The sequence below is a fragment of the Mya arenaria genome, chromosome 12, assembly GCF_026914265.1.
Source record: "Mya arenaria isolate MELC-2E11 chromosome 12, ASM2691426v1".
Classification (NCBI taxonomy): Eukaryota; Metazoa; Mollusca; class Bivalvia; order Myida; family Myidae; genus Mya; species Mya arenaria.
The window spans coordinates 26,009,969-26,082,057 of record NC_069133.1 but is presented as its reverse complement, the minus strand read 5'-3'; the positions used below and the strand labels follow the sequence as shown (position 1 = coordinate 26,082,057).

The 72,089-nt window shown below is 37.4% G+C and overlaps 2 protein-coding genes across 4 annotated transcripts; one reads left to right on the top strand and one right to left on the bottom strand.

Annotated features, from left to right (window-relative positions):
* Positions 1-26,631: 26,631 nt before the first annotated feature.
* LOC128212553 (glycosyl hydrolase YngK-like) lies at positions 26,632-43,820 on the top strand. Its single transcript, XM_052918048.1, has 5 exons — positions 26,632-26,733; positions 31,204-31,270; positions 32,256-32,359; positions 41,522-41,645; positions 42,623-43,820. The coding sequence occupies exons 2-5, from the start codon at positions 31,204-31,206 to the stop codon at positions 43,798-43,800; spliced, it is 1,473 nt and encodes a 490-aa protein (XP_052774008.1). The 5' UTR covers positions 26,632-26,733; the 3' UTR covers positions 43,801-43,820.
* Positions 43,821-45,530: 1,710 nt separating this feature from the next.
* On the bottom strand, positions 45,531-56,740 carry LOC128212479 (uncharacterized). 3 transcript variants are annotated; one of them, XM_052917962.1, is made up of 7 exons: positions 56,726-56,740; positions 49,923-50,045; positions 48,733-48,899; positions 48,357-48,468; positions 47,256-47,354; positions 46,799-46,926; positions 45,531-46,155 (listed from the first exon to the last, which is right to left on the bottom strand). In XM_052917962.1, exons 2-7 carry the CDS (start codon positions 49,983-49,985, stop codon positions 46,050-46,052), a joined length of 675 nt encoding a protein of 224 aa, XP_052773922.1. In that variant the 5' UTR covers positions 49,986-50,045; positions 56,726-56,740; the 3' UTR covers positions 45,531-46,049. The 3 variants fall into 3 exon arrangements, with proteins under 3 accessions (XP_052773922.1, XP_052773921.1, XP_052773923.1); XM_052917961.1 differs by having other exon boundaries at positions 56,720-56,737; XM_052917963.1 differs by having other exon boundaries at positions 47,262-47,354; positions 56,720-56,737.
* Positions 56,741-72,089: the final 15,349 nt, after the last annotated feature.

The following is a 72,089-nucleotide window of genomic DNA, read 5'->3' as shown; positions in this document are numbered from 1 at the left end:
GTACGTATATTGCGTGATAAGTGAGAACCGATGTTTATTCAGTGTAAGTATATTGTGTGATAAGTAAGAACCGATGTTCATCCAGTGTTAGTATATTGGGTGATAAGTGAGAACCGATGTTCATTCAGCGTAAGCATATTGTGTAAAAGGGAAGATGTTCATTCATTGTAAGTATATTGTGTAATAAGTAAGAACCGATGTTCAGTTTGTGTAAGTATATTGTGTAATAAGTAAGAACCGATGTGCATTAAGAGTAAGTATATTGTGTGATAAGTAAGAAACGATGTTAATTCAGTGTTATTATATTGTGTAATAAGTAAGATGTTCATTAATTGTAAGTATATTGTGTAATAAGTAAGAACTGATGTTCATTCAGTGTAAGTATTGTGTGTGATAAGTAAGAACCGATTTTCATTAAGTGTAAGTATATTGTGTGAAAGGTAAGAACCGATGTTCATTCAGTGAAAGTATATTGTGTAATAAGTAAAAACCGATGTTCATTCAGTATAAGTATATTGTGTGATAAGTAAGAACCGATGTTCATTCAGTGTAAGTATATTGTGTGATAAGTAAGAACCGATGTTCATTTAGTGTAAGTATATTGTGTGATAAGGAAGAACCGATGTTCATTCAGTGTAAGTATTGTGTGTGATAAGTAAGAACCGATTTTCATTCAGTGTAAGTATATTGTGTGATAAGTAAGAACCGATGTTCATTCAGTGTAAGTATATTGTGTGAAAGGTAAGAACCGATGTTCATTCAGTGTAAGTATACTGTGTGATAAGTAGGAACCGATGTCCATTCAGTGTAAGTATACTGTGTGATAAGTAAGAACCAATGTTCATTCAGTGTAAGTATATTGTGTGATAAGTAAGAACCGATTTTCATTCAGTGTAAGTATTGTGTGTGATAAGTAAGAACCGATTTTCATTCAGTGTAATAATATTGTGTAAAAAGTAAGAACCGATGTACATTTAGTGTAAGTATATTGTGTGATAAGTAAGAATCGATGTTCATTCAGTGTAAGTATATTGTGTGATAAGTATGAACCGATGTTCATTCAGTGTAAGTATATTGTGTGATAAGTAAAAACCGATGTTCATTCAGTGTAAGTATATTGTATGATAAGTAAGAACCGATGTTCATTCGGTGTAAGTATATTTTGTGATAAGTAAGAACCGATGTTCATTAAGTGTAAGTATATTGTGTGATAAGTGAGAACCGACGTTCATTCAGTGTAAGTATATTGTGTGATAAGAAAGAACCGATGTACATTCAGTGTAAGTATTTTGTGTGATAAGTAAGCACCGATGTTCATTCAGTGTAAGTATACTGTTTGAAAGTAAGAACTGATGTTTATTTGGTATTAGTATATTGTGTGATAAGTAAGAACCGATGTCCATTTAGTGTAAGTATTTTGTGTGATAAGTAAGAACCGATGTTCATTTAGTGTAAGTATATTGTGTGATAAGTAAGTACCGATGCTCATTCAGTGTAAGCATATTGTGTGATAAGTAAGGACCGATGTTCATTCAGTGTAAGCATATTGTGTGATATGTAAGAACCGATGTTCATTCAGTGTAAGTATTTTGTGTGATAAGTAAGAACCGATGTTCATTTAGTGTAAGTATAATGTGTGATAAGTAAGAACCGATGTTCATTCAGTGTAAGTATATTGTATGATAAGTAAGAACCGATGTTCATTCGGTGTAAGTATATATTGTGATAAGTAAGAACCGATGTTCATTAAGTGTAAGTATATTGTGTGATAAGTAAGAACCGATGTTCATTCAGTGTAAGTATATTATGTGATAAGTAAGAACCGACGTTCATTCAGTGTAAGTATATTGTGTGATAAGAAAGAACCGATGTACATTCAGTGTAAGTATTTTGTGTGATAAGTAAGCACCGATGTTCATTCAGTGTAAGTATGATGTTTGAAAGTAAGAACTGATGTTTATTTGGTATTAGTATATTGTGTGATAAGTAAGAACCGATGTCCATTTAGTGTAAGTATTTTGTGTGTTAAGTAAGAACAGATGTTCATTTAGTGTAAGTATATTGTGTGATAAGTAAGTACCGACGCTCATTCAGTGTAAGCATATTGTGTGTTAAGTAAGGACCGATGTTCATTCAGTGTAAGTATATTGTGTGATATGTAAGAACCGATGTCCATTCAGTGTAAGTATTTTGTGTGATAAGTAAGAACCGATGTTCATTTAGTGTAAGTATAATGTGTGATAAGTAAGAACCGATGTTCATTCATTGTAAGTACACTGTTTGATAAGTAAGAACCGATGTTCATTCGGTGTTAGTATATTGTGTGATAAGTAAGAACCGATGTCCATTCAGTGTAAGTATATTGTGTGATAAGTAAGTACCGATGCTCATTCAGTGTAAGCAACTTGTGTGATAAGTAAAGACAGATGTTCATTCAATGTAAGTATATTGTGTGATAAGTAAGAATCGATGTTCATTCAGTGTAAGTATATTGTGTGATAAGCAAGAACCGATGTTCATTCAGTGTAAGTATACTGTGTGATAAGTAAGAAGCGATGTCCATTCAGTGTAAGTATATGGTGTAATAAGTAAGAACCGATGTTCATTAAGTGTACGTATATTGTGTGATAAGTAAGAACCGATGTTCATCCAGTGTTAGTATATTGTGTGATAAGTGAGAACCGATGTTCATTCAGTGTAAGTATATTGTGTGATAAGTAAGAACCGATGTTCATTCAGTGTAGGTATATTGTGTGATAAGTAAGAACCGATGTTCATTCAGTGAAGGTATATTGTGTGATAAGTATGAACCGATGTTCATCCAGTGTTAGTATATTGTGTGATAAGTAAGAACCGATTTTCATTAAGTGTACGTATATTGCGTGATAAGTGAGAACCGATGTTCATTCGGTGTAGGTATACTGTGTGATAAGTAAGAACCGATGTTCATCCAGTGTTAGTATATTGTGTGATAGGTGAGAACCGATTTTCATTCAGTGTAGGTATATTGTGTGATAAGTAAGAACCGATGTTCATCCAGTGTTAGTATATTGTGTGATAAGTGAGAACAGATGTTCATTCAGTGAAGGTATATTGTGTGATAAGTAAGAACCGATTTTCATTAAGTGTACGTATATTGCGTGATAAATGAGAACCGATGTTCATTAAGTGTAAGTATATTGTGTGAATAGTAAGAACCGACGTTCATTCAGTGTAAGTATTGTGTGTGATAAGTAAGAACCGATTTTCATTAAGTGTAAGTATATTGTGTGATAAGTAAGGTATGGACTGTGTATGATGTGTGGGTGGGTGTGTGTTTTGGGTGGGTTGTTTGGGTGGGTGGATGGGTTGGGTGGGTTGGTGGATGGATTGATGGATGAATGGATGGATGGATGGATGGATGGATGGATGGATGGATGGATGGATGAATGAATTAATAAATAAATAAATACATAAATGAATGAATAAATAAATATATTAATAAATCATGAATAAATAAATAAATAAATAAATAAATAAATAAATAAATAAATAAATAAATAAATAAATAAATAAATAAATAAATAAATAAATTAACGGCGTGAAGTTAGCGGCTGGGCGGCCTAGTTGCATAGCCGCCTAAAATTGGTTTCTATTTCAAAGCATTTATACATGCGTTTTCTTCTTTAACAATGCTAAATTTATGGTTTTTATTCCCAAATCAACTTGACTTTAGTGAATATCAGCATTTCCCCAAAACTCGACCAAGCTGCCTTTAAAATCATTTTCAAAGCAAGTGTGTATGCGTTATTTGGAAAACAACGATATATACCAGTACATGTTTTTTATTCAGAACGTTACATCCTGAAACAATTGTCAACATTTTTTTAAAAAGTCGAACAACGAGCTCAGCGACCTAGTGCCCTTGCGGCGTTAAGTTAGCGGCCTGGCTGCCAAGAGGCCCAGCGGCCTAAACATGTTTGAAGTTTGTAGTTATGTGTAAATGGTAAAAACTGATAATTATATACATATCCGTCAGTATACTCTAAATAGATAATTTAGGTAAAAAGGTAAAAAAATATTATGTCGTAACAAGTTCTAGAAGTAGTGCTGTTGGATATTACAAAAATATGGAATGATAAATTTTGGATGCTCCTGTAATTGGGTCAATTTCAACATACAAGCGCTCATTTACATCTATGCCACCCTGATAACATCATCAGCTTAGTTCAAACTGTTTCAATAGATAAGATACAAGGGAAGGAACCCACAAATTAAAGATGCACTCTTACTCCAAAACAAAATTTACCACAATAAATAATATTGTTTTAATATTCCAAAAAAATGATGAATAAATGTCGAAAACATTGGTTCTTGTGAAGGATACCGAGTTTAATTTAAAGGAAATGAGCATACATTAGTAATTCTACCTTATGAGACTACTGTTCACCACAGTAAATCTTTTAGCATTCACCAATCATTTAATATTTTAGCTAGGCCGCTGAACTGCTTGTTTGACGTTTTTGAAACACATTTTTATAAAAGGAAATTACAGTTTCTATTAAGAATTATTTTGGAATAGGAAATTAAATATGGGCCGAAAATTTCGCAGTATAATTTTACATACCCTAAAAGGGGCCTCCGTAACCTTCTAGTTCTTTTTTTTACGAAACTTTCATAGTATATTGTATATAGAGGAATGAATGGTCGATGTATCAAATTAAATATTTTTAATAAAGGCTGGCAACGAGTTGTTAAATCGGTACTCGAGTACTCGGATAATCTTCCGATCGGTTACTCGAGTACTCGGAAAAACTTGAATTGGTTTTAATGTACCTTAACCTCGATACATTTTCTGATTTATAACAAAAGTTGCTTTATATAAGTATGTGAGCACCAACACTCGTATGTACTAGTGGTGACTATCCAATACAAAGAGCAGGAAATTGCTTTAGTTAGCAGGAAAATATCTAATAATAACGAAGGCTATGATCGTGAGCATTCAGTTCAAACAATAATTCACCATGGACAGGGAGACTCAGCAATTGATGTCACTGCGACTCTCTCGCGCGCTGGAGGACATTGGCGTCAGTGAGTGGATGATTACCAGGAGAAGAAGAATGGCGTTGACGACAGACTCATCATTCTCTTTAGCTTTTGGAGAATTCGATCCAGGTTCGAGTGTTTATAACTTTGGTAGTCAGAGTGAGGGATCAACCACACTAGGGATGCACTCGGATCTTGACATCTTGCTCAGTTCAAGCTTTTCAGTTCATCTGGACTCCAGTGAATGGCAGCCAAATGTGTTATTTATTGCTTTAAAGAATGAGCGAATCACACCCCAGCACTGCTACGTCCAGTCATATGGAGCAGCCTTCTTACCTTTTTATGATAAATCTTCTGTGAGGCACAGTGGTGGGAGAATTTTGATGAAAAACACATGGCTGGATGGAGGTTTAGCATTACTTTACAAACATATTGGTAAACTTATATGCCAAGGGCCTTCAAGGAGCCTTACTGAACGTGTTGATGTTGTTTTTGCATTTTCCTGTGCAGGACAACCTGAAGAGTGCCAGTCCATGTTCAACAGACCGCGCCCTGGACACTGGCCTAGACCTGAGACATTGGCCAAAGCAAGGCAGTGCCCTACTTTTATTGTACCACAGGGATACCCTGACAGTGAAAATAAAGAAATATAATGGAGGTTTTCCACCTCACCGATGGAAAGACTGCTTGTGTTTGACTTTACCACGGCCCAAATGAAAGTTTACACTTTGTTAAAAATGTTCAGGAAATCATTTATCAAACCCATAGTTGGTGATAGGCTGAGTACGTTTCATCTGAAAACGGCCATGATGTTTACAATAGAGAGCTACCCACCAGATATATGGAGAGAAGACCAAATTATACAATGTGTCATCTACTGTCTGACAACTCTTTGCAGATGGCTCAAGCTAGGGTACTGTCCACACTTTACCATCTCTGGGGTAAATTTGTTTGTCGGGAAACTAAACAAAGAGGAAAGACATAGGGTGTTTGAAGAGTTTCAAGACTATATAAATGAGAGCCTTCAAATTGTTTTTAGTGTAGAAATGGATGATTTAGGGTCAAGACTGATCAATATGTTGGATTCTACACAATATCACACCATGACGACTAGAAACCAAATGTTAAAATCAGCATTAAAAAACCCGGTTAAGACGTGTTTGATATATCCATACATCTTATTTAAATCATTTACGCTACTCACAATTGAAACTGCATGCACTCCTAGATTTTTAATGAATTTAATGACCAACTTAATGACCCTGGCAGACCTGACAGAAACTGGCAATTGCCACAAGAAAGAGGCAGCATCATATCTGATTACTCTTCGTTTGGGCATATTTGCCTCCACACTAGCTTCAGAGTGCATTAGACTTGGTCAGCCCATTTCTATGGAAAATGTCTATCTATACAAGATGTCCTTTGAATCTGACCTTCTTTCCAGCAGGCTGAAATTTGCATCCATGTTGTACTGTAGAGGGCAGTTTGTGTCGGCAACACACATACTGAGTTATTGTAAAAGTCTGATGGGAAGTCATATGATACACTTATGCACTTGCAAAGGAATATTCACACACGAAAGTGAAAGTGATGAGTTTGATGATAGAATTATGAATGTGGAAACATCAGACATATGCAGAACTAGCATTGCATACTGCATCACATTTACTATCCATGAATGGTATTGTGTACCTGAGCACCTGGCTTATGAGATGTCTAGGGAAATGGACGAACAGAGATTTGGTATAGATACGTGGATAAAAACAGCAGCAATAAACAGTGTGCCATTTCTCTACTACCTCCAGTACCTCACATACAGACAGCTGAACCAAGATGAGAGGAAAATGGCTGCCTTTCAAAAACTTTTAAGTATATTAATATCACCATTTAATTATGGCCACTCAGAGACGTGTTTAAATGTTCTTGCTCATTGCTTTGAAATGGAAAACATGCCAACTTGGGCCAAGCAAATTTATAGACTGTCTTTGATACGTAAGCCAGAAAGCAATGCAGCCAACTTGCATTTAAGGAGACTTTCATAAAATCCTATTTACTAGAATGAGTGAAAAAGACACGAATTTGGAATTTTGCTATCTAGTTTATCTGAGAGCTTTGATCAAAACGTATATACTGATGTAGCAGTTTTAAACACATAAAGTGTACCGTTGTTGTTGTTTTACTATATTTACAAATGTTTGGCGTCATTAAACTGTCATAAAAAAAGTGTCTTTCTTTATAATTAATTTGAATTCGAATATAAAAAATGTATCACACATTTCCTTTTCAAAACTAAAAAAAATAACACAAATCTTTGTCATTGTTTAATGTTGGCTAATATACTGATTAATCAAAGTTTGGGGAAAAGGGTGCCTATAGATTTGCTGATGTCGGTCAAATAGTCGTTTGGTCAATCGGCAGACCAAGTCCTGTCCGCAAAGTAACTGAAGAATAGTTTAATCCCAGGAACATGAAATCCCAGTGGTAGTTTGCCCTTGACTAGAAGATCACCTATATTGTTTTAGGTCATTAGGTCAAAGGTCAAAGTAAAATGCCTTATAAAAACTATCTCCGCACAAATGGTTTCATCTAGGACTATCAAACTCTTAACGAAAAGAGAACCCCTATTGTTTTTGAAGTCTGTAGTTCAAAGGTCAAGACCAACAGTCTTATGATTGTCCTTTGAGCAAACAATTACCTAAGTTTAACAAAGAGCATCAACTAACATTGGTGGGTTGCTTTCGACCAGTAAGATGACCCCTTTTGCCGTTTGTTAAGTAGGTCAAATGTCACAATCAACAATCTTATGAAAACTGAATAACTCGAGACCGGTCCGACTTAGGACCATCAACATTTCTTGGCATCTGTTATTTATGCGGTCAGTTGGTCAAATGTCAACAGTCTTATGAAAACCTTGTCCACACGATAGCTGAAAGTGGCTTGATCTAGGACCATCAAACTTATGTAGTGGGTTGCCTTCGAGCAGTTGATGACCCCTATTGCATTAGGGTCAGAATGTCAAAGGCCAAGGTCTCAATCAACATGAAATCTTTATCATGACGATTACTGGAGAACAGTTTGACATAAAATCATCAAACTTCATCAACAGTGAATTATTGTCCTTGACCTTAAATAGACCCCTATTTTTCATAATCATGGTGAACAGTATTAAGTTTGTCCGCATATAACTCAAGACTGTTTGACCTGGTACCATCAAACCTCAACTGGTAGATTTTGAAATTAGAATGTGTCTTCTAAACCCATTAAGCGACGTTATGAGGGCATAATGTTTGACAAACATCGTACAGTAAATAAGTCAGATAAAAAATATCAAAAATGACAGAAGATGATGTGTTGTATAAATAAGCTTTATGCTCGACCATTTGTGTCATGAATAGAGTGTCATTCTGTGAATTATTTAATGGCTAATAAATTAATAATTAAATGCGTTTGCATAGCAACCAGTCATTCAAAGGCACTTACATGCTTTAATGTTAAAACCAACATATAAAATATGTTTGTATTTGAAACTAGAATTCCACGTTATTTGATGGAGAACACGCTATAGTCAAACCAATTATAATATAAGTTTATTGTAAAAGGAGCAAAACTTTGAGGTTAAATGATATTTTTGCTTTAAAAATATCATATTCACTTTATCAAAAAGTAATCTAGCTGTTAATGTAAAATATACATACGTTACTATTGACTTACCCAGATGATTAATCTTACAATCAAACTTGACCGAGACATGTCCATGAACACGTTCACCAAGTTTCATCATGATTGGATAAAAATAATTTTGTTAGTGTCTGCAAAAGAGACATATATTAACCTATTTCTTAACGTATAAGTGGCATAAATCTTGAGTAAATACGGCGATTAACACCAAACTTACACTTGTCCGAGAAATTATGCCTATAGAAACTGTCACCAAGTTTAATTATGATTGGATGATAAATACTTAAGTAATTGTCTGAACAAGACATTTACCTACTGCGTTTTTATATTAGAAGGGCATTACTCTGGAGTTATTGAGGCAATTTACGCTATGGTCAAACTTGGCCGAAGCAATATGCACATTAAGGTTGTAATCAAGTTTCATCATGAATAGAAAACATCTATATAAGTTATTGCCTGCTCAAGGATTTGCTGACGCCTCCGCAAATGACGTCAAAAGTAATACATATACATGTATGTTGCCGTTTTAGGTGACATAAGAACATTAAAGCATATCAACACATTTCTTAATGGTACTTTATAATATAAAGACATGTTTTTTATATAAATTCTATTTGGGGGAAACAGCGTCAAATACATTACAGTCGAACCCTGTTGGCTCGCACTCCCAGGGAACGGCGAAAATACCTTGAACCTCGGAAAATTCGAGCCAAACGGGAATGTTTACCTTCAGTATAAAAAAATCGGTCCTTAACATATAGTTCGAGCCAACGAGGAATTCGAGCCAAGCAAGTTCGAGCCAACGGGGGCTCGACTGTATTGTACATCTGTGATTTGTTGATGCCTAGTGAACCCATACTATTTTGGTATCAAATGAAAGGGCATAATGTATAGAGGACGAATATGTAACTTCACTTCCGATTTTAGTTGAATAAGCAAATAACCTGCCATAATTATATCTATTATGTATTTTTCTGTCATGTATCTTATATATAAATACCTTAAAGGGACTGGCTCTTGTTTTTTGGACAAAAACTTAGTTTACCCGGTATTGCATATGAACAAACTTATTTTATCATTATTTTACTCTATGATATTAAAATTGCAGAAACAAAATACAATTAAAGGATAAGAAAAACATTTTGGTTTTAATGGGGTCTGAACCCACGCCGGTATAGTCATGATTTTTGCTATAAATACGACGCTTTGACGACTAGACCATCAGTACGTTTACAACTGTGTTGGATATCTCGACCTTTTGACAAAGCATTGATAACATCACGTGATTATGTCAATCACCAATTACGCAACAATGAATCGCTCAAAGCCGCTAGAAATGATATTGAAAATTGTGGTCTTCAAAGACGATAGTTATTCAAATATCAACATTTGCTGGAGAGTTACAGCTGTCTGTATCTTAGTTTTAACACTCCTAATGATCTTCACCTCTTTTTCGTAAGAAAAAAAGTGCATTTTACAAATGAGTGAGTCCCTTTAAGCATTATTTCATTTCCTAGACTCATCATTTTTTTAAATGATATTGTGCGATATCTGGCCATAAAATTATGATAATTATTGCAATTGGAATTATCGTATATAAGAAAATGCAAGAATTAATTCTTCAATGTGTTTAAATTTCACCCAAACATCTTTCTTAAAGGGAATTGTCGTTGGAGCATCATTTTCTTGACCATTTATAAGATAATTCATGTTTCCATTGCAACCACGGCGTTCGTCTCGACTTATTACAACTGCGCGGCTGTTGACACTAGTGGATCCAGGAGGGTGAACCTGGCGACACCCCACCCCTCTTAAACCATCCAAGTTTACAAAATATTTCGATGAAAGAGAAAAAGAACCTACTACGTCCAAAATGCAAATTAAACCAAATAAATTTTGTAAGTGACGTAGTGGCATAATAAGATAAACACAAGAAATGTTAGCACTTCAATAAAATATTTTGCGAGACATTTTCGACTTTCATCATGCAAGATCCTTCAGATTTAATTCATTTTTCACATGTATATCAATATGAGTATGCCTATATCAAGATCTCCCTTTTTCTATGAACAATCTGATATGGCAACCAGTCATCGAAGATTCCGAGGAAAAGTTTTTTCTATAAATACGCAATAACATGGAACAACTTCAGAATAAACTTCCTTTTTGAATTTTAAGTATTGTCCTACTCATTTACGTCATCCCATTATTTCATTTCATTGTGCTTTAAAGTATGTCTAATTAGTTCTTAATAATTCTGAGAAGTTCATAGTAGTACTAAGTGGCTTTAGATAAACAATGGTAGCAGGATATTAATGTTTATGATGAAACAGAAAGTGTGGAACGTTCCTTAATATGTTTCGTACTTAAAAGTACTCGTTCATGTTCTTGTAAGGATCGCCAAACCATTAGAAGTATTTAATTAAACTAAGATATCACCAAAAGCTGGACCCTTCGACAAATATATATTGGGACATCGTAGCCAAAATATCCTGAACATTCAGTTTTTTCCTCAAAGTTTGAAACACATTGGAAGAATTTGAAAGAATTCATATTATATATATTATTACCCTTTTTTATACATTTGAACACGACCATCCAATACATGTATTTTGAACTATCGAAAGAAAAAAATGAATAATTTTATGAAAAGAATTACTATCCATTAGCGATTTATCAGCATTTGTCTAAAAATTCGTATTAAGTAACAAAATATATTTATAGGTTTAAATCGAAAACAAAGGCCGCACTCAATTAATATTCTGCTATACCGATTTTTAAGAAAAACAAATTGGGACGAAAGAGCGAAAAGAAAGAACTTTATTCCATGTCAAAGATACGAAAAGTGTCATTGAAATCATACAACGAGAAGAACCATAAAAGTCGAGAAGGGTATCAAGACAAAGAAGCGACACAATACGGGATAAACCCAAACACACTTTCAACCTTGCTCAAACCTTGACAGAAATATATAACAAGGACGTTTCAATTGCAGATGTAAACATAAGACATAATTCGAACTCAAATGTGTTGAGTTTGATGCTATATTTTTGTTTTTCGGATGTGTCGAATGTTCGTTATCTCGAAAAAAAATCCTAGGTCCCGACGACGTCGACATAACGAATTTGGACTGTATAATGCTGCGGGGAAAGACGATAATCAGGTTGTTCATAGAAAAGAAAGATCTCGATTTATTTAAGGTAATCAAAAATTGAAACCACATTCTAAAGGCGATCAAACAGTTATATATATTATTTACCTTCACATATTTGATGCAGAACACATTTAAATCTGATCTTTGCAGGCTTTGTTAGCATATTATCATTATATATAAAGGAATAGTATGAAATCATGTCACCATAGTCACACCACCCTGTAGTATAGTTTTACACATTGTAACACACCAGCAGCCAGGACACGAGGAACTGTAATGTGAACATAGTTAAAAGAGACCAAATAATCTAATTCTCTAACATGCCCTTTGTAAATTGAGTCGTCGAAAGCTGATGTTGATTACACATTTTACCTCAGGAGTCAGTAGTATAGTATCATTGGTCAGCTGTCAATCACTGTACAGATTCTCTAGACACCCAATCCAGTGTGTGTTATACCACGTGATAAATTACGTCAAAGATGCTACGTCGGACGGCAATATTTTGCTTCGAATGAAGACTTACGGAGTCCCGCCTTCGGTATTTTACCATAGTTTGATTGAGAGTTCAGTGTCTTAAAACACTTCGACAAACCTTTTCACAAAACGGCCGTCTGACGGAGCACTGTCAAACATTATTTCGGAAACAGGTTTGCCGAAGTGTCTGATGAAACTAATCACCTTATCAAACTCCGCTAACAAAACGAAGGCGGGGCTTTTTAAGCGGCATTAACCTATATACATGTAGGTCACCACACTCAGAAAAGTCGTTCACTCGTTTAAACCAAAGTTGGCGAAAATTCCACAAGAATCGACAACAAAAAACGTTTTCCGGCTTGGTCTGTTGATCACTTGAGTGAAGAAGGCGGACTACCACCTAGTCGGTTTAACTCGGTGTTTGTGTCGAATCTTGCGGAGTTTTAGCGAACTTATGAAGTGATGTAAACGAGTTAACGAGTTTTCCCAGTATAAATAAATGGGTGATAGATGAATGTGTCCCTTACAGCACCTAGTAAATGATACTCCGACTACTTCACTCTATTGAGTACCATACCCAACCGGAAACGGTTTTTGTGCAATTTTTGTGGAGTGTTATCGAACGTTGGAAGTGGTTTAAACGAGTTAACGAGTTTAATCTAGTATGGTGACCCATACGGGATAGTAGGAATATGTGTCCCCTACAACACTAAATTGGTATTTCGATTACTTCACTTGTGAGTACCAGACCCAGCCGGAAAACGGGTTTTGTGTCGATGTTTGTAAATTTTTAGACAATTTTTGAAAAGTTTTCCCAGTATGGAGACATATATTGTGCTGTAGGAGTGTGTGTCCTCTACAGCACCAATTAAGTGGAACTCCGCCTTCTTCACTCCTATATGAAAAACGGTGTTGTTCCATACCAAAGCTAAAAATAAAGTTCTAATATTTCAACAAAAACGATGGTGATGACGTTGATGATGATGATGATGATGATGATGTCCGTCCGTTCGTCCGTCCATCCGTCCCGAAATCTTGTGACATGAGAGTCTTCAGAGTCACTTACATTTATTCATTGGTGTATGACGCTGTGTAACTGCTTTAATTATTTTTATTCATATTGTTCCAGTAACGACATAATTATGGCCCTTGATTCAGTCAAAATTGAGATATTATTTTTAGAATAATTTTAGTGCTCGCATAACTTATTGTTATTTTGTGGGACACCATTGACGTTTTTCACAACTTTGCTTATTCTACGTAATTGTAACCACTGCCCCCACCCCACCCCGGCGTGAGTAAGGAGGATAACGGGGCCTTTACCAGGGATTGGTTCAAAAACCCTGATATTCCCCAGGGTGGGTGCAGTGGTTACAAATCTCATAACTAGCCACTTATTGCAATGGACATTGGATCAAGTAAAGTTTGAAAAAAAAAAATATCACTGAACTTGTAGGTGATCATAGCTATTATATCTACCTTCTTGTTTATTTTTAAGCGATACAGGGAATACTTCTTAGCTCATCTGAGCACAAAGAGCACATGTGAAGCTGTGAGGATTGTATGATTTATGTTCTTTGTCCGTCGTTAACAATTGACTTTTCTAGAAATGTTTGAAATGACGTTGAACGTGCGCATTGTCAAGGGTACATGCCCGTCAGTCTGACAAGAATATGTGTTACGTTCAATTTTCTGATTGTCCCAAATGACGGTGTTGTGTGTTGTCGTTACATATAATCCCGCCGTCGGGCCAAACGTCATTTCAAAAGTTTTCGCAGAAAGATCAATTGGTTTGGTTCAAAATTAAACCGATCTTACTAAATCTTTGTCAGAATTTACGTCTCTAAAAGTCTAGTTCAAAGCTTGGTTAAGTGGACACAAAAAACTAAGTCCGATCTTGATGAAACTTTATCAACCACTATTGTACTAGTATATGTTTTATTTGTTTTTTTATGCGGCGAAAGTGTGCCTTTTTGCCACATAAGACAGTCCTGTTTATGCGTTGAAAATCACCGCATAAACGTGGTCGATTTCGTTTATGCGGCGATGCTGTTATGCAGCGTTACACTGCACTATATGGTGTGATAGGTGAACGTGTTGTTTTAGGCGGTATTCTGAATCAGTTAAACTCGATAAGCGATTAATAATTCCCACGTCGTGATTATTATACTGAATAAGGAAAATATATTTATACAAATCAACATTTCTATTAATTGGTGGCTCTCACAATTTGCCCCTAAAAGGAAGTACAATTAATTATTTTTCCTGTTTGAGGGTTAAACACAAGCTGCCGCCCAAAGTAAACTTAATTGTGAGCTTCAAGTGCACAAGTGGATTTACGAACAATAATTTTGTGTCTCACACAAAAACAGGGATTGGTCTGGATACAGATTTCTTGAAAATGAATATCTGAAGTGTTTCAATTTCAAAGAAATTCCGCAAGTAGATGCTTAATAGACAATTAACTAAAGTAATGCAAAACTGAAGTACAAACAGCTGATGAGGATTGTGTAATTTGAAAGATGTTGAGTTGAGTTGAGTTGAGTTGCTATGATCCACTTAGAGCTTCTACCAACTAATAAGCCATACTTAAAACAATAAGGAATACTTTGAAATTACTATGACAAGTAACAATGTAAGGAAATTAATTTTTATGACAATATTTAAAATTAAGAATGGAAGTTTATATTCAAGTTGTTCCATGTATTTGCGTTTTTATAGAAAAACTGTTTATGATGTATTCGATCATAGCTGTCTCGATACAGGCATAATCATATAAATATAGTCCATAGAAACAGCCGCTTCAGAGTCTTTGACTATTTTTGTTTTGGCGACTCTACGCGTCCATATCCCAATTGTTGTTTTTCTAGCCAACAATGACAGATCCCAGCGCTAAGTATATTGAGCGGAAAGATAACGGGCACCTGTTCGATAGTTAAAAAATTGCGATGCTTTGTTGACAGATCGATCTGAATTTGTGTTTTATAAAACACATTAGTGTAATAAAAGAAAGGTAAAGGCTAAAACTAATTATGTGTAACTTTTGTGTTTTTATTTAAGAAAGAAGCGTTAAATAGTGTGGAGTTACAGTTGAAGAATATAATTTACATTGGTATGAATCAGTCGACTTGTGCCGTTTAGGGAACAAAATGAATATCAAAATGTTAAAAAAGTTACCTATACGCGCATTATTGTTGCTAATATAAATATAACATGTAAGCCGATTTTAAGGATAAATTGAATTTAAAGTATGAATAGGGTCGATAACTGCTAAATCGCAAAAATGTTTATAGTTTGGCAAAATATTTTGTGTCTATATAATTTGAAACTCATAAGTTTGAGCGTTAAAGTTAATTTTATTAAAACAATGCGTGTGTTTTATTGTAATGTACTCCGCCTACTTCATTCTAATGATTATCAGACCCAGCCAGAAAACGGGTTTTGTTTCGATTTTGGGCCAATTTTGCGGTCTAATTAAACGAGTTAACTAGTTTTCAAAGAATGTTGACCTATAGGGGGTGGTAGGTGAGCGTGTACCATACAACAATTACTAGGTAGTACTCAACCTACTTCACTCTAGTGAGTACCAGACCTATATGGGGTGGTAGGTAGGCGTGTACCATACAACAATTACTAGGTAGTACTCCACCTACTTTGCTCTAGTGAGTACCAGACCTATATGGGGTGGTAGGTAGGCGTGTACCATACAAAAATTACTAGGTAGTACTCAACCTACTTCACTCTAGTGAGTACCAGACCTATATGGGGTGGTAGGTAGGCGTGTACCATACAACAATTACTAGGTAGTACTCAACCTACTTCACTCTAGTGAGTACCAGACCTATATGGGGTGGTAGGTGAGCATGTCCAATACAACAATTACTAGGTAGTACTCCATCTACTTCACTCTAGTGAGTACCAGACCTATATGGGGTGGTAGGTAGGCGTGTACCATACAACAATTATTAGGTAGTACTCCATCTACTTCACTTTAGTGAGTACCAGACCTATATGGGGTGGTAGGTAGGCGTGTACCATACAACAATTACTAGGCAGTACTCCACCTACTTCACTCTAGTGAGTGCCAGACCTATATGGGGTGGTAGATGGGCGGGTTCCATACAACAATTACTAGGCAGTACTCCATCTACTTCACTCTAGTGAGTGCCAGACCTATATGGGGTGGTAGATGGGCGGGTTCCATACAACAATTACTAGGCAGTACTCCATCTACTTCACTCTAGTGAGTACCAGACCTATATGGGGTGGTAGGTGAGTGTGTCCCATACAACAATTACTAGGTAGTACTCCGCCTTCTTCACTCTAGTGAGTACCAGACCTATATGGGGTGGTAGGTGAGTTTGTCCCATACAACAATTACTAGGTAGTACTCCACATACTTCACTCTAGTGAGTACCAGACCTATATGGGGTGGTAGGTGAGTGTGTCCCATACAACAATTACTAGGTAGTACTCCACATACTTCACTCTAGTGAGTACCAGACCTATATGGGGTGGTAGGTGAGTGTGTCCCATACAACAATTACTAGGTAGTACTCCACATACTTCACTCTAGTGAGTACCAGACCTATATGGGGTGGTAGGTGAGTGTGTCCCATACAACAATTACTAGGTAGTACTCCACATACTTCACTCTAGTGAGTACCAGACCTATATGGGGTGGTAGGTGAGTGTGTCCCATACAACAATTACTAGGTAGTACTCCACCTACTTCACTCTAGTGAGTACCAGACCTATATGGGGTGGTAGGTGAGTGTGTCCCATACAACAATCATTAGGTAGTACTCCACCTACTTTACTCTAGTGAGTACCAGACCTATATGGGGTGGTAGGTGAGTGTGTCCCATACAACAATTACTAGGTAGTACTTCACCTACTTCACTCTAGTGAGTACCTGACCTATATGGGGTGGTAGGTGAGCATGTCCCATACAACAATTACTAGGTAGTACTCCATCTACTTCACTCTAGTGAGTACCAGACCTATATGGGGTGGTAGGTGAGCATGTACCATACAACAATTACTAGGTAGTACTCCGCCTACTTCACTCTAGTGAGTACCAGACCTATATGGGGTGGTAGGTGAGCATGTCCCATACAACAATTACTAGGTAGTACTCCACCTACGTCACTCTAGTGAGTACCAGACCTATATGGGGTGGTAGGTGAGCATGTCCCATACAACAATTACTAGGTAGTACTCCATCTACTTCACTCTAGTGAGTACCAGACCTATATGGGGTGGTAGGTGAGTGTGTCCCATACAACACTTACTAGGTAGTACTCCATCTACTTCACTCTAGTGAGTACCAGACCTATATGGGGTGGTAGGTGAGTGTGTCCCATACAAAAAATACTAGATAGTACTCCATCTACTTCACTCTAGTGAATACCAGACCTATATGGGGTGGTAGGTGAGTGTGTCCCATACAACAATTACTAGGTAGTACTCCGCCTACTTCATTCCAGTGAGTACCAGACCTATATGGGGTGGTAGGTGAGCATGTCCCATACAACAATTACTAGGTAATACTCCATCTATTTCACTCTAGTGAGTACCAGACCTATATGGGGTGGTAGGTGAGTGTGTCCCATACAACAATTACTAGGTAGTACTCCATCTACTTCACTCTAGTGAGTACCAGACCTATATGGGGTGGTAGGTGAGTGTGTCCCATACAACAACTACTAGGTAGTACTCCATCTACTTCACTCTAGTGAGTACCAGACCTATATGGGGTGGTAGGTGAGTGTGTCCCATACAACAATTACTAGGTAGTACTCCATCTTCTTCACTCTAGTGAGTACCAGACCTATATGGGGTGGTAGGTGAGTGTGTCCCATACAACAATTACTACGTAGTACTCCATCTACTTCACTCTAGTGAGTACCAGACCTATATGGGGTGGTAGGTGAGCATGTCCCATACAACAATTACTAGGTAGTACTCCATCTACTTATATCTAGTGAGTACCAGACCTATATGGGGTGGTAGGTGAGTGTGTCCCATACAACAATTACTAGGTAGTACTCCATCTACTTCACTCTAGTGAGTACCAGACCTATATGGGGTGGTAGGTGAGTGTGTCCCATACAACAATTACTACGTAGTACTCCATCTACTTCACTCTAGTGAGTACCAGACCTATATGGGGTGGTAGGTGAGTGTGTCCCATACAACAATTACTACGTAGTACTCCATCTACTTCACTCTAGTGAGTACCAGACCTATATGGGGTGGTAGGTGAGTGTGTCCCATACAACAATTACTAGGTAGTACTCCATCTACTTCACTCTAGTGAGTACCAGACCTATATGGGGTGGTAGGTGAGTGTGTCCCATACAACAATTACTAGGTAGTACTACATCTACTTCACTCTAGTGAGTACCAGACCTATATGGGGTGGTAGGTGAGTGTGTCCCATACAACAACTACTAGGTAGTACTCCATCTACTTCACTCTAGTGAGTACCAGACCTATATGGGGTGGTAGGTGAGTGTGTCCCATACAACAATTACTAGGTAGTACTCCATCTACTTCACTCTAGTGAGTACCAGACCTATATGGGGTGGTAGGTGAGTGTGTCCCATACAACAATTACTAGGTAATACTCCATCTACTTCACTCTAGTGAGTACCAGACCTATATGGGGTGGTAGGTGAGTGTGTCCCATACAACAATTACTAGGTAGTACTCCATCTACTTCACTCTAGTGAGTACCAGACTTATATGGGGTGGTAGGTGAGTGTGTCCCATACAACAATTACTAGGTAGTACTCCATCTACTTCACTCTAGTGAGTACCAGACCTATATGGGGTGGTAGGTGAGTGTGTCCCATACAACAATTACTAGGTAGTACTCCATCTACTTCACTCTAGTGAGTACCAGACCTATATGGGGTGGTAGGTGAGTGTGTCCCATACAACAACTACTAGGTAGTACTCCACATACTTCACTCTAGTGAGTACCAGACCTATATGGGGTGGTAGGTGAGTGTGTCCCATACAACAACTACTAGGTAGTACTCCACATACTTCACTCTAGTGAGTACCAGACCTATATGGGGTGGTAGGTGAGTGTGTCCCATACAACAATTACTAGGTAGTACTCCATCTAGTTCACTCTAGTGAGTACCAGACCTATATGGGGTGGTAGGTGAGTGTGTCCCATACAACAACTACTAGGTAGTACTCCACATACTTCACTCTAGTGAGTACCAGACCTATATGGGGTGGTAGGTGAGTGTGTCCCATACAACAATTACTAGGTAGTACTCCGCCTACTTCACTTTAGTGAGTACCAGACCTATATGGGGTGGTAGGTGAGTGTGTCCCATACAACAATTACTAGGTAGTACTCCACCTACTTCACTCTAGCGAGTACCAGACCTATATAGGGTGGTAGGTGAGTGTGTCCCATACAACAATTACTAGGTAGTACTCCGCCTACTTCACTCAAGTGAGTACCAGACCTATATGGGGTGGTAGGTGAGTGTGTCCCATACAACAATTACTAGGTAGTACTCCATCTACTTCACTCTAGTGAATACCAGACCTATATGGGGTGGTAGGTGAGCATGTCCCATACAACAATTACAAGGCAGTACTACATCTACTTCACTCTAGTGAGTACCAGACCTATATGGGGTGGTAGGTGAGTGTGTCCCATACAACAACTACTAGGTAGTACTCCACATACTTCACTCTAGTGAGTACCAGACCTATATGGGGTGGTAGGTGAGTGTGTCCCATACAACAATTACTAGGTAGAACTCCATCTACTTCACTCTAGTGAGTACCAGACCTATATGGGGTGGTAGGTGAGTGTGTCCCATACAACAACTACTAGGAAGTACTCCACATACTTCACTCTAGTGAGTACCAGACCTATATGGGGTGGTAGGTGAGTGTGTCCCATACAACAACTACTAGGTAGTACTCCACATACTTCACTCTAGTGAGTACCAGACCTATATGGGGTGGTAGGTGAGTGTGTCCCATACAACAACTACTAGGTAGTACTCCACATACTTCACTCTAGTGAGTACCAGACCTATATGGGGTGGTAGGTGAGTGTGTCCCATACAACAATTACTAGGTAGTACTCCATCTACTTCACTCTAGTGAGTACCAGACCTATATGGGGTGGTAGGTGAGTGTGTCCCATACAACAACTACTAGGTAGTACTCCACATACTTCACTCTAGTGAGTACCAGACCTATATGGGGTGGTAGGTGAGTGTGTCCCATACAACAACTACTAGGTAATACTCCATCTACTTCACTCTAGTGAGTACCAGACCTATATGGGGTGGTAGGTGAGTGTGTCCCATACAACAATTACTAGGTAGTACTCCGCCTACTTCATTCTAGTGAGTACCAGACCTATATGGGGTGGTAGGTGAGCGTGTCCCATACAACAATTACTAGGTAGTACTCCATCTACTTCACTCTAGTGAGTACCAGACCTATATGGGGTGGTAGGTGAGTGTGTCCCATACAACAATTACTAGGTAGTACTCCATCTACTTCACTCTAGTGAGTACCAGACCTATATGGGGTGGTAGGTGAGTGTGTCCCATACAACAATTACTAGGTAGTACTCCATCTACTTCACTCTAGTGAGTACCAGACCTATATGGGGTGGTAGGTGAGTGTGTCCCATACAACAATTACTATTTAGTACTCCATCTACTTATCTCTAGTGAGTACCAGACCTATATGGGGTGGTAGGTGAGTGTGTCCCATACAACAATTACTAGGTAGTACTCCATCTACTTCACTCTAGTGAGTACCACACCTATATGGGATGGTAGGTGAGTGTGTCCCATACAACAATTACTAGGTAATACTCCGCCTACTTCACTCTAGTGAGTACCAGACTTATATGGGGTGGTAGGTGAGTGTGTTCCATACAACAATTACTAGGTAGTACTCCATCTACTTCACTCTAGTGAGTACCAGACCTATATGGGGTGGTAGGTGAGTGTGTCCCATACAACAATTACTAGGTAGTACTCCATCTACTTCACTCTAGTGAGTACCAGACCTATATGGGGTGGTAGGTGAGCATGTCCCATACAACAATTACTAGGTAGTACTCCATCTACTTCACTCTAGTGAGTACCAGACCTATATGGGGTGGTAGGTGAGTGTGTCCCATACAACACTTACTAGGTAGTACTCCATCTACTTCACTCTAGTGAGTACCAGACCTATATGGGGTGGTAGGTGAGTGTGTCCCATACAAAAAATACTAGGTAGTACTCCATCTACTTCACTCTAGTGAGTACCAGACCTATATGGGGTGGTAGGTGAGTGTGTCCCATACAACAACTACTAGGTAGTACTCCACATACTTCACTCTAGTGAGTACCAGACCTATATGGGGTGGTAGGTGAGTGTGTCCCATACAACAACTACTAGGTAGTACTCCACATACTTCACTCTAGTGAGTACCAGACCTATATGGGGTGGTAGGTGAGTGTGTCCCATACAACAACTACTAGGTAGTACTCCACATACTTCACTCTAGTGAGTACCAGACCTATATGGGGTGGTAGGTGAGTGTGTCCCATACAACAATTACTAGGTAGTACTCCATCTACTTCACTCTAGTGAGTACCAGACCTATATGGGGTGGTAGGTGAGTGTGTCCCATACAACAATTACTAGGTAGTACTCCACATACTTCACTCTAGTGAGTACCAGACCTATATGGGGTGGTAGGTGAGTGTGTCCCATACAACAATTACTAGGTAGTACTCCGCCTACTTCACTTTAGTGAGTACCAGACCTATATGGGGTGGTAGGTGAGTGTGTCCCATACAACAATTACTAGGTAGTACTCCACCTACTTCACTCTAGCGAGTACCAGACCTATATAGGGTGGTAGGTGAGTGTGTCCCATACAACAATTACTAGGTAGTACTCCGCCTACTTCACTCTAGTGAGTACCAGACCTATATGGGGTGGTAGGTGAGTGTGTCCCATACAACAATTACTAGGCAGTACTCCATCTACTTCACTCTAGTGAGTACCAGACCTATATGGGGTGGTAGGTGAGCATGTCCCATACAACAATTACTAGGCAGTACTACATCTACTTCACTCTAGTGAGTACCAGACCTATATGGGGTGGTAGGTGAGTGTGTCCCATACAACAACTACTAGGTAGTACTCCACATACTTCACTCTAGTGAGTACCAGACCTATATGGGGTGGTAGGTGAGTGTGTCCCATACAACAACTACTAGGTAGTACTCCACATACTTCACTCTAGTGAGTACCAGACCTATATGGGGTGGTAGGTGAGTGTGTCCCATACAACAATTACTTGGTAGTACTCCATCTACTTCACTCTAGTGAGTACCAGACCTATATGGGGTGGTAGGTGAGTGTGTCCCATACAACAACTACTAGGTAGTACTCCACATACTTCACTCTAGTGAGTACCAGACCTATATGGGTGGTAGGTGAGTGTGTCCATACAACAAAACTACTAGGTAATACTCCCTCTACTTCACTCTAGTGAGTACCAGACCTATAGGGGTGGTAGGTGAGTGTGTCCCATACAACAATTACTAGTAGTACTCCGCCTACTTCATTCTAGTGAGTACCAGACCTATATGGGGGTCGTAGATGGGCGGGTTCCATACAACATTACTAGGCAGTACTCCATCTACTTCACTCTAGTGAGTACCAGACCTATATGGGGTGGTAGGTGAGTGTGTCCCATACAACAATTACTAGGCAGTACTCCATCTACTTCACTCTAGTGAGTACCAGACCTATATGGGGTGGTAGGGAGTGTGTCCCATACAACAATTACTAGTAGTACTCCATACTTCACTCTCTAGTGATACCAGACTATATGGGGGGTAGGTGTGAGTGTGTCCCATACAACAATTACTATATTATTACTCCATCTACTTACTCTAGTGAGTACCAGCACCTATATGGGAGCGAAGTTGTTAAGGATCTATAAAACAATCCAAGTTTTCGTAAATAAAGGAATGTTTGCATCATTTATGTTTTCAGGGATGTTTTGTTATTTTTTAAAATGTAATTAAAACAGTTCCGTATTATAATTGGTCTCCTGTCCTCGAGACGTGGGCAAAGACACTCTGTATGTAATGCTTATTTTGTTATCGGATCTGAATGTAAATATAATCGGGATAAGGGTTATACTGGTCTACCAAAACAAGAAAACATTTTGAGTCACCATTTTGAGGCGGTTATACCATGTGGTGCCATTTTCGGTGTCCTGAAAGAGTATTGCGAGGGGGTCATCCAGATTTTGCAGTTGTTATATGTTCATGCTTGTATTGTTAACACGAATTACTTAAGCCAAACCTTATTATTGGACCGTACTAATGCATTTAGTACTGCGATAACTTTGAAATAAAAGTTAAATGACCAATATACGATGTACAACTTGACAACTGTTTAACTTTCTTATCTAAAAATGTATTGCCGATGTGCGTGAAGCAATGTATCTGTTAATTAAAGACACATAAACTGTAATTGGATATCACCGTAACCAGCTTTTTCCATATTCACCGGTGCAGTCAAAATGCGAATTTTATTTCTTTAAATTTAAGTCTGGCTTATTTTACGAACTTATTCGAAGACAAATTTTATGATAATACATACTCGGAAATAGTTTACTGTTAAATTAATCCATCTTTCCTAATAATACAGCTATCCTAGTTTGCTCGTAAATATATCCTCCTGACGCAGCCTGTAACAAGACATGCGTCCTAGCAACTAATAAAAGTGTCAAAGTGGAAATTACAGTGAAATGTTAAGGTCTCATTAGTTGTTCACAATCTTCCACATTGAAACATTACACATGAAAGCAGTGCAGTGCAAGAATAGTATAATATTATTAAGGGTTCAAGTTCCTGTCTATGTTTTAATTATTATACCATTAGTTTTTATTGTATAAATGTTAGTTTGAATTGCAAAAATTTAAAACAACTTAAGGCTTATGATATTTTTTCTTTGTACCCAAATGCAGTTACAGCCGAACGGACAAGTAGTATAGTTTGGAGATAATTTAGTTACGTCCGAATCGGTCTCCAAGTCATGACTGCTACAATACTCTGCAGTAGAATAAGGTTGACCGTAAATCAGTAAGTTAAAAATGAAGTTCATACTTAATTGTCAACGCCCGCAGAATACCTCTCAGTTAATTTCGAGGGTTTGCGGTCCTAATTAATGTTTTGAATGGAGAGTAGTTTGGTTTGAAAATGCCATAGTCCAAGAGCACCACTATGGTCAATGGATGATGTACGTATTTGATAAGTTTGTTGCTACCAGAATGTAATCTATCTAATCTGATCGATTTTGTTCCTATCAAAATACAGTAAATATGAACAGATAACAAGGATTATTCCTTTCAGATGTATTCGACCAGAGATGGCATGTAATTGTTGTGCATTTCCACAGATTTATGTATCAGTATGTATATACCACGTGATAAGTTGCGTCATAAAATCTACGTAGGAAGGCAATATTTTGAAAAAATAAATAAAACAAAGATAACTTCACTATTTCTTCACCATTTAAAATGAAACATAGCGCAGTCTACGCCGCTTACGGGCCCCACCTTCGGTCTTTTACTAGAATTTGATTGCGAGTTTGGTTTCTTAAAACACTTCGACAAACCCTTTCACAATACGGCCGTCTGACGGAGCACTGTCAAAACTATATTTGGAACTATTTGGAAACAGGTTTGTCGAAGTGTTTGATGAAACTAATGACCTCATCAACTTTCGGAAAAAAAAAATGCAGGGCTCTTTAAGCGGCATAGACTGCCCTTTGTTTCATTTAATATGGTGTTGTAAATGAAAAGTTATCTTTGATTTAAGTCTTCATTTTAAGTACATTTTTGCCTTCCGACATAGCATATATGACGTAATTTATCACGTGGTATACACACACTGTGTATTCAAATGTGATATAGCCAACACTAAAATTTAAACGATATTTTGATATCTATGTTATCTGTATGTGTTATTGAGTGGCATATTGTGATTGATTTATTGTCGGTTGGTACTGTCCAGGGGAAGGTATTCAATATGCAACTCAAATTAATCATACATCATTGACATCATGCACTCTATTGGTCAGTTGTCAATAACAAGTAATCCGATTAGCTACATCATTCTTAGATCAAATTAAGACCAATATTGAATACCAGCCCAGTGCAAAGGATCTTTTTTATCTTAAAGCTGCCCTCCCACAGATATAGCATTTGTACATTATTTTTATTTTTTGTCTTGGAAAGAGCAATTTTTGGCGTTAATATCTGTAAACCAATTATATAAACTGACAAAAAATCAGATCGTAGATTTTCATATTTCCGTTCAAAAATTTATGTTTTATGGCTTAAACGGTTTTAAGAAAAATGCATAAAACATCAATATTTGAACTTATATATAAAAATCAGCAATCTAATTTTTTGTCAGCTGTCTTATATAACTGGTTTCCTTGGATTCTCGCAAAAATCGGGTCGTTCCAAGACAAAAAATAAAAAAAAGTTGTCAAAACGTTCAATCGGTGAGAGTGCAGCTTTAACAAACTGCAAATCAATAATACGCTTGGTGTGCTGTACATCTGATAACAGAATCAGTGATAAAGTTTAAAGAAAATAGCAGAACAAAACGAGAAAAAATAAACACCTTTTAAAAGTGTGTAGCACCACACGGAATGCCAAATTGTATTTTAGAACGGAAATACAACCAAACCCTTTAGCACTTTTACCAGATTAACCTTTAAGTAAAACCATTTTGACTTCTATGCTCGTCCGAGTTATTCATTGTTACTACGTAGGGACGTTGAGAAAGCGCAGATATTCAAATGTTTCATATAATGTAATTACTTACTGATATGTTTTACTGTTTTGTTTAAACTGTTTCAAACGTGTTTCTATGTCATCATTGCATGCATATTATATACCAAAGATGTTTATAAAACTTGAAACTTAAAAACAAAATTGGTATTTGCAATAATTCGAAGGAAAATTGGTTTATATTTTTATGTTTATACCTTATTATTTAGGAGGCATTTGCAATATGTCATTGCACACGTTGTTTGCATGAAAGTGTTTATCTTGTTTTGCTATTTAGTACATTTGAATTTGATCCTGAAAAAAATCATTTAAATCATATTCATTAAATGAGGACGATAAGCATAATTCAAAAACTCATGGTTCTTGTTCTTGTTATTGTAATGTTATGAAGGTCCTTTAAAACCAAATTGTAAACGTTTACAGATATGTCCCATTTCATATGCGGGCCAGATAAGACAATGACGGTTTATATCGTAGGCATCCCTACGTGACCTAATTGAGAAACATAAGGAGGATTCGAAAGGTAAAATAAACTTTTCAAACCAATTATGTTTTGTAATTTTAAATTAATTAGATGAATATTTAAACATTTAATATTGTAGATTTTGAAAAGCAAGTAGTCAGGCCATTAAAAGCTGAATTTGTTTGAAATACACACACACACGGTGTATCAAATTTTGGTCAACGTTTCACATAGCTTGCATTGAAAAGTTTGAGAAACAATAAGTTTGATTTTAAATAGTGTTTCAATGGAGTACAGCGGTAATATATACACTATTTAGACGTTTGACATTGTTTTGTTTTTTTAAATCAATTATTTTTTAAATGACATACATTAGCCCTGCCATTCAGCTGTATAGATACAATGTGACGGCGCCTGTAAAAAGGGCACAAGGATGGGAAGTCACATTTTAAGTTTGTAACTGAGCCCGGAGCAATATAATATTTGGGAGCGAGTCAGTGGACAGGAAATCAAAATATTTCCACCTTTGGCGTTGCTATGGCAATTTTCGCTTAACATTATGTCGGATTATGAAGAACTTGAACATTATGAAAATGACAAAATAATATTAGAAATGGTGTTTGATTAAAGTTATATTAAGTTTCAACTGCCAAAGATGTAAACGGCATGCACGTATTTATAATCATATTGTAAGTTTTAATCAGATATATGTGATTATCTTAACATTTATTGCTATGAAGGCATATTAGTAAACATGCTGCTTTCAATGAGGGCAGAAGGGTGCTCACAAAAATGACAGGGGGCAGCACTGTTTAATAACTCTTTTGTTAAAACCCTACCTTATATACACTTAACATACATAAAAAATAAAATGCAGTACCAATTGCATTTTAGCTAAACAAATTATAAGTGAGCTCTTTTACAGCATCTTCAATTATGATTTTTTACATGTTGGTGTTTGTTTTAAAACCACCACAATAGCGTTGCGGTTGCTATTTTTAAGATGCATTATAACCACATTAAGGGATGTTAAAACAGTTAGCGGCATGGCAACTGTAAACAATTGTTTGATTGCACCTGAACAATGTATATAAGTGTCATATATAATATTAAAATCCAGCAAAATTGTCTCCATCAATCAAGATGAATTGTTTAATATCAATCAAGCGAAAACTAGGTTTAGAAAAATACAGCGTGAAGCTATTGAAGCTCACGAAAATTCATACTTAGACGAGCTTAACAAAACGGCAGAGTTGGACTACAAGCTGTTCTGGAAACTCCTTCGGTCAAAAAATCCCCAAAAGTCAAACGTCTGCTCAGAGATTATCTATAGCGAAACCTCATTCACTAACGAAAAGGTTTCAGAAGGATTTATGCACCACTTCTCTAACGTCTTTAGCTGTTCAAATAGTCAAGATACACTCGCTTACCGTGACGAGGCCGAACTAAATAGCTTTCTGAACGTAAATAGTGAAAATCGAGACCTTTCCCACTTTATCACACTTCCCTTCACACCGGAAGAAATACAAAAGGTCACACAGGCACTCGCCAAACACAAAAGCCCTGGTCACGATGGTATACTGAACGAGCATGTATTACTAGGTGGGCCAGCAATAACTAGAGCGCTCACATTCTTATTCAATGCTGTAATCAAGCACGAGTCAACTCCAAGCGCATGGAAAACAAGCGTATTGGTTCCAATTTACAAAGGCAAAGGTAAAGCTAAGCGAGATCCATCAAGCTATAGACCAATATCTCTTATACCTTGTTTTTGTAAAATCTTTGAAAAGCTCTTGGCCAACAGAATATACGCCAACCCTTTACTACACAAGTCACTATTTCCTAGTCCCCAACAAAACGGGTTTCTAAAGGGTCTCAGCTGCTTGACAGCCGCATTTAACCTCCAGGAAATGATTTACCACGCTGTTGACAATGGTAGTCACGCGTACGTAGCATGCCTAGATCAAAAGGCTGCCTTCGATACTGTCCGACACCAAGCACTCTTACTTAAACTAGGTAGACTTGGTATCAAAGGTAAACCCTTACGGATTATCCAATCCTCATATAAATCCCTCAGATGTATTATCCGCGTCGGTCAAGGCTTAACGTCAGACGCCTTCGACGTCGTACGTGGCGTCAGACAAGGTGGGGTACTTTCCACTTTCTACTACCTGGTGTATATAGACGCGTTATTACGACATCTCTCCAGTTGCCGTCATGGGGCACAACTTCTGTTTGTGAATTCCGGAAGTCCCGCATTTGCAGACGACATATCACTCGTCGCTTTCTGTCCCTACGACCTCCAGTGTATGGTCGATATAGTCTACTCGTATTGCCAACGTTGGAACATAGAAATGAATGTCAACAAATCTGATGTAATAGTATTTTCACCACGCCGCTGCGTCCCCCAAATCCTTATCATGTACGGTGAGCGTATCATCCAACAAGTCACATCCACTACTCATCTAGGTATACTGCAGGATTCAAACTTAAAACTGCACGGACGCATAACACAACGCATTCAAAAAGCGAAAAATGCCCTATTCTCTATGGTCGGGCAGGGTGTCCATCCGTTCGGAGTAGGCCCTCTCGTTTCATGCAGCTTATACCAAAAGATTATTGTCCCGATAACACTTTACGGCTCTGAACTATGGAACAACATGACCGTAAATGACACAAAAACAGTCGATCGATTTCAACACTTTGTGGCAAAGAAAGTGCAAGGTTTTCCCTCCCAAGTTAGATCTGATATGTCGGAATCCATGCTCGGACTTAACCGCCTCTGTAGCCAGATCGATAAACGCAAACTGATGTTTTTGTATACAATTTTAAGTTTGCCTCAACATTGTATAACGAAAGAGATTTTCATCAGGAAATATTGTATGTATTTGGAAGACAATTACTCTGTTAAACTTGGTTTTATCCCGGACATATGCAGAATACTCACAAAGTACAATTTGCAATTTTTACTTAATGAGTACCTTACCGTGTCATTTCAAGTACCACTCAAAACAACATGGAAAAGGATTGTTAATAACTCAGTCAAATTACTAGAACTCAACTGCTGGGAAAATCGCACCGCAAATGACTGTGACTTTATATTGTTTCGAATCCTCCACCCTGTAGTCTCGCCTTCTATAATATACGCTGTTTCAAGAAAAAGTGTATTCAGGGAGACTCTTAGATTAATAGCAAAACTATGGTGCAGATCAGCTGTGCTTGCGACAAGAACCTGCATTAAATGTGACAGGATATACCAGGAAGAACTGACACATGTTCTGTGTGAATGTAAAGCTACACTATTCGAAAAAGCAAACTTTACAAACCAACTAAAGGAAGCTTTCAACCACGACTTTTGTGACACTCTTTCTTCTCTTGACAGCCTTACCTGGTGCTTAAAGGTTTTAGGGGCCCCAATCGAGCCACTACTGGAAATCTATCAACACGTCGTATTTTTGAAATTATGTTTTAAATTTATTACACGCTGTTTAAACAGATACTTTTACTAACCTTTCGTTAGTAAAATCCAAGCTCTACAATGTGCTGTTTCGTCTAGGCGGGAGTCAACATAGTGACATTTTTCATATAAAACTGCTAGGCAATTTATGGATTACTCTTATCAATTAATCTATGCTCATGTTATCCTTCTAATGTAAACAAAATTATGTATGCTATAACTCGCTGCTGCAAATCTCTTGTATTTCGTTTTGACAAGATTTTTGCATCCAAGCGGCGAATCACATACACCTATACTATCATGGAAGTCAAATAGACTAATCTTATTTGCATGTAGAATATAAGCTTTCTATTTATACTTAGATATGAAGCTATATCCTGCAATGTTTGTATAAATATTTTGACACCAATACGCAATAATTTAGAACTGTACTATTATTATACATATAATATATACGTTCTATGTCTATAAATGTTTATATATACCATGAAAATCTCCAGCCATGGGGGAAATAAAGATGTTGAGTTGAGTTGAGTTGAGACAAATTCGTAAAATCAATGCTAATGTGTTGGGTCAATCCTTTCAAGCTGTCTTGCCATTGAAACAAGACAAACGCTATATATGTCAAAATTCACATGTGACTTTTTACTTAATTGTGAGTTGTCAGGCACCCAGTCTAAGGAAATCGGTAAAACATGTAAAACTTCTTTTTTAAATCAATATTAATTTATTTTTTAATTATTTGGCTTGGATGCAAGTATCATAATGATACAAGAACCAAGTATTATAAAAGTTCTTCCGCGAAACCTTTAACTCGATTTTCTCAATAATAACTTTGCCGACTGTTTTACTCTTTCTTCAGGTGTCGTCACAAATGCACATACGTATTTTATTTTACTTTTTTGATCATTGGCATAAGTCAGATAAAATAATCGCGGGAACAATCGATAAAATAAATAATAATAAATACATTTTAGCAGACACAGTCAAACAATCATATGACGTCATTGAAATCACTGCAATATTTAACATTAGTCTTTCTAAATGAAAACAAAATGATTATATATTTGTAGATGGATCGGTCATGGATAATATGGCTTCTTGTACTTTCAACAACATTACAGCAGATCCTAGGTCAAGGTTAGTGAATGAACCACATGGTTCAATCGTGTTTACTCTTTGAGATGCAGAATGAATAACATAAACTGTACTTATAAGAAGCTTATGTCTCTATTTTACTAAGAAAATACAAAATCCTCGCTTTTTTGCTAGCTCTTTAGTGATCTGCTTAAGGGGATACATAAGAATGCAACATTTAAGCAAAGACTTAGAGTAAAACCATTTTATATACTTCTGAAGTATTCGTGAAGTAACTGTGAAAGAAATTTGACCTATTTTTTCATTTAAACAGTAATTGAACATGGATGTTCTAAATAACACATTCTTACAATGACAGCCCGGAATCTCGTAGAGATTATGGTATTTTTGTTGAGCTTTATCAGCAGTTCATGCAAAAAGCCTGACCATCGATTTCAATGCAATTCGATCATCAAAATGATTCTACTGCAGTGCATTGACCAGTAAATGGCCTTTAATGGACTGAGGAAAATTCGAAATGATGTTGTTAAAAAGCATTACTGTCAATCTAGCTTAAGTCGTGTACACAAAACATACTATTGTAAATAAAGGTTTGTAAAATTGCGTTTGTTTCATGGAATGAGGAAAATTTTTAACAGCAGTACACTTGTACCACTGTGATTTTGTACACTTGCATTAATTTATCCTGTGATGAAAGTTACCTTGATACAAAAGTTCAATCCGTCTACCAATATAAGTAATAGTTGTAATTTCATGATAACATTGGTCGCCTTGCAATCTGTATGTTGTTTCTTTAAATTGGACAGTATATTTGCACAGTTATGTAGATGATTGACCGGAAAATCTTTTACATTACATGCATTTAAAGTAGATTGCGGTGCCTTCAAAATAATTACCGTATAACAACAATCTCGCTTGAAAATTAAATGAAGTGTTGCCTTCATTGCAAATTGAATGAGGTCCTTTATTATTCATATACTATTCAAAGTGTTATCTTCCCTTAATCAGATATGTTATTTTTCCTAAGGATCTGTATTTCCTGCTCGAGAATTCCGTGGTGTTTGGGTCGCGACTGTGGCAAACATTGACTGGCCAACATCGAAATACCACACCACAGCTCAACAGAAACAGGTGAGTTAGTCATTTTAACGTTATACCACGCCTAAGCCCAGCAGAAACAGGCCACTAGAGTGAGTTATCGTAAAATCACACCCACGCCCAGCATAAATAGGGTAGCACAGTCGTTTCATCGCAATACCACACCACAGCCCAGCAGGAACAGGTAAGTAATTCCTTTAATCGTAATACCACACCACAGCCCAGCAGGAACAGGTTAGTAAGTCCTTTAATCGTAATACCACACCACAGCCCAGCAGAAACAGGTTAGCAAGTAGTTTAATCGTAATACCACACCACAGCCCAGCAGAAACAGGTTAGCAAGTAGTTTAATCGTAATACCACACCACAGCCCAGCAGAAACAGGTAAGTAAGTCCTTTAATCGTAATACCACACCACAGCCCAGCAGGAACAGGTTAGTAAGTCCTTTAATCGTAATACCACACCACAGCCCAGCAGGAACAGGTAAGTAAGTCCTTTAATCGTAATACCACACCACAGCCCAGCAGAAACAGGTAAGTCAGTCCTTTAATCGTAATACCACACCACAGCCCAGCAGGAACAGGTTAGTAAGTCCTTTAATCGTAATACCACACCACAGCCCAGCAGGAACAGGTTAGTAAGTCCTTTAATCGTAATATCACACCACAGCCCAGCAGGAACAGGTTAGTAAGTCCTTTAATCGTAATACCATACCACAGCCCAGCAGGAACAGGTTAGTAAGTCCTTTAATCGTAATACCACACCACAGCCCAGCAGGAACAGGTTAGTAAGTCCTATAATCGTAATACCACACCACAGCCCAGAAGAAACAGATTAGTAAGTCCTTTAATCGTAATACCACACCACAGCCCAGCAGGAACAGGTTAGCAAGTAGTTAAATCGTAATACCACACCACAGCCCAGCAGAAACAGGTTAGCAAGTAGTTTAATCGTAATACCACACCACAGCCCAGCAGGAACAGGTAAGTAAGTCCTTTAATCGTAATACCACACCACAGCCCAGCAGGAACAGGTAAGTAAGTCCTTTTATCGTAATACCATACCACAGCCCAGCAGGAACAGGTTAGTAAGTCCTTTAATCGTAATACCATACCACAGCCCAGCAGGAACAGGTTAGTAAGTCCTTTAATCGTAATACCATACCACAGCCCAGCAGGAACAGGTTAGTAAGTCCTTTAATCGCAATACCATACCACAGCCCAGCAGGAACAGGTTAGTAAGTCCTTTAATCGTAATACCACACCACAGCCCAGCAGGAACAGGTTAGTAAGTCCTTTAATCGTAATACCATACCACAGCCCAGCAGGAACAGGTTAGTAAGTCCTTCAATCGTAATACCATACCACAGCCCAGCAGGAACAGGTTAGTAAGTCCTTCAATCGTAATACCATACCACAGCCCAGCAGGAACAGGTTAGTAGGTCCTTTAATCGTAATACCATACCACAGCCCAGCAGGAACAGGTTAGTAAGTCCTTTAATCGTAATACCACACCACAGCCCAGCAGGAACAGGTTAGTAAGTCCTTTAATCGTAATACCACACCACAGCCCAGCAGGAACAGGTTAGTAAGTCCTTTAATCGTAATACCATACCACAGCCCAGCAGGAACAGGTTAGTAAGTCCTTTAATCGCAATACCATACCACAGCCCAGCAGGAACAGGTTAGTAAGTCCTTTAATCGTAATACCATACCACAGCCCAGCAGGAACAGGTTAGTAAGTCCTTCAATCGTAATACCATACCACAGCCCAGCAGGAACAGGTTAGTAAGTCCTTCAATCGTAATACCATACCACAGCCCAGCAGAAACAGGTTAGTAAGTCCTTTAATCGTAATACCATACCACAGCCCAGCAGGAACAGGTTAGTAAGTCCTTTAATCGTAATACCACACCACAGCCAAGCAGGAACAGGTTAGTAAGTCCTTTAATCGTAATACCATACCACAGCCCAGCAGGAACAGGTTAGTAAGTCCTTTAATCGTAATACCATACCACAGCCCAGCAGGAACAGGTTAGTAAGTCCTTTAATCGCAATACCATACCACAGCCCAGCAGGAACAGGTTAGTAAGTCCTTAAATCGCAATACCATACCACAGCCCAGCAGGAACAGGTTAGTAAGTCCTTCAATCGTAATACCATACCACAGCCCAGCAGGAACAGGTTAGTAAGTCATTTAATCGTAATACCATACCACAGCCCAACAGGAACAGGTTAGTAAGTCCTTTAATCGTAATACCATACCACAACCCAGCAGGAACAGGTAAGTAAGTCCTTTAATCGTAATACCACACCACAGCCCAGCAGGAACAGGTTAGTAAGTCCTTTAATCGTAATACCGCAACACAGCCCAGCAGGAACAGGTAAGTAAGTCCTATAATCGTAATACCACACCACAGCCCAGCAGGAACAGGTTAGTAAGTCCTTTAATCGTAATACCACACCACAGCCCAGCAGGAACAGGTAAGTAAGTCCTTTAATCGTAATACCACACCACAGCCCAGCAGGAACAGGTTAGTAAGTCCTTTAATCGTAATACCACACCACAGCCCAGCAGGAACAGGTTAGTAAGTCCTTTAATCGTAATACCATACCACAGCCCAGCAGGAACAGGTTAGTAAGTCCTTTAATCGTAATACCACACCACAGCCCAGCAGAAACAGGTTAGTAAGTCCTTTAATCGTAATACCATACCACAGCCCAGCAGGAACAGGTTAGTAAGTCCTTTAATCGTAATACCACACCACAGCCCAGCAGGAACAGGTAAGTAAGTCCTTTAATCGTAATACCACACCACAGCCCAGCAGGGACAGGTTAGTAAGTCCTTTAATTGTAATACCACACCACAGCCCGGCAGAAACAGGTTAGCAAGTAGTTTAATCGTAATACCACACCACAGCCCGGCAGAAACAGGTTAGCAAGTAGTTTAATCGTAATACCATACCACAGCCCAGCAGGAACAGGTAAGTAAGTCCTTTAATCGTAATACCATACCACAGCCCAGCAGGAACAGGTTAGTAAGTCGTTTAATCGTAATACCACACCACAGCCCAGCAGGAACAGGTTAGCAAGTTCTTTAATCGTAATACCATACCACAGCCCAGCAGGAATAGGTTAGCAAGTCCTTTAATCGTAATACCACACCACAGCCCAGCAGGAACAGGTTAGTAAGTCCTTTAATCGTAATACCATACCACAGCCCAGCAGGAACAGGTTAGTAAGTCCTTTAATCGTAATACCATACCACAGCCCAGCAGGAACAGGTTAGTAAGTCCTTTAATCGTAATACCATACCACAGCCCAGCAGGAACAGGTTAGTAAGTCCTTTAATCGCAATACCATACCACAGCCCAGCAGGAACAGGTTAGTAAGTCCTTTAATCGTAATACCATACCACAGCCCAGCAGGAACAGGTTAGTAAGTCCTTCAATCGTAATACCATACCACAGCCCAGCAGGAACAGGTTAGTAAGTCCTTCAATCGTAATACCATACCACAGCCCAGCAGGAACAGGTTAGTAAGTCCTTTAATCGTAATACCATACCACAGCCCAGCAGGAACAGGTTAGTAAGTCCTTTAATCGTAATACCACACCACAGCCCAGCAGGAACAGGTTAGTAAGTCCTTTAATCGTAATACCATACCACAGCCCAGCAGGAACAGGTTAGTAAGTCCTTTAATCGTAATACCATACCACAGCCCAGCAGGAACAGGTTAGTAAGTCCTTTAATCGCAATACCATACCACAGCCCAGCAGGAACAGGTTAGTAAGTCCTTTAATCGTAATACCATTCCACAGCCCAGCAGGAACAGGTTAGTAAGTCCTTCAATCGTAATACCATACCACAGCCCAGCAGGAACAGGTTAGTAAGTCCTTCAATCGTAATACCATACCACAGCCCAGCAGGAACAGGTTAGTAAGTCCTTTAATCGTAATACCATACCACAGCCCAGCAGGAACAGGTTAGTAAGTCCTTTAATCGTAATACCACACCACAGCCCAGCAGGAACAGGTTAGTAAGTCCTTTAATCGTAATACCATACCACAGCCCAGCAGGAACAGGTTAGTAAGTCCTTTAATCGTAATACCATACCACAGCCCAGCAGGAACAGGTTAGTAAGTCCTTTAATCGCAATACCATACCACAGCCCAGCAGGAACAGGTTAGTAAGTCCTTTAATCGCAATACCATACCACAGCCCAGCAGGAACAGGTTAGTAAGTCCTTCAATCGTAATACCATACCACAGCCCAGCAGGAACAGGTTAGTAAGTCATTTAATCGTAATACCATACCACAGCCCAACAGGAACAGGTTAGTAAGTCCTTTAATCGTAATACCATACCACAACCCAGCAGGAACAGGTAAGTAAGTCCTTTAATCGTAATACCACACCACAGCCCGGCAGGAACAGGTTAGTAAGTCCTTTAATCGTAATACCACACCACAGCCCAGCAGGAACAGGTAAGTAAGTCCTATAATCGTAATACCACACCACAGCCCAGCAGGAACAGGTTAGTAAGTCCTTTAATCGTAATACCACACCACAGCACAGCAGGAACAGGTAAGTAAGTCCTTTAATCGTAATACCACACCACAGCCCAGCAGGAACAGGTTAGTAAGTAGTTTAATCGTAATACCACACCACAGCCCAGCAGGAACAGGTTAGTAAGTCCTTTAATCGTAATACCACACCACAGCCCAGCAGGAACAGGTTAGTAAGTCCTTTAATCGTAATACCATACCACAGCCCAGCAGGAACAGGTTAGTAAGTCCTTTAATCGTAATACCACACCACAGCCCAGCAGAAACAGGTTAGTAAGTCCTTTAATCGTAATACCATACCACAGCCCAGCAGGAACCGGTTAGTAAGTCCTTTAATCGTAATACCACACCACAGCCCGGCAGAAACAGGTTAGCAAGTAGTTTAATCGTAATACCATACCACAGCCCAGCAGGAACAGGTAAGTAAGTCCTTTAATCGTAATACCATACCACAGCCCAGCAGGAACAGGTTAGTAAGTCCTTTAATCGTAATACCACACCACAGCCCAGCAGAAACAGGTTAGTAAGTCCTTTAATCGTAATACCATACCACAGCCCAGCAGGAACAGGCTAGTAAGTCCTTTAATCGTAATACCACACCACAGCCCAGCAGGAACAGGTAAGTAGGTCCTTTAATCGTAATACCACACCACAGCCCAGCAGGAACAGGTTAGTAAGTCCTTTAATTGTAATACCACACCACAGCCCGGCAGAAACAGGTTAGCAAGTAGTTTAATCGTAATACCACACCACAGCCCGGCAGAAACAGGTTAGCAAGTAGTTTAATCGTAATACCATACCACAGCCCAGCAGGAACAGGTAAGTAAGTCCTTTAATCGTAATACCATACCACAGCCCAGCAGGAACAGGTTAGTAAGTCGTTTAATCGTAATACCACACCACAGCCCAGCAGGAACAGGTTAGCAAGTTCTTTAATCGTAATACCATACCACAGCCCAGCAGGAATAGGTTAGCAAGTCCTTTAATCGTAATACCACACCACAGCCCAGCAGGAACAGGTTAGTAAGTCCTTTAATCGTAATACCATAACACAGCCCAGCAGGATTAGGTTAGTAAGTCCTTTAATCGTAATACCACACCACAGCCCAGCAGGAACAGGTTATTAAGTCCTTTAATCGTAATACCACACCACAGCCCAGCAGGAACAGGTTAGTAAGTCCTTTAATCGTAATACCATACCACAGCCCAGCAGGAACAGGTTAGTAAGTCCTTTAATTGCAATACCATAACACAGCCCAGCAGGAACAGGTTAGTAAGTCCTTTAATCGTAATACCATACCACCCCCAGCAGGAACAGGTTAGTAAGTCCTTTAATTGTAATACAATAACACAGCCCAGCAAGAACAGGTTAGTAAGTCCTTTAATTGTAATACCATACCACAGCCCAGCAGGAACAGGTTAGTAAGTCCTTTAATCGTAATACCACACCACAGCCCAGCAGGAACAGGTTAGTAAGTCCTTTAATCGTAATACCACACCACAACCCAGCAGGAACAGGTTAGCAAGTTCTTTAATCGTAATACCATACCACAGCCCAGCAGGAACAGGTAAGTAAGTCCTTTAATCGTAATACCATAACACAGCCCAGCAGGAACAGGTTAGTAAGTCCTTTAATTGTAATACCATAACACAGCCCAGCAGGAACAGGTTAGTAAGTCCTTTAATCGTAATACCATACCACCCCCAGCAGGAACAGGTTAGTAAGTCCTTTAATTGTAATACCATAACACAGCCCAGCAGGAACAGGTTAGTAAGTCCTTTAATTGTAATACCATACCACAGCCCAGCAGGAACAGGTTAGTAAGTCCTTTGATCGTAATACCATACCACAGCCCAGCAGGAACCGGTTAGTAAGTCCTTTAATCGTAATACCACACCACAGCCCAGCAGGAACAGGTTAGCAAGTTCTTTAATCGTAATACCATACCACAGCCCAGCAGGAACAGGTTAGTAAGTCCTTTAATCGTAATACCACACCACAGCCCAGCAGGAACAGGTTAGTATGTCCTTTAATCGTAATACCATACCACAGCCAAGCAGGAACGGGTTAGTAAGTCCTTTAATCGTAATACCACACCACAGCCCAGCAGGAACGGGTTAGTAAGTCCTTTAATCGTAATACCACACCACAGCCCAGCAGGAACGGGTTAGTAAGTCCTTTAATCGTAATACCATACCACAGCCCAGCAGGAACGGGTTAGTAAGTCCTTTAATTGTAATACCATACCACAGCCCAGCAGGAACGGGTTAGTAAGTCCTTTAATCGTAATACCATACCACAGCCCAGCAGGAACAGGTTAGTAAGTCCTTTAATCGTAATACCACACCACAGCCCAGCAGGAACAGGTTAGTAAGTCCTTTAATCGTAATACCATACCACAGCCCAGCAGGAACAGGTTAGTAAGTCCTTTAATCGTAATACCATACCACAGCCCAGCAGGAACAGGTAAGTAAGTCCTTTAATCGTAATACCATACCACAGCCCAGCAGGAACAGGTTAGTAAGTCCTTTAATCGTAATACCATGCCACAGCACAGCAGGAACAGGTTAGTAAGTCCTTTAATTGTAATACCATACCACAGCCCAGCAGGAACAGGCCAGTAGAGTAGAGTAATCGTTATATCACCCCACAGCCCAGCAGAAGAAGAAAAGCAGAGTAGAAACGAGTAATCGAAACCCCAACCCAGTCAAGCAGAAATCAGCAGTCGTTCAATCGTAATTCCACATCACAGTCGCCCAGCAGAATCAGGTTGGTAAGTCGTTAAATCGTAATACCACACAAAAGTCCAGCAGAAACAGACTAGTAGAGTCAGTAATTATATTACCACACCACAGCCTGGCAAAAACAGGCCAGTAGAGCGTCGTCATCGTAAACCCACACCCCAGCCAACATAAACAGGTCAGTAATAACAGACCACAGCCCAGCAGAAATAGGTTAATAAGACAAGTCATCGACATACTACACCAGAGCACAGCAGAATCAGGTCAATACAATCATGTTATCGTAAAACCACAGATCTGTATTTTCCTAATACCACATCACAGACTAGCAACAACATATAAGTACACTTGTTGAATCGAAATGCACAGAACAGCAGAATTAAGTCAGTACAGTCGTGAAATCGTCGTGAAGGTCCGTACAAACGTATACTAATAATACCACAGACCAGCAGAGCCAGGTTTGTACAGTCATGCAATAGTTATACCATACCAAGGTCCAGCAGAAACCGATCGGTACAGTCGTGTTGTAGTATTACCACACCACAGACCAGCAGGAACAGAAAAGTACAGTAACACAATCGTACAACTACTCCGGTGTCCATAAGAAACAGAACAGTACAGCCGTGTAATAGTAACACCACATCACAGTCCAGCAGGCATAGGCCATTACAGCCGGGTATTAGTAATACCACACCACAGTCCAGTAGAAACAGGTCAGTACAATCGTGTCGAGGTAAAACTAGACCATGGTCAAGCAGAAACAGGTACGTTAAGTTACAAAATCGTATAACCATACGGCAGCGCGACAGAAACAGGTAAGAAGATCATAGTAATACGACACCACAGTGCAGCAGAAGCAGGTCAATACAGTCGTGAAATAGGAATACGACACAACAGTCCAGCAGAAGCAGGTCGATACAGTCGTGAAATAAGAATACGACACCACAGTCCAGCAGAAGCAGGTCAATACAGTCGTGAAATAGTAATACGACACCACAGTCCAGCTGAAGCAGGTCAATACAGTCGTGAAATAGTAATACGACACCACAGTCCAGCAGAAGCAGGTCAATACAGTCGTGAAATAGTAATACGACACCACAGTCCAGCAGAAGCAGGTAAATTCAGTCGTGAAATAGAATTACGACACCACAGTCCAGCAGAAGCAGGTTAATACAGTCGTGAAATAGTAATACTACACCACAGTCCAGCAGAAGCAGGTCAATACAGTCGTGACATAGTAATACCAAACCACAGTCCAGCAGCAGCAGGTCATTACAGTCGTGAAATAGTAATACGACACCTAATTCCAGCAGAAGCAGGTCATTACAGTCGTGAAATAGGAATTCGACACCACAGTCCAGCAGAAGCAGGTCATTACAGTCGTGAAATAGAAATACGACACCACTGTCCAGCAGAAACAGGTCATTACAATGGTGAAATCGTAAATCAACACATAAACTCAGCAAAAACAGGTCAGTACAGTCGTGAAATAGTGATACCTTATCACAGTTTAGCAGAAACAGATCAGTACCGTCGTGAAAAAGTGATGCCACACCACAGTCCAGCAGAAACAGGACAGAACAGTCTTGTTGTCTTAAGACCAAAGCATAGCTCTTCATAAACATGTCAAAATATAACTATTCGAAAATATTATTGCTAAAGCTCTATAAATAATATATCAAAAATATAGCCCTATGTCACATAAGGGAATACGTTTTACATCGATCGAAACAGTATAACAATTTGATCAATTTTGAATCCAAAATATGTATTGCATTGTACCTATACCACTATATGTATTAATTTTATTCCTAAAGTAGTTCTTCAATTTCGACAGTTGTGTGATTTGTTGCAGTATGATTTTTTTTATCTACAATCAAATTTGCAGGAACTTGACGCGATCATCGAGGAGGTGCGTCAGCGTCACTTCAATGCAATCGTATTCCAGATCCGTTCAACCGGTGACGCCATGTATAACTCTTCACTTGAGCCCTGGAGCTACTACCTTACAGGTAAAAATGAGTAAATGGACACAATTGTAGAACCGATATTGTGGCGGCACGACAGCACTCCTAAGCACGAGCCGCAAATCGAGGGGTGAATGCGAAAACGTTATAAGTGACATTAAATAAAGAAGAAGATTTTCGCTTTTACCTCGAAATGTCCCGCTAAACAGTAAAAAGAGATAATGCATTCGGAGCTCCTCGGCCATTTTTTTCAAAAACAACCTCGGATGTATGCCGGTACATCAGTTGAAGTATTATTTTTTTTTAAATTATATCGTTAATTAAATTATGTGTTTTATTATGTGAGTTGTATTAATTGATCTAAGTTTAAATTGATTACCAGTGAAGTGTATAATTGCAAACATAATTAAGATTTTCAAGAGTAAAGACATAAAGTTTAACTGCTAAATAAAATTACTACGCGTTCTACTTGCAGCGGACTTAAACGTACCTCTTTTTGAGTATGTAAACCGTCCAAATACATCCGAGGTTGTTTTTGAAAAAAATGGCCGAGGAGTTCCGAATGGAGATAATGCTGACACACAATCGATAATGTTTACATCACAACAACATTCAGTAACCAAAGTTACTAAAACGGCCTGTTCCAAAGCACTGTCATACGTTATTTGTCGCATACTTGAGCATGTCCTTGTTTTATACTTTGAACGCCTTCGTTCTTATTGTTTGTTGTTATAAAAAAACTTTACAACACAGTAAAACTTTTATTATCTATATTTTGAATGGTGTGTGAACTCTGATAAAATAAATAGAAGAAATGGACAGGGCCTGAGGGCTGCCAGAGTCATGTTGTGCTATACCATGTAACCTAGCTGTATTTCTGCTACCATGGTTGATAACTACGGTAGTTGCAATGCATTGAGACGCCTTTACGTTCATGTGTTTTAATCCTGTAATTAAGTTCTAAAAAATTCTGCGATATATATTTCTACTTATTTATATGATTTGATGATCACATTTTCCAGGCCATCAGGGGCAGGCACCAAGTCCGTATTATGATCCCCTGGAGTACATGATCCAGAAAGCCCATGAGGTCGGAATAGAGGTTCATGCGTGGTTTAATCCTTACAGAGCACGATCCGGAAGTACCTCTCGCACAGGTCTCGCGTCCAACAATATGGCCAACCGGTTCCCTTCACATGCTTACGCATACGGGAATAATCTGGTAATGGATCCCGGGGCAAAGGAAGTTCAGGACTTTATTGTTGACGTGTTTTCAGATGTTGCAAGACGCTATGATGTAGACGGGATGCACATGGATGACTATTTTTATCCGTATCCAGTCAGCGGGCAAACATTTCCAGACTCTTCAACATATCATAGGTATCAGGCCTCAAGTGGTACACTTTCCTTGGCCGATTGGCGGCGTGAAAACGTCAACACTCTTATTCAGCGTCTGGGCATAGCAATACATTCAATTAAACCTTACCTTAAATTCGGTATTAGTCCTTTTGGCATCTGGAAAGCAGGTCATCCGTCCGGTATACATGGGCTGTCTTCATATGACTCTCTGTTCGCTGATTCCCAGTTATGGTTACGTCAAGGTTGGGTGGACTATCTTGCACCCCAGCTTTACTGGGCTATAGACCCACCCGCCCAGAGTTACCCTGCCCTTTTACAATGGTGGGTACAGCAGAATGACCAACACAGACACATTTACGCGGGAAACAGTTTATCTAAGATTGAGTCAAAGCACTGGGGTTCGCAGGAAATTATCAACCAAATCAAAATCTCAAGAAATCTTCGGGCAAATGAAAGTCTAGGTAATATTCAATTCAGTATGAGGTATCTGCAAAGTAATACCCAAGGTATTTCAGATGCATTTCAGAGCATATACATCTCTCGGACACTTACACCTGCTATGCCATGGCTTAGCGTTCCGACGCCGCTAACGCCAAGCATCACCGTAACCGGAAACACACTCACTTGGGCGAAAGATTCTTCCGGACATACATGGAGGGTTCTCGTGTACACTCAAACAGCTGATGCATTCGAGTTACACGATCTTTTACACAATGAACACACGTCGACACACGTCACTGACGGAGAGTATGCCGTGACGGCGATAGCACGTAACGGGGTGGAATCGCAAGTTATGTATATCCAAGTTGTCGGCGGAGTTAATAGCAATCTGGTCGGATAATTGTTATTGACATGTATTAATAATTGTAGATTAAATTAAAACAGTAAAGTTAATTCGCCTAATTCAAACGTTTTCACTATTCATTAGTAATACGTATAAAATGTTCCAATTAGTTGAAATAAGTATTTTCACATTGCAATATTTACCGATTACATGTTGCATGGCTTAAACAAGAACAGTTATATTCGATTCTCTAAAACGCGTTTGTAGTGTTGTTTCCCACACTGGTATCGAAGATTATAAGAATCTTCCATGGCCGAGAGTGTAAGATAGGTTCATTCCGACCCAAGCGTAGGGTGTTTTGCGGAAACGAGGTTTACCGCGCGAGGGTCGGGATGATCCTATCTTACACGAGCGGCTACGGTAGATGCTTTTTCTCCCTTCTCAGTTAGGCAAAATTAAGTAAAAAATAATGCATTTTTTTGCTGGAACTCTTTTGTGCTTAGTGAAAATAATTGCGTATGGATATGCGATAATTCGTGGTTGTCATGGATATGCGCGCAGTGATTCAGATTATGTAATGACGTTGTGTGCGCTTAATGTAGACGATATATTATCGGTATTCTTGCATTTTATCATAACGATAGATGCATTTTTTTCTGTATGTTATTGTTTCCCGGTCACATAGCGGCATGCCAGAAATGTAGTGAAAGCGGCTTATTAATAGTACGTTCTAAACGATAATGTTTACAGTGTTGTATTCATAGAGATTGGGGAATTCAGGTGACCTTCCGCAGTTAAGTTGTTTCGAGTGCAACTCAGTGTTTATTGTTACTGTTATGCGCGATACGGCCATTTGTTTTAATTCTGTTATTAGGAAGGCAACTCTGGGTCCATTGACTTTATGCGACCCGCAGCAATATGTTGCATTGTAAATTTAACTCATTGATCACATGATTTGGGCAAGTGAATATCAGCACTGCTTTAGAATGCAGCCCTAGGTCTACTAAAAATGTGTCTGCCAAAGGAAAGAAATGACATCTGAGCAGAAGGAAATTGTAATACATTTGGCCAGTGATGTACTTTCTCAAACAAAAATTGATGGGAATCGTAAAATGCAAATAAGTCATTCTTGTGTAAGTGATTTTTTTGAGCAAGTTTAGTGCAAGGAAAGATGTAGAAAACCCTCCCTTATTAATGCCTAGACAGTAACCTTTCGCCTGTTATTGGCAAGATCTTTCCAGAAGATGACTATATTTTTTCAAGAAGATGATGTGCACACATCAAGGGGGATTTCCTGTATAATTTGGCATTTTTAAAGCCTTGACAACAAAAGTCTGTATGCCTCCATTTCATTAAAAAATCAACAATTGATTGTCAGTGGAAGTCAAATTACCAAGGATTAACCAGTTAAAGAGTTGATTTAAAATTATACATTTGATTTAAAACTCAGTATTACAAAACAGGTGCTCGTTTGGCAGCCAATTTTAAGAATCACTTATGGCCAGCTTATGCATTTGCACGCGCATGCAGTTGAAATTAAGAGGTTTTAGCGTGATACGTTAAAATTACGTTTACACACATTACTGGCGGTATTTTCGTGTTCCCAGCTAAATACTGCTACAGTTCAAATGATTAAAATCTCGAAATGCCTATTTTATTTCGAAGCGGCACACTGTTGTGAATTATTTTAAATATAGTTGATTAAACAAGCGCATCAATATTCATTATAACAAAACATAACAATCGGTCCAGTCGAAATTTAATCGAAACGTTTTACAACAAATATACATCTTTGTTCTCGTCATAGTGTCTCCTTTATCAACTAGCAAAAGTTGGGATGGTACTATGTATTCAATATCAGAGGTAAAAAGAATTGTAATGCTGATAAAATCAACATGCCTAAGTTGTAATGTCCATAGCTTGATTAAAACAAAAGAGCTACATTATAAAACGTTCAAAGTACAATACTCGATGTTGAAGCTGTACATTCCAAAAATAGTTGAAAACAGTTGATATGCGAGTGTTATGTTTGTGTGTGTGTGTGTGTGTGTGCGTGCGTGCGTGCGTGCGTGTGCGTGTGTGTGTGTGTGTGTAAACAGTATTAGGGTATTGATTACTTGTCCTGCTCCTTTAATTCAATGCGAAGACGAAATATTAAATTGAATACATTAAAGGAGTTAACAATAATACCTCTAGCTCTCTTTATGAATACATTAAACCTCTAAAATGCATATACCTAGTCATTAAACAAACATTATAATTGGCCCAGGTCTTAAAAGTGTTCTGTTCCGAGCATACTCCTGCCGCTAGATGTCGTAGTCGGTTGGAAGTCCCATGCTGGCCTTCATGTCTGCCATTTTGCGGGCGTGCGACATGTAGCTCATTCCGGCCTCGCAAAGACTGACAGCAGACCTGTAATTTTTGAAACAGTCTAGTATTATAGGCATTGTAATAAAATTAACTAGTTAATATGTTACCAAACAAGACCATATTATTTGTATTTGTCACCACTGTGCACATTATGCCTCATATGTCTTTGACCTTCTGGTTTATTATAAATAAAACTTTAAACTTAAAACTTACAAACAATAAAAATAAAAACAAAAAAGATCACTTCATGAATCAATACAACTATACATGTACAAATTAAGGCGAAGAGCACAGGAATTCGTCCAAATCGTTTGTGGTTAATACGACCTATGCTGGTACAATACACGTTTTGGCAATCCTGTGTACTCGAATTCAGGATCAAATATTGTTTGTCCATTTAGCCGAAGATGACGAAACATATTTAAGAACTGCATACCGGTTATTTTCTTTAAATTTCAAACATTTTCAAAATTAACTTTGGAAATAGTTTATTCAATAACAGTTACTTCCATATAGCTTTTTTCGGGAGCTTTCTTGAACGATTTGACTGCAACGAACGAGGAATAAGTCATGCTCTTGTACAGCTTTTAGTGATATTGAGTATATAGTTTCCGAACAATCCCCGAAAAACTTTATAGGTTTATATTTAACTTTAAACTTTATATAGATGCATTCAAATGTTTACCTGAGAGAGACGTCGCTAAAGGCGTCCAGATTGGCCATTAGCCCGTCCATGGCCTTCACGTCAGACGCCATATCGTTGAGGCTTAGCAGACCCTCTAGGACGTCAGATACGCTATCTCCCTTCCGGGGCTGGAGAAGCGTAGAAATATAATTAAAGGCTTAGTTAAAGGACAATCCCCTGTTGTACATATCCTGCTTATTACACTGACGTCACAGCAGGGGCCAATTTGCTGTTTGTTTGTGTAATGGCTCAGGTCCACTTAATGGTCAATTTCAATAATAAAACCTCAGAAACTACACTGCAGGATACTCAGATCGGAGATCTGATAAAACAATTAGGCAATTAGATTAAGATCAATACACAGAGGTTGTGTACAATACACGGTTTGTTTGTTTTGAGAAAACGCAAACTGTTAAATTATTTTTATCAATATTTAATATAAAGAAAAAAATAATACCATTACGTGGGAAGAGTGGTTGTGTTTGGCGACCTCGTGCGCGACATCCACCATGTAGCAGAAGGTCTTCATATCCTTCATAAACACATCCTTTGTTTTCTTGAAAAGAAATACATGTCGGGATTAAAGGCTGTAGCCGAACTAGTCTTAAAATGTTACCTTAAAATACTCATTGCTTATTTTACTTTAAAGATTCAAGATTCAAGATTTCAAGATTTATTTACAGAATATCCAGTAGGCAATAGCCCATGCGGACAAATATATATACAATATAATGTTTTTAGGTGATTCCATGCATACAAATTACAAAACTAAACAACCAAAAATAACATAAATATCAAATACGCAAATACATCAACTTTATAAGTTCAGTAAATCAAAATATTTTATAATGCAATCTATTAATTAAATTAACATGTCAATAACGTTATATGTTAAATCACAGATGAATGGAAATAAAGGGTATACATATACATATATACAATAGTTGTGCTATGATGAGAGTTATGAGTTTAAATATATTTAGGAGTAGGTTTTTTGTTATATTGATAGAGAGGTTGCGAATTTCTTACTGTCCGGGTCTGGGCATTTTTAAGTACGCACGAAGTCATTCGGACACCACACACTTTAATCAACCCAACTGCATTCATGCACCGATAATGACATCAATTATGCCATTCAATCATTACTTAAATTCAACTATAACTTTTGCACGTGTGTATACACGTTCATAGAAATACCGGGTTTCGTGATACAGTCGAAACTCGTTAAGTCGAACTTAGTTTGCTCGATGTTCTGGTTAAGTCGATCTTTTTTCGAATATTTTTGGTTAAGTTATACACTTTTTTGTATTTCAGTTATATCGAAAGTTCGTTATCTCGAAGTATTGTCCGATTTCGACATAGCGAGTTTTGATTGTAATATAACAACTACAGGGATAAGCCTAAATACGCATTTGATTCAACATATTTATATTAATGCATTGCTAAGATTTCTACAGCACACTTGATGTAACAACATGCACATGGTATCGTAGTTATACGTTCTGTTGTAGCTGTTTCAATTGGTATATCTCCAACTATTTAAAATGCTATAACTAACCTTGTAGTCTATGTATGGCGTCATCAAGTCGGCCATCGTCGCCATTTTGTTCCACGTAGCCGCCATGTTCATCACGTTTTTCAAACCGGAGTTTGGCGAGTCCATTCCATTTCTGCAAACGGGCGAAAACACGTACACGTTTTTGACATTTTGAATTTCAAATTATTATCGAATGTTTATGTCAAAGCAATATTACACAATTTTATATTCTAAATTAGGTATCAAATAATTTAAAAGATAATTCAAAGTATTCAAGAAGTATCTACCAACAATTTTATGTTCAACATATTTTCTGACCCCAAAATATAAGAATATATCATCAATCACTCAAATAACCATTCATCATATTCTATAGTGTATACAAATGCCTACAAACCTCGCGTTCTCATTCATTAACACCATCATCAGCTTGTTTCTTTCGTTGTCATGGTTACAGTCGTGATGTTCATCACCATGTTCCACCATTGAGTCACCGTCATTGTGGTGAATTAGCATTGGTTCTTCCGTCAAATGAAATCCGTTCCCGTGGTCCATTTGATCCATCTGTAATTATTAACATAACTGTTGGAGTTATCTTTGCTTTTAGCAATATAATTTGAATAATTTCATTAATTCCAACAAATTGAATTCAGAAGATGCAAAAGTCAAGATGGATTAACATGTGACGTAACAATTACTTTGGTAATTGCAAACCAGTAATTGATTGGTTGATTTCATAATGAGGTCAATCCTCTGACCAATGACATACTGTTTGACTACTTTGCATATGAATACATGTAAACAATAACAGTTCATGTGTCTATTCTAGCATCAGGAACAATGCGATCATCTGGCTCAAATTTCTCAAAACTTCTTAAGCTTAACAGGCCTAAGTTGCTTAATTCAAGTAGCCGAAATACATACTTAAAGTATTTTTTTTTTATAAATGAAAAATGGTTTATTGTGATAATCGTAACGATAATTCCTATCTTAAGTATTGACAAATTTAAAGGAGTATATTTATAAGGAGTATATAAAACGTAAAATATTAAAAGAAAAAAATAGTGGGTTTAGCTTAATCCTGTTATAAGAGACTTAAAATTTTTCGAGAAATTGGGGCCAGATGATATATTGATCAAAAGAAAACATATGTATTGGCATTAAATCTCAGTATGTTCTTGAATCATTAACAAGTATATGTAACATGATACTAAATTGTGATGAAAGAGATGACTAGTGTTTATGTAGATGAATTATATAAGAAGGAATTTAAAAAAAGTATTACACTAGGTGTTACACTGTGTAAAATATTAAGCATAACGTTAAGTATTACACTAAGGAGTACACTAAATAATACACTTAGTATTACACTAAGTATTATATTTGGTATATTACTAAGTATTACACTACGTATGACACTGAAATACACTAAGCATTACACTACATAGCCCACTACATATTATACTGATATTACACTTACTTTTACACTGCAGTAGTACTACACTATTTCACTAACTTTTACACTAACTATTACACTAGTTATTACACTAACTATTACACTAACTATTACATAAAGTATTACATTACCTTTCTCATCCCATGGTCCACAGCGGCGCCCACACCGTATATCATCAGAAGGCTCCAGAACATCGTGAACTATTTGAACACTGTATGAGTACACAGTCTGTTTTTTTCTTGAGGAAAGGATATCTGAAAATACCGACATGAAATCAAACTTGAAGTCTAAGGATTATGAAACTGTGTATTTCTATATAAGTCTAAATTTCTATATGAATGATCCCGACTGTATTATCGTATCATCGGGATCAATTCAGGCGCTCATAACAGCAGTAGAATTAGTCGAAAAGACATGTGTATGTCGACATTTTTGCGAAAGTGTGTATATTCTTAATCAGATTCCTGCTGCAATTTGGAATAACCGTAAGATTGTTGTGTCATTCCGATGTAAAAATGATTTTTCTTTGCAGCTGTGTGAAGTTAGCTAAACATACGACATTGGACATTGGACATTCAAAAGTGAAAGTCGTGCTAGCACGACATTGGACATTGGACATTCAAAATCGAATGTTGTGCTGGCACGACATTGGACATTGGACATTCAAAAGTGAAAGTCGTGCTAGCACGACATTGGACATTGGACATTCAAAATCGAATGTTGTGCTGGCACGACATTGGACATTGGACATTCAAAATCGAATGTCGTGCTGGCACGACATTGGACATTGGACATTCAAAAGTGAAAGTCGTGCTAGCACGACATTGGACATTCAAAATCGAATGTTGTGCTGGCACGACATTGGACATTGGACATTCAAAATCGAATGTCGTGCTAGCACGACATTGGACATTGGACATTCAAAATCGAATGTTGTGCTGGCACGACATTGGACATTGGACATTCAAAATCGAATGTTGTGCTGGCACGACATTGGACATTTGACATTCAAAAGTGAAAGTCGTGCTAGCACGACATTGGACATTGGACATTCAAAATCGAATGTTGTGCTGGCACGACATTGGACATTGGACATTCAAAAGTAAAGTCGTGCTAGCACGACATTGGACATTGGACATTCAAAATCGAATGTTGTGCTGGCACGACATTGGACATTGGACATTCAAAAGTGAAAGTCGTGCTAGCACGACATTGGACATTGGACATTCAAAATCGAATGTTGTGCTAGCACGACATTGGACATTGGACATTCAAAATCGAATGTTGTGCTGGCACGACATTGGACATTGGACATTCAAAGGTGAAAGTCGTGTTGGCACGACATTGGACATTGGACATTCAAAATCGAAAGTCGTGCTAGCACGACATTGGACATTGGACATTCAAAAGTGAAAGTCGTGCTAGCACGACATTGGACATTGGACATTCAAAATCGAAAGTCGTGCTAGCACGACATTGGACATTGGACATTCAAAATCGAATGTTGTGCTGGCACGACATTGGACATTCAAAATCGAATGTTGTGCTAGCACGACATTGGACATTGGACATTCAAAATCGAATGTTGTGCTGGCACGACATTGGACATTGGACATTCAAAATCGAATGTCGTGCTAGCACGACATTGGACCTTGGACATTCAAAATCGAATGTCGTGCTGGCACGACATTGGACATTCAAAATCGAATGTTGTGCTGGCACGACATTGGACATTGGACATTCAAAAGTGAAAGTCGTGCTAGCACGACATTGGACATTGGACATTCAAAAGTGAAAGTCGTGCTAGCACGACATTGGACATTCAAAATCGAATGTCGTGCCGGCACGACATTGGACATTGGACATTCATAATCGAATGTCGTGCTGGCACGACATTGGACATTCAAAATCGATTGTCGTGCTGGCACGACATTGGACATTCAAAAGTGAATGTCGTGCTGGCACGACATTGGACATTGGACATTCAAAATCGAATGTCGTGCTTGCACGACATTGGACATTGGACATTCATAATCGAATGTCGTGCTGGCACGACATTGGATATTCAAAATCGAAAGTCGTGCTGGCACGACATTGGACATTAGACATTCAAAATCGAAAGTCGTGCTGGCACGACATTGGACATTGGACATTCAAAATCGAATATCGTGCTGGCACGACATTGGACATTGGACATTCAAAATCGAATGTTGTGCTAGCACGACATTGGACATTGGGCATTCAAAATCTAATGTTGTGCCAGCACGACATTGGACATTGGACATTCAAAAGTGAAAGTCGTGCTGGCACGACATTGGACATTCAAAAGTGAAAGTCGTGCTAGCACGACATTGGACATTGGACATTCAAAATCGAATGTTGTGCCAGCACGACATTGGACATTGGACATTCCAAAGTGAAAGTCTAGCTAGCACGACAATGGACATTGGACATTCAAAATCGAATGTTGTGCTGGCACGACATTGGACATTGGACATTCAAAATCGAATGTTGTGCCAGCACGACATTGGACATTGGACATTCAAAAGTGAAAGTCGTGCTAGCAGTTAGCACATTTAAATCAATGTATGACATGTTTTATGAATGAATGTTTTTTTTTACCGACTTTAAATTAATTTTGATTGCATGCATTATTCGGATTTTTTGTTTATTTGAGATATTGTCTTGAAATTATTTGAAAAGGGTCAGAGATCACAAAGCAATGAACCATTATAAAATTTATTAAAACCAAGAGAGCATTGTCATGACGATTCCATCGCAATATTTGAAACTTAAGCATGATTCAGATATATATGATGTCACATATGCAGAGAAAGATTCAAATGAATATACTTATGAATGGACGTGGATTATATGTAGACAAACAGTGATAATGCTTTCAAAATGGCATATCTTTAATAAGCTTAATTGTTTACACATCACTGCTACACATCTAGTACCATTTATAAAGGAAGTGAAGATAATTATATCCACAGTATATAATGACATATGGAAAATATAGATATGCATTGATGATTCCTACAAGTATAAATGTAATCGTCCGTACATCTTTTTATCTGGTTTTACGTAAACACAAAAAAATATTGTCAATGAGTCGATAAAGTAACCTATTCCTGCCTGTCGACTTGTTTTTTTATCGACTCAGTTAGTCGAACATGCTACGTCGTCTTCATTTGGTAAAGTTTATATGAAATAATTGTGTTCGATAAACCTTTTTGATAAGTCGACAGAATTACACAAAGCGTTTTATAATCAATCGCATCGACATTAAAGAATTCAAAATGACGTCTTCATCACATACGACATAAGTTCTTATAGGTTTTACAGAATATACAATTTATACATGTAAAATGTGACACCAGCGCCATTGGAAATGGCATCTTGGGCAGAACTGACAATGGTTGAAAGGGTTGAAAGGAAACAAAGCGCAAATAAAACTCCAACAAATGTGCACTTCAGTATGTGTTTATCTACAGAGCTTTAGAATAATTATATTACATTAATGAATGTGTCTGCATTTACATGGAAATATGTATGTATATCAATCGAAAGGATTGTTTTAATACAACTTTCAATAACAATGTTGCGGACTTTCAAATACAAGTTTCTTTGTTAAATATGTGTTAGGTACCTCAAATGTATAATATTGTCGGACATGGATGTGACTTAAGGCAACATACACACACAGCTAAACTTGTCAATGCATAAACCATTGGCGATAATGCTACATTTTGATGCATGGGGATCCCATATAATTTTGGTATTATTTTAAAGGGTACTCCTGACAGATAATTAATGAGTAAAAATGACCTTTGTCCAACAATTATTATTTGTATACTGGTTGTCGTTTCATTATATTTTTTCTCTTAATATTTACCACATCCATTGGATGCCTAAATAATATTTGGTCACTATGAATAGACAGATATACGTTATTATAAACCATATTTTAAAAAATAAAAGCCAAGTTGAATGTCGTTATTTAACACAATAATTTGAATGGACAAATTAGAATTGCAGCCTTATCACCAGTCCAAGATTTCGGATATATATATTTCTGCCACCTCAGAAAAGTAGATTCAAACATTTGTCCATGCGTGAAATTCTTATCTTCCCAACGGGCAAAGATAAACAAGTACCCGTATGGAACTCTTTTTTATTGCCTTCACTTTGCTGCATCCAGAACTATTTAAAGAACGATTTGACTATTAACATAATCTGAATCACTGCGCGAATATCTATGACAACCAGGAACTTTTGAATGTCCAATGTCCAATGTCGTGCCAGCACAACATTCGATTTTGAATGTCCAATGTCCAATGTCGTGCTAGCACGACTTTCACTTTTGAATGTCCAATATCCAATGTCGTGCCAGCACAACATTCGATTTTGAATGTCCAATGTCGTGCTAGCACGACATTCGATTTTGAATGTCCAATGTCCAATGTCGTGCCAGCACAACATTCGATTTTGAATGTCCAATGTCCAATGTCGTGCTAGCACGACTTTCACTTTTGAATGTCCAATGTCCAATGTCGTGCCAGCACAACATTCGGTTATGAATGTCCAATGTCCAATGTCGTGCCGGCACGACAATCGTTTTTGAATGTCCAATGTCCAATGTCGTGCCAGCACAACATTCGATTTTGAATGTCCAATGTCCAATGTCGTGCTAGCACGACTTTCACTTTTGAATGTCCAATGTCCAATGTCGTGCCAGCACAACATTCGATTTTGAATGTCCAATGTCCAATGTCGTGCTAGCACGACTTTCACTTTTGAATGTCCAATGCCCAATGTCGTGCCAGCACAACATTCGATTTTGAATGTCCAATGTCCAATGTCGTGCTAGCACGACTTTCACTTTTGAATGTCCAATGTCCAATGTCGTGCCAGCACAACATTCGATTTTGAATGTCCAATGTCCAATGTCGTGCCAGCACAACATTCGATTTTGAATGTCCAATGTCCAATGTCGTGCTAGCACGACATTCGATTTTGAATGTCCAATGTCCAATGTCGTGCCAGCACAACATTCGATTTTGAATGTCCAATGTCGTGCTAGCACGACTTTCACTATTGAATGTCCAATGTCCAATGTCGTGCCAGCACAACATTCGGTTATGAATGTCCAATGTCCAATGTCGTGCGGGCACGACAATCGTTTTTGAATGTCCAATGTCCAATGTCGTGCCAGCACAACATTCGATTTTGAATGTCCAATGTCCAATGTCGTGCTAGCACGACTTTCACTTTTGAATGTCCAATGTCCAATGTCGTGCCAGCACAACATTCGATTTTGAATGTCCAATGTCGTGCTAGCACGACTTTAACTTTTGAATGTCCAATGTCCAATGTCGAGCCAGCACAACATTCGATTTTGAATGTCCAATGTCCAATGTCGTGCCAGCACAACATTCGATTTTGAATGTCCAATGTCCAATGTCGTGCTAGCACGACATTCGATTTTGAATGTCCAATGTCCAATGTCGTGCCAGCACAACATTAGATTTTGAATGTCCAATGTCCAATGTCGTATGTTTAGCTAATTTCACACAGCTTTTCTTTGCGGCGAACACAGTGATATGCTTATGATTGGTATATTAGCTATAAAAATCATGTCTGAACTGGACGTTTATCATTTCCATGACGAATTGTGTTTTTTGGGAAGTTTCATCTCTTGTCAATAGTAGATAGTATTGTGTCCCATAACGTGATAAGCAGCCCATAAAATGTTGTATTTTTTCATTTTCAGGATCAAGACTGATTTTCCAAGCTAATGCAACATTAAAAGTACTATTAAAAGTAAGACAGAGGCAGCTGTTGGAATCTGCATCATACATTCAAGTCTCTGTGCTTCTTTCTACCCGGGGGACGCCCCTCACTGAAGCTGACATTTCTATTTCAGGCCCGTGGATAAATTATTCTCCAAGAGTTTCTTGTTAAAGTTAAACTTTTACTCGTGTTTTAGTGCAAACATTTAATTAACAGCCATCAATTAACTTTTATTCATTAGCCTATGTTAATAATAAATAGATAATAACAATTAGTTTTCGATATAAATTTTTAATTGAACAGGGCATTAATACGTAACTGTTATTAATTAAACTGTTCGCAATTGACTGAATAGAAATCGGGAAGGTCGTACGTGTAAGAATAACAAATTTGAGATAATATTGGACTTCTAACAATAGCAGTTGGCAAAATTTGCTGGTCTAAAAATGGTTTGTTTTCTATCAAGGGGAAATAACTAGACTTGTTTTTAAAATAAGTTCTTAAAGAGTTATAACTTTCATTTCAAAGTTTGCAATGAACATAAAAATCCCACTGATCTTTGTCTCTTATTGAACTCCATAAATTATTTCATCGAAAAGCATGGAAGAAAAAATAACAAAGGAAACTGCACGGTTGAGTATTATAAATATATAAATAGTTAACTATAAGGCTGATTAACTATAATAAGGCCTAAAAATACATTTGGTTCGGGTTACCCGACCCTACCTACGGAATAGGCGTCGCCCCTACCGTTTTTTATAGTCAGTTTCAAAAAAAAAGGAAAAACAAAAAAACAAAAAAAAAAAAACAATAATAGTTTTTTTTCTTTTTTTTAATTGCTTTTCAATATGTAGTTTAAAACCATAAATGCTTTTACAGAAGAAAATACCATTCTCCAATGATGAAAATAACATTCTTATATAAAGCCTAATAAAAAATAAAATAAAAAAAGCCTACCTACCCTACCTATTTTTGAAAAGGATGTAACCCTAACCAAACATTTTTTTAGGCCTAACTATATATACAATGATAAGTAGAAGCAAATATATAAAACTATATAATATATAAAACAAATAAATCAAACGATACGGCGCATTAAGCAAGCCATACAGTTGATTAAATTAAAACTTACGCGTACCGACGTTGCCACGTGGTCCCGTCCTCTAACCTGTAATGCTGCAGGCAGTATGCGGCTTATATATACCATGATACGCACCTATCCTCTCCTATGTTTCTTACTACCTATCCTGATTCTGGCCAGGTTGGTTGTGTTTTTGCAGTTTGTAAGATGAACATATCAGTTTGTCCATGTGATAATAAAATATCACCTGTAGAGAATGCTCTGGAAGTAAACATTTTGTCAAATAACCCATAATTAAACCCTCTAGTCGTGCATATGTGCCTATCCTGTCCGTTGCTCCTTCATTTGCACCTATCCTTTCTCTGACAAATCTGACCACCTGTATTCACTTGTTGTTTGCTGATGTTTGATTGCAGTTTGCCAGGTAAAAATCACAGTTTTCCGAATGAGTATTACAGCATTACCCCCGGGATTGTTCGAAAATATTTTTGAGGATCGATGAGAAAAATATGGAATTCTTAGAACTGTTCTAAATCATGAAAACAGTTTTAATGAATACCACTAGAATTAGTTTTCAATAAGGGTTTCTGCTACTGGTTGAAACGATAATACATAATAATTCATGTGAACAAATATATATATATGTCAGAGTATCTTTCCATTAAATACTTTTCTCGTCAATTTTACGTTGCACCACTGTTACATAAAAAATAGCAGTTCATAATTTATCTTTAAAATGATTACATTTAATAGTCTGAGCACTCTCAAATATAGTGGAACCCCGTTGGCTCGAACGTCCAAGGTATCGACAAGACCTCGAGCCTCGGAAAATTCGAGCCAAGCAGTAATGCTAACTTTCAGTATTTTGAAATCGGTCCGTTACATCTAGTTCGAGCCAACGAGGAATTCGAGTCAAATGAGTTCGAGCCAACGAGGGTTCGACTGTATGAGAAAAGTACACAAATTAATCAAAAGCAGCTTTGGTTCCCTCTGTTATAACGGACATATGCCTGTAAGGTAAGGAATTCACATGAAAACAACCAAGGAACGGCAAATCAGGTTATTACGTATCGACCAGCTTTACCCAGCAATATCTTAATATAATAAAAAAAGTTATTTGTCCACCAATTTAGTAGAAATTAGAGATTCCCTACTGAATGAAGCTGGCATAGTATTTTAACTCTATAAGCTCAAGAAGGATATTTTCCGTATAAGCTATCTCGTTTTTATGGATTTCCTATACATATGAGTAGTGAAAATGACAGCATGTGGTTTAAATACCCTCATGTGTATATGTACGTTGGATGCATGGTAAAGGGGGGGGGGGCGGTATTTGCACAGCGACGACATCAACGCCGGCACCACGGTCATGCGAATGAGTCGACGAGTTTCTTCGAAAAGCAGTGTTGTTTTAACATTTATTTACAAGAATAAATATAAACAAACATTATAAACGACGGGTAAATATAATGTTAATTACAAAAAAACACAAACTTTATGTATATTTGGAACAAAATTGCACCACAGCATTAATTGTATATTCATTGTAAAAGTGACAAACAGTAAAAAAATCAAATAAAGAAGAGGTAAACAGGTCTTGCGCTACAAATACTAATGCTCTGGTTACCTCTGCAGCCAGATACTTCTTGACTCTTACCATGAATGATATGGACTGAACAAAGAAGGATCGACTGTGAAACACATACTAAGTTCGTAAGGCACATCAATATGCTATTGTGGTCACTCCTGCCAAATTATTTTAAAATCCGACCATATATGAGAACGATATGGACCGCAAAAGATAGTGACGGACGGACATGACGACGGGCGAAATTATTATGTAAAGTAAATATAAAAAATGAATAAACAGAATGAACATTGACACTAGGCATATTTATTTGTTAATTTCGTACTAATAGCCCTTTAACCAAATTATTGTATGAGCTTATTTAGTGTTGAATTCACACGTGTAGTGATTAAAATATAAAAAAAATGCTAACTTCTTATTTACCAAAGTATTGACGGCACATATTAAATATTACTGCAATATCATTGTAAAAAAAAAAAGTTTCCAATACTGTAGATACAAATACAATACAAGTAAATACAAAGTTCTGCAACACAAAGAACAAAAGCAGAAATACAAAGCATAATATAAGGCACATGGAAAATGTCTAGCATTTTCTAAAAAAAGCGATGATTCACGAATTCTAGCGAAGATTTTGCGTTCATTGAAACACATTTGCACTCGCCGAAAGGCATTTCATTTAAGGAATGGAAGTTGAGGTGTAAATATTATATTTTAAAATTTACGCTGCACAATTGTAAAATAACAAATAGGAGTTTATCAAAGTTGTCTTTATCATATGCTCTTAAATGAGAGAGGTCCACAAATATAAAACACATTAAAATGTCTAGGCATTATAAAATATATATTACATTTTCTAAAAAAAGTCAATACAACATCTTTCTTTGAAAAATAAAAATCATATCAACTACATTATTTTTAGTTCGTGTCAATAATATCCATAAAATCATATTAAAAAAAGACATGGCATAAATAACATGTACGCTTCATTACAGGGGAACTTTCAACAAAAACGACTTCAATAATCCGAATATGTCAGTCATTTCAAATGACTATCAAAAATACAAAAAAACAAACAAACGTGGTTTTTCAATTGCAACCAAAACATTTTAGCCATAATTTTCAAAATAATAATAATAATAATAATAATAATAATAATAATAATAATAATATTAATACATAATTGTTTTATGATAAAGCAATTCCATTAACAATAATAATAAAAGTAACAATAATAAAAAAACGATCAAAACATTATAACAAGTTCATCCATAGGACACTCAATCGCTCACCAGAGAAAGGGGCGTAATATTTAGTAGTTAATTTTCTATGCTAGTCTACACAAAAGCATATTCTGGAAAGATCAGCATGAGGAATCCTGACTCAAGGAACATGTCTTCAAACAGAATGTTGGTTTAATTTCAACTTAGTTGACGTTTCGGGCATAATGTGTTAGTAAATAGCGAAATACTATTAGTTGTGTCGGAATAAGGTTTGTGTCATCTTATTTCGCGACCGGCGAAGAGAAGACGTTTTTCCGTAACGGCGGGATGTTTTCATTAACAGTGAAGTACTAAGGCCAAATCGTTTACAGACATACATGTGCAGGAGGTATGTGTTGGTTCTTGAGGAGCTTTGGGCAGTGTGAAGACAACAATACCTAAATAGACGACAAAGGCCAAACAAAAGAGGTTTGAGCCTCAACTATGTAAAAAGGCAAAGAGCTAGACGTAATAATTGCTTTAATAACGACGTTATACAAAGTATTCTGAGAACCAGTCGGTTAGGCGGGCGTATGTTTAGATAAAGATAAAGCTAGAAAGTTTGTATATTTTTTTTCTTACGCCTTTTCTGGACCGGTATAAAGAAATAGTAGAAGACGGAACCGCGTACGTCGTTGACCAATGAACTTCGCAGGGAGAAGAAGACGGAGGAAATAACGAACTAGACATTTACGAATAATAAGAAGACAAGAGATGTTAGTGAAACATTTATGCCCCCTTGGGAGCCAAATTGTTAGTAGGATTTGGACACTTAAATAAAATATGGACAATTTTTTCAGCTTACAGTCACACTGACCTTGACCTTTGACCCACTGACCTCAAAATCAATAGGGTTCATCTGCTGGTCATGACCAATAAGCCTACCTAGTATGAGGTCCCTGGGTCAAAGCGTTCTCAAGTTATTGATCGGAAACCGTTTTTCATGTTAAGGTCACACTGACCTTGACCTTTGACCCACTGACCTCAAAATCAATAGGGTTCATCTGCTGGTCATGACCAATACACCTACCAAGTATGAGGTTCCTGGGTCAAAGCGTTCTCAAGTTATTGATCGGAAACCGTTTTTCATGTAAAGGTCACACTGACCTTGACCTTTGACCCACTGACCTCAAAATCAATAGGGTTCATCTGCTGGTGATGACCAATACACATACCAAGTATGAGGTCCCTCGGTCAAAGCGTTCTCAAGTTATTGATCGGAAACCATTTGGTATTCCGACCGACCGACAGACAGACCGACCGACCGACCGACATGTGCAAAACAATATACCCCACTTTTTTCAAAAGGGGGCATAAAAACAGACGTCTGACGGAACGACAAAGATGCAGGATTTGTTTAAACGGTCGTGCCGACGCGATTTTTTTACCGTGCGGGCACATGACGAGCTGTTCTATGTGCGCACCGACTCTTTTGACTTGCTCAATTTGTCATAAAGGTATTCTGAGATGCGTAGTTATCTACATGTTCTCCCACGTTCAAAATAGCTTTTATCTGGTTATATTGGTTTGCACTGTCACAATTCACACATTAAGTGTTGTTGCAGTTTCAAAAAAACGATAATGGGTTAAGATTGGTTGGAAAATGCTACAAATCTCACAGAAAAATGAAATCCCACACCAGTTGAACGTATATCTAATAAAAACAATATACATAATGTCATATATGTACAGAGACAATATATCAATAGAAAATAACACATGATGACATACCATATATAATTTCTTTTGATTTTTTTTCTAGCAAATATATGCATTTACAAATTGGTATAATCATCCATAATTATACTTTATAATGAATGAACTGTAGGTATCCTTCAAGAATGACCAGAATATTGCGATCCTAAGCTCATTGTGTTCATACCCTATCAGCGTGTCGGGCGGGTGGTTGTGGCCATGTAGTGGAAGCTCTTATCACCATTGCCAAATACAATAAGCTTATGTTTATGGCTCTACCTAAAGATGTAGCAAAAATTTCCCAGCCACAAACTCATCAAGTGCCAAGGGGACCCCAAATAAAAAGCAAATCAGTTCAAGACCTACACCTTTTTGGCTATTCCAAACGGATTACAGACGAGACAGCCTCAGGTTTAAGCATTTCATCGAATGCGTACAATCCTCCGATAAGAAGTACCCCAATCAAGTGGAAACACTTGTAAATAGCTTGACGAAAGTTGATGAGCATATGCTAATATTACCTTCACTCCCGGAAAATTATCAAGAAATGGTTGACACTAAATATGACAATGTACCTGATTGGTCAGTCTTAAGTTATCAACAGAGGCTAAAAGATAGCTATGTCAGGAATGTATATGATGACATGCCTTTCAAAGTGCACAGACAGTTATAGTCCTTGGCCTCCCCCTTTGTTTTGTTCGAAAGCGGGAAGGAAGCTAAAGCGATCCAAGTGACCAGTTCAAGCCTTTGCTTCTATTCTTCAGAGTTTAACATATTTAAAGTTTGGAAAATGTTCAGTTATCAATGAACACTATAAAAGAAAAGAAGTAAAATATTATAGAAAACGATACAGATAAGGGAATTAAAACTGTAGCATACCCTATTGCCTTAGTTCACCTTGTGTCACAACAAATCACCAGGCTTTGCTTGGGGATGGAAGACCATAGCTTTCTGGCAATAATGGAATTCAATACAAAAGAGGCTGTACGGAGAGAACTGGGTCATGCTGGAACGACTGTGGGGCCATGAAGCCCAGAAGAGCTTCACCATATTAGGTGCCAATTAGGAAAAGCGGTATATGAAAAAAGTGTGAAGTTATATATTAATTGACATTCTATCATTTGTATCTACGGATATTGGTATTATGTAACATATATCCGTAGTACAATTTGTAAGGTTTGTGCCGATTGCATAACGAGATATATTTAAGATATTCAACATTCTGAGCAGACAATGCTTTTCTGACAACCATAAAGTTACACTTAGATGGTTTACCAATACTCGGGTGATGGCAACATCGGGAAAATATGTACTGGCCTCTGAACATCCTGACAAGGATCAGATGGGTTTCCAAAAGTTTCTTGAAGATGGTTGGCAAAATAAGGATGCCGTATGACCTTATGATGCATTGCGATGAAGTCAGTTGCATAATTTAGGACGAACGACCTGGTTGGAAAATAGGCTAAAGCTATAGCATCTGTCAAATACAATGTACAATTTCCTTCATCTTATGAAGCATTTACGACATTGTTTCTTCATGAATATTACAGATGTGATCCACTTAATAAAAAAATGAAAAAAACAAAACAACATGAGTTGTACAATATAGCAAGTGCATGAGACTATCAGTATTTTACCTAAATGATTTTATATTTGAAAGTAAAACGTTCTTTTCATCGATATAAGTCAGACGAGTAAACTGGAACAAGGTGGCTAAACTTGTTGTATTTATGCGTGGTTACAAACTTTCAATACTTTTTTGTGAGAATTACTGCGCCGACAGGTAGCAAAAGAAATTCTCAAACGACTTTTCAATATAATTTACCGGTAGGTCCATGTGTAGGTGCAGGTAGTGTTTAGAATCCTCTCTTATAATTGAAGAAGCAAATAGTTTAACATTACTCAAACTATGAAGGATATATTCATTGTAGTATTTCTGAAATACATTCTTTTATAACTCGTTTTGTATGTGGATTTGTATTGCAAAAAAATGGAGCTAAGATATGTTTGTCTGAAATTTCATTTGGCTGTATTCTGAAACAAGCTACTAGTATTGAAAAGTTCTCGAAAAGATCTTGTTCTAAGTTACCAGATTCCTAAAGTATGAAGTGCATGCAAAAACTCATGAAAAATGTTAAAACAAAATAATTCAATGCATACTTATTAAGTCGTGCATAATGACATTGTTGTTTAGGCTGAAGAATTAGTTTATTCTTTAGTTTTTTACTGTGAATGCCACTTATGCGTATCGTTAAGGAAAACATACTTCATTAAATTCAGCGCTGCCTCTTAGTTTAAATAGTGACAAACCAGGCATCCAAACGTATCATTAATTTAATGATGTCTTGTCATTTTTCAAGAAATAATCCATTAGCGAAACGATTTAGATTATATTATACTTTACTGCGTTTTCACAATAACACAGCTACTCATTTGTACCTTTTAAAAATTGACAGTTTCAGTTATTAAAAATAAAATGTTTCAGCAACTTTCTCGTTTTTCAGACCTTCGAATATTCCTTAAATCCATCAATGTGTCCTCTGCTGCATATAAATTCACATCTTAAAATATTAAAAAGACAAAATAACTATTACATGACACTTTAAGCTTTAAATAAAGATCATTGCTGATGAGCGTTTTGAGATTGAGGGATTTAAAGAGGATCATGAAAATATGGATATAATCGAATTAGCTTTTGGTATAAGATACGCAAAAAGAAGCTGTTTACTATGTCTTGATAGTTATTAGTTTAATTATATTTTCATTAGATAATGCAAAATTGAAAACATGTATTTGATTATTCAAAGTGTGAACCTTTATGTACAACTGCTCTGTTGGTAATTATCCTGACTACCTTACAGAGATTCTTACAAAACAGACCTCGACACGGAACTTACGATCGTCCCATCCTGTAAGCGGGTGTTATGTTGTTCCATTTAATAAGAGGAGAACTTTTAGTGACAAGAGTTTTTCTACCGTAGGACCATAATTGTGGAATGGGTTGCCTCTTAGTATCAGAAACTCAGAGACTGTAGAAACTTTTAAGAAAGTCATTTTAATATCAAACTGTTACAATTAAAAGCGTTGTTCGGAATATCGAGTAAAGTACAAACTCACTGCACCTTTTATCAGGAATCACATTTGTAATTGCTTCTTTAGAGTCACAAAACACCGAAATGTGTAGGCGTTGATAATCTAAAAATATGAGGAACGAATAAATTTTCTCTATGACGGTTCAATTTTATCGTCAAACTCTAAAAGTATGGTAAAATCATATCTCATCCATTTCAATTTAGGGCAAATCTGTAAAATCTGCTTTAAGTAAAACAAATCCACAAAATATGGAAGCTGAAAGACATGCCAAAGGTACTGCCACTGCTAGATACTTTAAATGCTTGGCGATGCACGTGTTTATTGATGAAGTCGGTGACTGGCATAAACTTCCGCGTTTACATTTGTAAAAGAAAGTTTTATCTCAAAGACGCAATTACAGCTTCGGTTATTTATGTCGTAAAACACTTTAAGCCGATCAACGTTTTGTACAGCAAATCCCCCCGCCCCATCATTGACTTCACAAGTAGCAACCGTAAATGCCGATGAAAGTGAATACTGAAGATCAGTGGTCAAAGTTGTGTTGTGTCATCAAGTGCGCATTGAATATAGAAAACGTTTGAAAATCAGACATTTTCAAATCATCACAAAATGATGTTTCCGTGATGGAGTGAAAATGTTTGAGTGTATTTAAATACTACTCTACACTTGGTAAACGTACATGTATAGACATGTTTTTAAAATATCTATTTTGTTTTGTATGGTGTTTGAAGCCAGGGGTGTTAAATATGTCCAGCTTTGTATTTGATATTTATTGATATTCATAACGGAAAAAACAGTCTTGTCTTTATGTGTGTTATTTAAGTGGTCTCTAAAGATAAAAACTAAGCATGAAGAAACATTTTGCTTGATTTTAAAATGTCTTGCGGGAAATCATATAAGAGAGAAAAAATCAGACATTTCCAGTCATATTCCTTATTTTGTAATAACTTATAATTGGTTATTATTTGGAGCCATACAGATCCGACAGTGATAAAACCAATTTTTCATTTCTGTCAAGAGATAATGGGGGGGGGGGGGGGGGGTACAGTCTGTGTTTGCTGACATGGACTAATGCTGACATTTAAGTCCAAATATATTATGTGTGAAGAGATAATGCAAAACAGTGCAGGTTGTCGGATGTATTATCGAATACAGATTATGTAGCTGAAATATGTTCAGTAAGTTACATTTGAATTAGAGACAGTTGTGTTAATTAAGGCGAATCGGTATACTTATACTTCAATTTAAATGATCGTATTTAAGAAATATTTCTTTGAATTGTAGACGCTAGGCTTGGCTACAACATTACCAGACAGAATATATGTTATCTATTGATAAATAAATTGTCTCAAAGAGTCGTGTGATCACTGAAACAAGTCAACCAAACGCAACTTATAACAAGCGTCTTGTTTTCAAGAAAATCATACATGCTCGAGTGCAGCAAGAATTCAGCAGCCAAGTGTATACAATATTTATATGGAAAATTTACAGAAACAAGCTCATTAGACAAAATTTAAACATAAATCCCGTTTAATGACACAGGGTGAACGCCAAAGACGTAGAACACAAAAACAAAACATCACAAACAAGAAACAAAAAACAACAGCACAACACTCCACAAACAACACAGTGCATACATACTATATAAAAAATCTAGGTGTACTTATCAAGGATTATTATGTACCGCCTTGGAACGGTCAGTGTGTCCACATATTTTATCTCGGCAAGGCCTCACCAAATTGATAACTTGTTCATCGGATTTTTCAGAAAAATAATGGGGGCGAGCGAGCGAAATAATAAAAAAATTATTGGTTTTGCATTTAGTAAAAATGAGGAGCGAGGGAAGAGCGAACAAATATATATAGTCATTTAACTCACTTTTGCTCACATTTTATTCACTTATTAACTAAAGAATGATATTGAAAACAGTACAAGGATAACATCCAGTGAAAGAATGATAGCCATACAAGATAATTCTATACAAATATTAGTGTTGAGATCAAACAAATGCTATTTGAGAACAAGCAAATGTATTTCTTTAAACTATTTAATAAATGAGAGATCTCAAAAAAACACAGTTTTCTAGTTTTTTTTAAACATTTTTTATTCTTTTTTTCAAATACCCTATGCATGGCTAAGTTAAAGCCTGGACACAAGTGCCATTGGTAACAGCCACCTGCCTCCCAAATGACATACCCAAATCTATTAACTTAGGTTTACCACTTTTCCTTTAAAAAACTTGGTTAAAAATAATTATCTATTAAAATACATTGTCATATCTCATGCCATGGAAATGACTTGACAAGGTGACTTGAAAAATAACTCACAAATTGAATATAGGCATTTGCAAACAAATATAAACTACAGCTATCACTCTTGCAATGACTACACGATTGGCCTTGGTAGCCATCTAAGTTCCGGTAGAGAATTTACAAAAAACCTACAACATACTGTAGACCATTTCGGCACCAAATATGTCACAGAAAATTACAGCCAGCGCCAGGTTTATTTCAGGCTTTCTCAAAATTTAACCCCTACCTCTTTAATCTTGCATATTTTCCTGATTTTTTTAGATATGTTGTTCAACTATAGACAAGTAATAGAAAACATACACATATATACAAAATACACTTTTATTTCTTTTGTACTTCAAAAACTGATTGTGGCAACTTTCATATATAGCAAAATAAACATTTCAAGAAAATGCAAAAATATGCAATATTTCTTTCATAGACAAAAAGCAATCAGCATAAATATTTAATATTTGAATGATTTCCATATATAGTTTAAATATACACATGAACATCTAAATAAATCTACAAACATGTATTCACAACACAAAGCGTGATTAATACTTTTTCCTAATCACACAGTTTGCCACATTTTTTTTTCCTTTTTGACTTAATTAATATTAGTATATATATTAGTATATTATACACAATTCGGCTTGTTTAATGTTTATGTGTGAGTGGTAAAACTCATGGAGCATGAAGCACATAGGAATGTCAGTCAGGTCAATTCTTAGCGTCATCCTACTGTCCATGAACATTGGCTCATCGGCGACCAATGCCTCTACCACGAGCACGCCCTCGTTGCCTCATGGGGACAGGAATTTTATGATCCGCTGTGTCGGAGGAATCTGAAATTTAATAAGCAATATTATATATAAATGTTCATTGAAGTATAATGTAGCATGCAGTACTGAAACAGTTTGATGATAACACAAGAAAAAAATGGAAAATGAGGAATACCAGTGGTGCTCGTTTCTGAGCCAAACTTTATTTTGCTATTACAGTACACGCATGGCATATGAATTAAATACACTTTACTTTGATCTGTAGCAAAATAAAAACAAACATGTATTAATCATTAAATGTATGTTTTTGAAGGAAAAAATACTGCAAAAAATACATCATATTTGCTATGTTAACAGCAAAACAACAAAAAAGTTAAAAATACACACCTGAAGTGACTACCTGGACAGGTGTAGTAGGTATAGATGACCGATTGGAAACTGTCTTTTCACTGCAACAGTCATCCGAATTCCCGTCAGACATGTCCGAATCAAATTCAAACTTTGGATAATCTCTGTCATTCACGATGAAATTCAGCACTTCTTGCCCAGTATAAATACGTTTACTTTTAACGGGAGCCAAATAAACACATTTGTCCAAAATTTAATCAAACTTGAAATGGTGGTAGAATTGTCATTTGTTCACGTAGTTTTCAAGAATCAGGAAGTGAAATAATTGTTTTAGCCGGTGTTTAGTCTCGATCATCTAGACGCTTGCATCCGGGTCTAAATCGCTCAATGCGATCCGTGTTGACGTCATTGACTCTGATCAGGGCGGCTGAATGATTGAGACTAGCCGGTGTTTTGATAATTGTTACGATCGAAAAACGCGGTTATGTATAAGGAAAAAGGCTACATTCCACTAAACAAATTAGCGCTCGTAAAAAATAACCAATTTTGATTAGTTGCGGGCGCAAGTGATAATAAACATAAAAATATTTCTTTTGTTTTTCTGAAGAAGTAGGTGCGGAAAATCCGATGAACAAGTTATTATTTGGTGAGGCCCAAGCTGCTTTTTTAAAACGGTTTTGTTGGCTTGAGGGAACTATTGGACAAGGAATTTTAAGCATTTAATAAAATCCAAGTTAACGGTCAGTATAAGTGGTAATTATAATAATTTATTCGTAATCTATGATAATGTGTTAGCGATTTTATATTCGCTTTTCAACCCTTTCGTTGCATCGAATGACTTAATACAGTGAATTCATACATACAAATAAACAAATCGGTTATGTAATACATGTTCAATTGCATTTTGTGTTTTTCTATCAAAATTTCGTCACAAAAGGCAATTGAAAGTTCGGTTATGTACTATTCTTATATTAACCTCTGTTGGAAAACGTAATTCAATGTAAACAAAGTTGGTTCCGGTATGTGTTGATTAATATCGTCGTTGTCTTGTATGCACACTTCCACCTTATCAATACGGAATACGAGTCCAGCCGAAGATAATAGCTTGATCACAAAGACGCAATGACAGGTACCTTTGTTTATGTCTTAAATGACATTAAACTGACTTACATTTCGTGAAGCAGATTGAACTTCCTATCATTGTACTTCTCGACTAGTAGCCTTAATTGCCGATTAAAGTGAATAATGACGCTCAATGGTCAAAGGTGAATCAGGACAACAAGAGAAAATTAGCATTGGTACATTAGTGGACCAATTATACGTTTTCAACTCCGAAAATAGCTGTATAAGCGCTGTCCATCTATTGATATAATGAAATATGTTCCATTTATAAGCCCACTTACATGGACTTTAAATCAATCTCATTTTAAAACAAACTGAACATTGGAGAATGAAAACTAAAATGCCAGAAAGTCTTATTCGTTTTGGTTAAACATTTTCTATTTTAACTTATACTTGACATCTTATTAGATTTTTCCTGAATTGTTGAATTTAAATTAAATGAAACTCATATCAACATTATTGAGACGATGTTTCAGCATTGTCAGAATTTAAAAAAAGATTGTAATTATGTCTTTTAATAATATTTCTAATCTTATTGTCACAATCACAAGTAAGAATTGTTATATAGAAAAGTTGAACAGACAGTACTGGAAACAACGCGACACTTTTGTAGTCAACAGCTTAACCGAGATCAAAAAGCAAAAGGATCAAGAAAAACATGAAACGAGACAATAAACACAACAATCAATTTAACTTGGTAATTGAACAAGAAAAGACCATACAACATGGTTTTAGAAACATAATCATTTTAATTGTGCCGGCAAGTAAAGAACCAAACTATACCAAATAAACTCAGCCTTTATTTCTCACTCTGTTTTTTAAATCACTTCTTATTTTGGAGTTAGTTTACTGACCCTTTCTTCCCCCATTCCTTCTTCTATGCGAGTACGACAATTGCACAATAGTGTAACAAAACCAACTAGAATACGACAATTATTACCACATTTTGACTAAGACGAATTATTTAATGAAAACTTACGGCTTTTTGAGAACGAACCTCATTAGCGCACAATTCACACGTGAATAGAGTTCAGCCCCCCTAACAAAGTTTAATCACAGAATTAAATTTGAAATACTATTTTAACGTATTTTCTCTTGTGACAGATCTTTGCATGATTAATTCATTGAGTTGATTCTATCGTTTGAGAATATGGCCTTTGAAAAACTCTCGTTAGCTTCCTCTTCATTCCAAAGTCCTTTTTGCTTCTGAAGTTCTAGATTAATTTAAAACATACAAGGAATTACAATGATATTTTTACTCACACATTCTGAGAAAAAGTAGTGTCTTGCAAACAAAAACTTGTAAATGAATTTTAAAGCTTGAAATACTTACATATCTTTACTGTTGCCTGTTTTGTGTTTAGAGTGTGTCCACGTGTAATTTCATGTCATATATTTGTCAAGAAAAATATTGAGGAGATCAAATTTACTAGTTGGTTAAATTAAGGAACAAAATCGGTCTGTAGAACCACATTGTATATTAAAATCAAAATTACAAGCATTCTGTTCGAGTCACTTGACACTGTAAATGTATCAATTATTCCTTATAAGTCCCCAAAAGGTGTAGATAACTAGACCTAATGTAGGGTGAATTGCAGGAACACCGAAAATATATCGACCACCGTGGAAATCTAATGATGAAAAGCGCCTCAATTACCTTAACAGGAGCAATAAGGTTCATAATTCATCGAAATGTGCAATCACGTTGGAATACTTAAAAAGATTCATTCACGTTTATATCGTCAGACATCGAAAAGAAAAACGCATGCGAAATGGGAATAAACATATTATAACAATTATAACACGTTATCAAAGGTTTGATATGATATATAATATGAACTAAGGCGCTGTCTCTACGGGCTTGAAGTGTAATTGCCGGAATCGTAGTTCTTTTTATGAAACACATGTTGAACAATACATCGCGGCCGGCATTTTTGGCCTCTCGGGCCATCAAGAACAACTAGCTGTTTAATATAAACAAGTCGCAAACTTTTCAGTACATGATCTTTCAAGTTAAGCACAGAGCCTTAATTTATGAATATTCATATGGCAAGGACGAAGAGGCTTTTTTGAATGTGCTTTTCAGCTGTATAATTATTTTAATATCGGGTCTACAGTCCAGTACAGTCCATACTTTCAGTGTGTGTATACCACGTGATAAATTGCGTCATAAATTCTACGTCGGAAGGCAATATTTTGATTTAAAAAAAATAATTTAAACAAAGACAACTTTACTATTTCTTCACCATTGTAAATGAGACATAGCGCAGTCTACGCCGATTACGGAGCCCTACCTTCGTTCTTTAACCAAATTTTGATTGCGAGTTTAGTTTCTTAAAACACTTCGACAAACCTTTTCACAATATAGCCGTCTGACGGAGCACTGTCAAAACATTATTTTGGAAACGGGTTTGTCGAAGTGTTTGATAAAATTCATAACCTCATCAAATTCCGAAAATAAAACAAATGCGGGGCTCTTTAAGCGACATAAACTGCCCTTGTTTAATTTCAAATGGTGTTGTAAAAAAGTTATCTTTGATTTAAGTCTTCATTTTAAGCAATTTTGCCTTCCGACGAAGCATATATAACGTAATTTATAACGTGGTATATACTAGTGATGGGCTGATGATCGCCGATAATCGATTATATCGGCAGACATTCGTAATTTGGCGATCGGCGACCTCATCGTACCATAATCGAATAATCGAAAAAAAAAACTTTGCTTGAATCCAGTTTCCAACTTTATATAGCGAAGTAACTTAGAGTTAAAGGAAGTAACGGTTACTTTGAGTTTTAGCAGTATTTTCATTTAGTTTTTCTTTGCGTTCAAATAGCTTTATGATGGCGGACGTTCAGGGGGGACATCGATCTAAAAATATTTGATTACCCTGGATATCGGTCGTCCAGGTGCTGGACAAGTGCAAATTATTCCAGCGAAATGGTTAGGGTCATTCAAGCCCAGATTCTTATGAAACTAGGCTTGATCGACCCCAGCTGTGCTCACATATTGAAATGAACGTCAAGATCAATGTAAAAACTGAAGAATTGGAAATGTTTGCCGTCCAACTCTGAAAATACGTTAGAAAAGTTTTGCTTATTTAATTTCCAATTACTCGTTATTCTTAATAGCTAATGCCATCCAAAACCATTGTGTTATGTCTCATTTTTTCAATTTAATTTTCAAAACCGGTTTAATTAATGCACCAGTCAATTGTAACCAAGCCCCCCCCCCCCCAT

Coding starts and splice junctions, on each gene's coding strand:
- LOC128212553 (XM_052918048.1), top strand. CDS start 31,204: ATGGATCGGTCATGGATAATATGGCTTCTTGTACTTTCAACAACATTA. Junction 31,271..32,255: donor ACAGCAGATCCTAGGTCAAG/GTTAGTGAATGA, acceptor ATTTTTCCTAAG/GATCTGTATTTCCTGCTCGA. Junction 32,360..41,521: donor CCACAGCTCAACAGAAACAG/GTGAGTTAGTCA, acceptor TCAAATTTGCAG/GAACTTGACGCGATCATCGA.
- LOC128212479 (XM_052917962.1), bottom strand. CDS start 49,985: ATGTTCTGGAGCCTTCTGATGATATACGGTGTGGGCGCCGCTGTGGAC. Junction 48,469..48,732: donor TTAATGAATGAGAACGCGAG/GTTTGTAGGCAT, acceptor GCCCGTTTGCAG/AAATGGAATGGACTCGCCAA. Junction 47,355..48,356: donor CGCCATACATAGACTACAAG/GTTAGTTATAGC, acceptor TTTCTTTTCAAG/AAAACAAAGGATGTGTTTAT.